General features: G+C 38.9%; 2 protein-coding genes across 2 annotated transcripts; one reads left to right on the forward strand and one right to left on the reverse strand.

Annotated features, from left to right (window-relative positions):
• The first annotated feature begins 17,924 nt into the window (after positions 1-17,924).
• MNS1 (meiosis specific nuclear structural 1) lies at positions 17,925-38,306 on the forward strand. Its single transcript, XM_050903501.1, has 11 exons — positions 17,925-18,043; positions 18,424-18,547; positions 29,005-29,136; positions 29,426-29,553; positions 30,505-30,607; positions 31,468-31,697; positions 32,457-32,673; positions 32,752-32,859; positions 34,386-34,643; positions 35,573-35,698; positions 37,390-38,306. The coding sequence occupies exons 1-11, from the start codon at positions 17,925-17,927 to the stop codon at positions 37,486-37,488; spliced, it is 1,644 nt and encodes a 547-aa protein (XP_050759458.1). The 3' UTR covers positions 37,489-38,306.
• Positions 38,307-38,605: 299 nt separating this feature from the next.
• Positions 38,606-57,465, reverse strand: TEX9 (testis expressed 9). Its single transcript, XM_050903172.1, has 7 exons — positions 57,421-57,465; positions 54,590-54,768; positions 50,618-50,700; positions 48,023-48,196; positions 43,615-43,749; positions 43,007-43,141; positions 38,606-39,086 (listed from the first exon to the last, which is right to left on the reverse strand). Exons 1-7 carry the CDS (start codon positions 57,426-57,428, stop codon positions 39,009-39,011), a joined length of 792 nt encoding a protein of 263 aa, XP_050759129.1. The 5' UTR covers positions 57,429-57,465; the 3' UTR covers positions 38,606-39,008.
• Between the last annotated feature and the right edge of the window lie 14,624 nt (positions 57,466-72,089).

Below are 72,089 nucleotides of genomic sequence, written 5' to 3' on the forward strand. Positions count from 1 at the left end.
AGCTTACAATGCACTTGCACTTTTATAAGAGTTTCTTGATCACATCTCTTTTATATCATTTGTATGTTACCCTGCATAAAATAAATTGGGGGAAGCAGGGGGAGGGAACTATGAAAAAATGTTTTAAAGGTCAGTCTCTTGCTTATCCCTAATTAGAGTGGGTAAAATATATCCACCCTGAACTTCTGACTCCCTGCAATAACAGCCATGTTCTCTTCCTCGTAGGTGATGCTAAAGCTGGTAGGAATTCTGCTGAACAGAATCTCCAGAGAAAATACAAAGCAGCAAACAAAGAGTGTCATTGGATTGTCAAGATGCCTCATTGCAATAAAAGATCAGTAAGAAGCAGCAGCAAATGGGAACTTTACTGTGAGTGGAGTATAGAACATGTGCAGGCAAAATGCTTCTGCTTTTAGTCTTTTAGTTAATGAGAGTAGAGGTCTCTATCAAGAAACATGAGATTCTGTGCAGCATCTGACCAAACTGTCTGTTACAAGTCGTTTCACAGCACAAAGAGATTTGACCTGACTGTAAACTGATATTCTTGAGTATAATGTACATCAATTAGGTAAAGGTCAATAATTGAGAAAGTTCACTCAGTCCAAACTCCAGTAATAATTCCTGTCCGTCAAGCTAAATATATTTCACTGCCATATCTGGTTCAGGGGAGGTGAAAAGCGCTTTCTGCACTTCACCTGTATTATCCACTAGGGTCTCTTGTCTTTTATTTAATCTGCTGAAAAGAACGTGCACGGAGTAGGAAACCTTTATGCTTGCCGGAGACCATATTAAGTCAGTACTGTCTTTTTTTATTTGTGCAACACTTCACATTTTGGGGATGCTGTAAAAACAGTTTCAGTTTAACTATCCTCGTGTTCTTTCTCCTAGCATAGGAAACAGACTTCCTCTCCTGTGTTTTTTTGCACAAACATATCTTTACTGCTCTGCCATCAGTTTGACAGTGTATGTTTTAGTTGTGCATAGTCAAGTTAGTAATGCTGAGATATAAAATCAAAGTGTTTAGAAAGAAGAAATAGTTCTATGTATTTATAGGTCTAATATTCACCAATTTCATGGTGCCTCTCTAATACCCTAAACTTTTGAATACTATGTCAGATCAGTTCAAAGGTCAGGAACATACTGAACCTCACTGGATAAAGAATTTTTTTTTTTTTTTTTTTTTTTGCTGATAACTGAAAATCCAGAGAAAAACCAACTGTGCTGGTTTTGGCTGGGGTAGAGTTAATTTTCTTCATAGTAGCTAGTATGGGGCTATGTTTTGGATTTGTGCTGTGTTGATAACACAGGGATGGTTTTTTTACTGCTGAGCAGTGCTTACACAGAGTCAAGGCCTTTTCTGCTTCTCACCCCATGCCACCAGCGAGGAGGCTGGGGGTGCACCAGAAGTTGGGAGGGGACACAGCCGGGACAGCTGACCCCAGCTGACCAAAGGGATGTTCCATACCATAGGATGTCACGCTCAGCATATAAAGGTGGGCGAAGAAGAAGGAAGGGGGGGACATTCAGAGTGATGGTGTTTGTCTTCCCAAGTAATGGTTACGTGTGATGGAGCCCTGCTTTCCTGGAGATGGCTGAACACCTGCCTGCTGATGGAAAGTGGTGAATGAATTCCTTGTTTTGCTTTGCTTGCATGCATGGCTTTTGCTTTGCCTATTAAACTGTCTTTATCTCAACCCACAAGTTTTCTCACTTTTACTCTTCTGATTCTCTCCGCCATCCCACCGGAGGGGGAGTGAGCAAGCGGCTGTGTGGTGCTTAGTTGCTAGCTGGGGTTAAACCACGACACCAACAAAGATACAGATATTTAAAAAAATCATCTTCCCCACTGCGACAGCAGGCAGAACAATGTGATTGTAGAGGTCATGTCACAGAGCCACTGATCAGGCTCTTCTGCACAGTGCCCAGTGGAACCTCTAGAGGAAGTTACTGAAGCTGAAAACAGCTAAAAGAAAAGCAGATTCATCCATTTAGGTTTCACAAGAGTGTCCTTTAAAATTCCAGTGGGTTCTGCATCAGATGCTTGTATTTTTACCATTCCCATCATCAGCACGTTCTGTGTTACAGATTGTGCATGACTAGAAAAGTTAAAAGGTAAAAGTTGATCAAAGAAAGTTGTTAAAAGAACTATTTTGTTCTGCACATAGTTGTGCGAATAAACTTAATTGACTAGGAACATGCATATCTAAGGAAAGGTTCTCAATGCATGTGCTGAGCTTGAACAAAGAAATTAGCCAGCCCTTCTACTGATTGCAGAAAGGCTCTGTCTGCACATGCTGTTAGGGTGAAGCAGACAAGCCTGTACTGTGTTTGTAGATGGATAGCTACAGTAGTTGCCTATGAAACCATAGCTCATTAATCTTTGCACCCTTTTATGGACTGTTAGAGTATGTGATGGGTAAATGAATTGCAAGGTTAACCAGCTGCAGTTGTGAAATGGAGACATACTTAACTAGATGTGATTTGAGATACTAGAACTAGAGTCTCTACAGGCAATCCAGGCAGTGATTTCTCCTATTACTACAGAAGCAAGAGGGTAATTTTTTTTTAACAATACAATATATTTTTCAAAGTATGGGTGAAAATCCGGATAAAACTCTCTGAGGTTCAACTAATTCAGTAATGAGCTAAGACAGCTTGGTATGCAGTAGCTGTATTGATGATTGAGTCTGTAACGCTACAAGAAGATATTAGCGAAATTGAAAATAGGAGTAACTGGACCACCTTCAGACTTTAAAAAGCTCTTTGCAAAAGAGCAGAGACAGCAACTGTAAAATATTCTGGTCTTCCTAAAATTGAATTCAAGAGTCTTCTTGTCAATGAAACATGATAGGTTTATTAAATGTGCTATAGAATACTGTATGAGAAAGTTGGTTTTATCTGCTACAGTTTTTCTCCTTAATTTCAGCTGTATGTATGCTATTGCAGCCTCAAAACATCTGGGTACAGCATTTTTTTTCTTTTCTGCACCTGCAAGTGTAAGTACACACATAAACAAAAAAGAAATTAAATCTTTCACAGAGCCAAAGAGAAAGAAAAAAACCAACCAGCCGTGAAGCTCAGGGGAGCAGTATGACAAGTGCTGAGCTGTAAACAAGCTTGAGAGGGATTTAATTCTTATGACAAGCGCCAGCGGTAGCATCTCACATGGACTCAGCATATGCACACATTTCAGAGAAGGAATCACAGAGGACTTAATGCAAATAGAAAAAAGCTCAGAGCACATCAGCCTATACTGTTCTAAAAATAGCCTCATAAATCAGGATGAGCTAGGGTTGTAATTATCTTGATTTTTCAGAATTTTGCCACTTGTGAGAGCGTTTCTGGTTTACGCTCACACTATAATTAGACTTTATAACATATGAACTGCAAACTCTTTGGGGCAGGGATTGTGTCATATATTTGTAGGACAAGTACAATAAGGCCTCATTGGGTGGTGTTTTCAGGGTGATAGTACAATATAAAGGCTGAGTAATAGCTGCTGTACTCAGTTTTAAAGAAGCTTATTTTAGGTCAGAAGCTTTTTTGTTGTTGTTGTTTGTTAAAGAAAGAGAACTGAGATGTAATTTGGTATCCAAATTAAATTTTAAAAGCCTCTAATGCACACTTATTTCCTAATTACAGTCAGGTCCTTTCTCTTTCAAGTATGCTGATAACTGCCTCATTTCTCTAGCAACGTTCTGAAAAGTGCATACTGCAAACCATACCCTGCAGTCTGTACTTAAGCAGATTTCCCCATGGCAGTTGATGAGTTAGTGCTGCAAGATGTAGCCAGTTTTCACATAACCTTCAGGCAGCTTTGAGATGAGTAGCGTGCTCCCTGTGCTCCAGCCACTACACAGGTTTGACTCATTTAAGAAACCAGAGCAGTGCTCTGTTCACCTTAGATCTTCAATCCAGCTGCTTTCTTTTCTGCTTTCCTCAGTCTGTAGTAAGTTAATTTAAAGGTTAAATTTACTAGCAAAGGGTTAATAATTCCTGGAGGTATGGTTTTGGATTGTCTGCAGGCTCAGCCAAATGCTATTGTGTTGGGTTGTAGTTAGCTAAAAAACTGTTCTTAACCGTAGTTTAGATTTCATTGCAAAAGGAGGCAGTCTGTAGGAAAAGAGTGTCTCTTGGACCCAATCTTTCTTGCTCGCTTAGATGATTGACAATTGGAAGGACATGTTATTTTACCAAAGTTCTATTATGTTTTAAACATGCTGAATTTTAAACACAGTTTTACAATACTGATATTTCTGGATTTAAATATGAGATTTTTTGTGTGTGCAAATTACCCTTCATTTGTATGATGTAAATGCTCAGTTTCTTAACCTGTTTCTGGATGTGTGTTTTGGACATCCCCTGTACTGCAAATGATTGAAAATGGCCTTGCATTTGCAGTTGATATGAATAACCTTCAAAATAACAATTAACAGGTTTGACTTTACAAATGGAGTAGTTTCTCACCTTTGGCATGGAAAGCTAAAGCTGCTCTTTCCCTCTCTCACAAACACAGTAACATCTTCTGTTTTGAAATGAGTTTTTTAATTCTGATTTTTATTTTCTTTTAAGGATAAGCAAGCATAAAAGGAGCTTATTTTGTTTTGAAGTAAGTATTCTAATGGTTTGCAAAACTGTAAGTAAGCATTATGTCTTCTAGGAACCTGTAATTATTTACTGATTTAAATTACCTGGATAGATCAATGTATGGGAGAAGAGCAGAATATCAGAATCCTTTTTTACCAGGTGACTAGAAAGAAAAATTTTAACTAATTCTTTGTTACCAGAGCAGATGGGAACTCCCAGTCTGAACTGTCCACTATTTGTAGAAGTTTTGGGAATCGTGTCTAAATACAGATTCAAATACTGAAGTAAGTTAAACAAGCATTAAAATCCAAGCATCTCTGACTCTTGAAAGCCAAATCCCAATGTAGTTTGGATCCTGTAATGTTTATTTTCTTTTTGAATGTTGAGCATAGTGCTGCATATTGCAGAAAGCCACATAGTTATTTGCCCAAAATTCTGGGACTTTAAAGAGCTCTTGTGTGAAGGTAAGACAACATGTTTCCCTCTCAAAATAATCTTTTATGGATATCAAGAGCTAGTATCTGATTTAACAAAACAAGTTATAGTGACTCCATTTATACTGCAATCCTTTGAAAGAAGCATTGTACCCCTGTCAGCAACTTCTTCTTTATTTGTGGCAAGATACAATAAATTTGACTTGTCTGAAGAGCTTCTAGAAGAAATGCTACATAATATGTTCGGACCTAAAGGGTCTTGCATTATAGTAGGCTGAATTGTTCATTTGCACACTTTACGGATTCCTCATTTTTCAAATGCCATTAATCTTCCCCATGAAGAGAAGGTCTGGGTTATGCTAAATATCTCATAGTAATTTTTAGAATTATAATGGATTCTTATGTTCTACTTGTCTTGCACAAGTAGGTTGAAAATAGAGGAGGGTTGTTTTGGTGATTATGGGCTCATCCATAAGCCACAATGTCTTCTAACTTCACACAGGTAATCCAGGTAACTGTTATTTACAGACCACTGGGTAACCATCTCTGCCCATCATTGGTTTCGTGCATTACTGCTGTTTGTAGAGAACGTGCTAAATAAGCTACATCTCTCTTGCAGACGTCTTTTATTTCTAATATCTTCTGGTTTTGTTACTTTTCCAGTATTTGACTTTTTCTTTGTGCAATAGCCGTTGGAAGGATGGTACTGGGAAGACACCAGATACTGTGGGTGGCAGTAGAACTCATTTTTCTTGTCCTGGGATTATGATCTGTTGAAAAGTAAAAATGAATGTAGACAATAGACAAGGCTGTGGTAGGCTGCTGTGCCTATGGGGTTTCTATTAATTTTGATATCTTTATATAGGTAGTGATGCCTAGGTATACACTTTATGATTCTTTATGTCAACCTTGCCCCTCTTGTTGGGGAGGGCAAGAAAGTCCCTGCTCACCCTAAGCTTTGAGTGAAGACTAGTTATGTGAACACAGATATATAATAACTAAGCCCTTAGGCCAATCAAAAGGCAACTATATGCTACACTATACTATTCTTATAATGTCCCTATAATATAGGAACAGGCTATGACAGATAATGTATGTATACATATGGCTGGTGTTTTGTAAGCTTTCTATGCAGAATGTTTTGCTTAATTTCATTACTTGATTGAACCAAAGTTGTATATCTTTTTCAAAGGTAGCGGACTGGATTTAGAAGAAGGGTAACTGAGGTAAGAAATAGTCAACTGTTATTCTAGGCTTCCTTGTGCGTGAGCGCTTTGTAGCAGGAGCAGAGTGTGCCTGCCAGGCTCCCCCTCACACCCCTCCACTTTCACCTCTGGAGTAGCCTGGGCAGCCAGTGGAAGGAGCGACTTCGAGCCCATCCTACTGCAGATGTCATAGTTTTGGTTCTAATAATCGTAGTGAAAAGACTGCAGCTTTCATAGTAGTGGGGAGAATTTCTATAAACAAGGCAAATATCTGTTTCGTAAGGAGGGTCTCCATTTTTTTGTAATTAACAGAAATTAAGTTGGTTGAACTTTGTTGTATGCTCTATTATTGAACCTAGCTCACCCTTCTAGTGCTGTAACTAAAAACAAGTGAAGAGCAAGCTGCCAGTTTATATAGCTTCTTCAGATAGCTTACAATTTAAATCTTGCTTGTGCTACATTTAAGAGTGAGACAGTACTTTTAGTCCTCTGGTTGCATATATTGGTCTGAACATTCAGAAGGTTAAAAATACTACATTTACTAGATTTTTCTTAGTAAAAGACAGAAATATCATTCTGCATGATGAAGACAACATTCACCAGAACACAAAATTACCCGAAACACATTGGCTGAGTTTAAACCTTGCTCCATTAATTTCAACCCTCTGTGGATGCACAGGCCAAACATCAGTAACCTGCAAGATTTGTTAAAGGCTTTACTCTTCTAATTCCCACTGGGGTATATTTTAATGTTGACAGCTGTTAAAATTCTCAGACTGGAGCTTCATATCCGTATTTTCTTCCTCACAGACACCTGTAATGGGATTCATCTGTTTTCTTTGTTATTCCCTCTGCTTATTTAAATGTAATGTGCGTTTCTCATCACACCACTGGATTAACTTTTATATAAATTACTAAAATGCACAGATACACACACACATTTGTCCCAGAAGAACAGAGCATGGTATTTTGGTTTTGAATATAAAGCTGGCCAAAGGTAAATACAGTACTATGATCCTCATGCCTTTCTTTAAAACAAAAGAAAATTTTTATTATGTGGCCGGTAAGGTGTGGCCTTTTGAAGCTCCTCCTGAGATTTTCATCTTCCCTATCCCCTCATCATTGAGCGATGTTCCAGGAGTGGAGGAACTCATTCCATTTATACTTGAGGTGTTTTACTACCAGTCATAGGCTCCTCCCCTGCCCCTCTAGTCCATCTCTTCTGATTTATATTAGCTGCAGTCATGGCTTTGCTAATTTTTTTTCCTGGGAGGGGTTAGCCAGATATCAGGTGGGTATTGTATTGCTTCAGGGATTATTAATTTCCAGGGCCTTTGTTCTGCAAATGATGTGTTAATGGGATGTGTTAATGGGTGTTTTAACCTGGTGTCTGATTGAGATTCCTATTGAACCAGTCTTGTCTGCCTTGGTTCATCTACAGTGCAGGCAATTCAGGATGCCAGCCTTGTATTTGCACTTGAGTTAACCCAAAAATAGCTTGGGTACAGTGGCTGGGAGGGAGGATGGCTGAACAGTCCGAGACAGAGCTGTTAAGCCATACAAAGTTTTCTGCTGCCACAACTATGTTCCTTGTGACACCTCACTCAGCCCATTTGAAGTCTTGTTGGCGAGTCTCTGCTGTACTGTGGTCCCAACAGGGATCATCACAGAATAGATCTAGCACACCAATTAAAATATGGGATTAGCTGAGATGTAGTCATTAAGAATCTAATCTGCAGAAGATGCATGCTGCAGTGCAGGTCAAATTACATTCTAGCAGGAAGTCAGGCTTGTATGTATCTTATTTAATTCCCTTCCTCAGTGAGCAAGGAGCAAAAGAATAACTTAATCTAGATGAGTCAGTGTTATCTACCTCTCTGCAAATACTCTTTCCATACCAGCAGTGTTGCCTGCTTAACTGAAAGAAAGGCCTGCTGGCGTGATGACTCTGGGTATCATATTTGCTTTTACAGCCTGTATATGAGACTGGCAGGCTGTTTGCTCATCCGTCAACGGTGGCTCTTTGGGATAAAGTGATATTTAAGTGCTTAGATGAAGCTGTGGTCCATGTAGCTGTTGACAAGGATGGGGGTTAGACTTTGGTAGTTTAGTAATTGGTTCTAGTCTGCCCAGACTTTTGATTTTAGCTACTTAGGGAACTAGAAATAACATGCTGCTATTTTAACTGTGCAACTTTGGCCTTTAACTCCAACCCTTATTGTCGTTCTTCACTTCTACTACAGCTGCATGCAGAAGCCCAACCCAGATTTATAGTTTTGGTATATATGGTATAAATATGGTATATTTTTTTTTTGTTCCCTATTTAACAAAAAATCCTGTAAAAAGTTTGCAGTGGGAGGTTGGAGAAAGGAAGGGTTTTAATGGATCAAAGTCAGAAATATGGAGAATAAGCAACTTTCCAAAATCAGCCCTCCGTGAAAATCAGATTAAGCAGAGCGTATATAGTACTTTTAGTAGAGCTAGAAACAAATTATTTCCTTCATTTCCATTCCAGTGTTTTCATTTACAAGGCCTTTCCCGAGCAAGTGACCAAGGTGTAATACTCAAAATACACAGGGAAAAGCATCAATCAGATAGAACAGAAGATTTATTTTGGAACAGTACAGATAACTTCAGTGTTACCAAAAAAAAAAAAAAATCCCTACAACGTACTCTGTATGAAGAATGAAGGTATGTTTTGAATCTTGTTTTTATTTTCGATGGTGTAAAACTCAATCATATTTGCATATTTGCATAGGAAGATTTTGATGTCTCATATAAAGCCTTTTCCTGTCATACCTTAAAAGCAAAGAGAGTGTACAGTTTCTAGTAATAAAAATCTTTGCTCTTTTTTAACAGACACATACTAGTATAAAGATGTTACCTGTGCATCAAGCATAAAGAATAACGTTGTCTTGTTATAATGTGTCAAAATATTCTTTAATGAGGACAGGTATAGAAAATGTACAAAGCAGGGTAAAACAGCTACTAATACCTTCATTACTGTCTGTCAAAAAATGACAGTCCTATCGGTAAATGAATGAGCTAGAAGGAATAAATGGACAGCTTATAGAAATTGCTTTCACAGTGATCTCTGAACACAGAAGATGCAGTTTTAAGCCTTCAAATTTCAATGCAGTCATTTTGGCAATAGCAACATATGAATGTGTTAGGTGTTAAAAATGTTTTACTATTTATATTCCATAGTTAGGCTTTGGAGTATTTTTTAGTTTTAAATATCTTCTGTGAAATATTAGTGTGTTCTACCCTTTAAAAATTGTTTAGCCACTAGCATTGTTCTGGACTGTAGAATTCAACCTACTAATTACACTTCTAACATGTATAGTTGTTGGGGTTTTGGCCTTTCAGAATTAATGGACCTCTTTGTCTTGCTCGAGGCATATCAGAGCATAATACCATGAATAAAATGCTGACCTGACCATTGGTTCCAGGACATGATGCTGGGGCATAATATTTTTGAGGCTCATTCCAATAATAAATTACAGTTTTAATGATGGTTCTGCTAACATATGGCAAATAGAAAAGACTTTTCATAGATTAAGCAACATAGCTTCCATTAAATCTCTGCAAGGACTGAAGAACAGTAAATTGTCAACCACCTAAGTGTTCATTTGTTGTACTTTCTGCTGAATTATTTAACACTTTCCTCCTTCCTGCTTTAAGGTATAATCTGCATTAGAAATACTATTACTAATCAGGTTACCAAATCTTAAATCATATATACTGCTCCTGCTATTTTAAATCTGTACACAATGTTTACCTGAGAAGCAGTGAAAGGAGACTACGTTTCTCATAAATTAATTGATGAATATTTATATACCAGATGGTTTTTCAAATGCTAGCCAAAACTGATGGTGTTTAAACCAGAGCAATTGACAAAGATTGAAGAAAGAAACTCATGAAAATATCATGGAGGAGTAATACATTTGTGACTTCTAACAGCCAAATTATTTATGGATTTGGAAGTACAGCTTGCCTACTGCTGATACATTCTTGAGCTTCACGTTCTTGATTGTGCATCTGATCATGTAGTTAGCCTGTGCTTTTAAGAGAATGCTTACTGCTGTACATAGCACAAGATTAGCAAAGGCTGAAAGTATGATGACTCCAGTAACATGAATATGTATCCACAGTATCCCTCAGAAGTCAGATTCCGACTCAGTGTCTCATTTTGCTGCGCACACTTTGAAAGGCAAATCTTTGTTTACTGGTTAAGGATTGAAGTCTGAGACATGGGGAAGAGGGAGCAGGGGAAAGGTGATGGTTTATTTTAAAAGGTGCATTCCAGCCTTTACTTAGTTTATGTCTATTTTATACAGTTTAAATTAGCTAAATTTCAGTACATTTGTTTTGATGTAGTTGTCCAAGCAATCTGTCAGTTATCTAGTAGCATTTGCTTACGGATTGAATTTTGGTGCCATCATCTGTTGACAGTGTATAATTGCAACATGGGCAGATTGGGATCCTAAAACATCTAAGATTACACTTTTTGTATTGCTTGTTTCACGTATAACTTCAATTCTTGTACTCACAGAAGGACCTTATATATGCTGCTTTAAAGAAAAAAAACCCACAAAAGTCTATACAGTGGAGCAGCCGTTGTCTGTTGGGTTGGATGTCATGTGAATACTAGTGCAGACAAAGCAGGAATTTTACAGGGGAATAAACTAGACAGTGTGAACTCTAGAACAGCATCTATAAAGCTGATTTTATGTAGCTGCTTTATGTCAAAAACTACAGGTGCTCCTGAGATTTTGCAGCAAGAGCGTGTATTGTAGTTGTTAGTCTGTTTGGAAACTTCTGCTCTTTGTTTTGGTAAACAGTTTGTCTGACCTGCATGAACAAAACTATTTGAAAGTAGTTAACACTGACTTAATTCTGCTGTTCTAGAAACTAGAGCTAAAACTCCCATTCACTTTTCTGGGAATAGAGTATCCTACCAGTATTCTGTGTCCTCTTCAATACTAGCATCTGCAGAAAGAAGAATGATTTGGTTTCTTTGCTTTACCAAAATGGTGTATTTAAATTCAGTAGATCATCCAGAGACAAGAGGATTTAACATGAGTCTTACTTGCTGGTAGTAGATGCCTACACTGTATCAGGCTTTTCTAGCTGTGAGGTGTAGTAGTAAGGTTCCTTTCCACATTTGTAGCTTGTTATCACTGGGTGAAAAACTTCTCTGCATTCATAGCCTCAGTCTCAGCCTCCATTTATCAATTTCTATCAGAGTCCAGCAAAAGAAATAAGTAAGAAGATGTTGGAGAGATGTCTGGAGTAAGAGTCACACTTGTCAGAATGAAGAATGAGACTTGGCTACGCCTCAGGGCTATGTGCCTGATGTTTGTGGATGAAAGTCATTGTCCAAAGATGTTTGTGTCTGAGCTGATCTTTTTCCATTAACAGCCAGTGGAGAGAGATGCTGACATGATCTCACCCTGAGGTAGACGTTTGTAACTGGCAAGCATAGCTGCTTCTATCCATTGGCAGTAACAGGACTTCAGACTCAACTGGAGATGCTACAGTCCAAACTTTGCTAGGATGGATCCCATATAATATATCCACGCTGTCGCCAGATTTCTCTTACAGAGAAAGAAATTCTATGATGAGTATCTACAAAAGGTTGTCAGCTGAAAAGGAATTACTTAGAAAATCCCAGAGCCCTGAAACCCAAAGCAACATGCTGGAAACCGGCTCAGCTCTGAGCAGAGGGGCGGACCAGACAACCGCCAGAGTCCCGTCCACCTACAACTTGTGAGTGTTTCTGGGTTTAAAGCAGGTACCTTCTCTCAAGGGTGAGAATCAAGGGGAAAGCTTTCTCTTGTAATGTGTGCAGGATTTCTGTGTGTTATAGGTGATCCTTAGCAACCAAACAGATATATAACATTTATAACTCAATGACAGATCTGTGCTGCACAGTAAGCTGCCAGGTGAACTCAAAACTTGTCACTGATTTTTGCACTCTCTTAATCTTCCTGTTTATTCTGTGCTTCATTAAAGTCAATCTCTGCTGGACAGACTGTCACTCAGCCTAGGCCTGTCCTGCTGTCTGCACTCTCTGGGGATCACCCTTCATCCTGATAAATGGTCTATTAGGAGAGCACGTCAGAGAGAAACCCTCCATGAAGCTAAATAGATTAGAGTCTCTTCCCTCTGAACAGTCTCAGTGGAATGTGGTAGGCATGATCGTTAAAGCGGATTTAGAATGAGAAGACACTTTTTCCTCAGGACAGGAAATTGCTCTGAGTTTAGAAAGGTACGGATTAGTTCTAGTAAATGTATAAAGGCAAAACTCTCAGCATTAGCACTTGCCACCAGAACGGACACAGCGTGATGGTCTGGAAGTTGCTGAACTTTCTCATGGTGCCCACTTGGGAATTGAGTAGATACAGCCTTTCTCTGTGGAGGTTTTGTAATACCTTTCTGTAACTACAGCAATTGCTAGCATGCAAGAGCAGTACTAAAAAAGCATTTAATATTCTTGCAATGCAGTTTAGCAGCTGCAGCTATGTTAGTGGGACCAGCATAATGACTAGCAAACCTCCAGCAAAGGGAGGGAATTTCTTGTTCTTACAGACATCCCGTCTCCCTAGCTGCGGCATTGTAAGTCGTTGCTCTGCTGTCCTTGACCCTCTAAACACATCATGGTAACAGCAAGGCCAAAAAATCCCTTACAAATGGAAAACCTGCCCTTGAAACCATCTGTTTACAAGTGTGACTTAGTATGCGGTATTACACACCCAAATGCCTCTGGTTCATCATCTGGTGCTGCCTTTTCCCTGGCACAGGTTTCCTCAGGCATGACATGGGGAGGGGAGAGAGGAGCATGGGTTGCTCCTGTTCATTTCTTCGTTGAGTTCGGGAAGCGCTAGGGAGAGGAGGACAAGCTCAGTTGTTTCTGAGGTTAGTGGACATTTAGCAGAGGTTGGCTTTGTTCTCTTACAGACCCTTAGAAGCAGTGTCAAGCTCCCAAGGTTGCTGCTGCCTTTTTTTTTTTTTAATAATTTTTTTTTTCATTCAGTGTATTTACATCTTCCCTTTCTCTGCATTACTAAGTGAGGATGAAGGGAAAACTGATTCAGAGCTTTTCCCCACAACTATTTGTGTCCTGAGCAGCCACTTCCGTTAGCAGCAAAAGTCTCCATTTCTCTGGTCTTGAGCTTATTCACCACTCTGTGGATGTTTGAGGTGTTGCAGGGGTGCCTGTGGAAAAGGGAAAGCCTATGCAAAGAGTAGGCAGAGGAGATCTTGGTGCTTCTTTTTTGTTGCTTGCAGGAACTAACAGGCAAAAGCTCTGATTTTCACCCTTGTTGGAGCCAGTCCAACAGAAACATCTTGGCTCTGTTGGCACCAAAGAGGGTGGCAGGTCCTCATTGGTGGCGTTTGTACCAAAATGGGAAGGGAATGCTGCCAGAAGACTCTCTTGTGTGAAGAGTGGCTATTGCCCAGGGAGACGATAGAAGAAGATTATGCTGAGAGAAGCTAATTTTAAATTAATTCAAGGAACATAAATTCACATTTTCTGGTAGAATATCTTCCAGGAAAAGAAATCAAATAAAATAACAAAAAGTAATAAACTGCAAGGAGTCCTTAGCAAGAAGGACTAAGCAAATATTGTAGACTTTTTAATAATAGTAATAAGAAGCTACAAGTATCGTAACAATATGCATGGTAAACTCATGTAATCGCATGCAGTTATTGTTCCTAAACTGCATCTTGGTTTTTGCAGCAGTAATATATTCTCTGTCTGCCTGGGAAGATTTGATAGACAATGACTGCAGTGATGGTACAAAAGTTGAAAGAGGTAACATGGGGGAAAGGGAGTTCTGGAAGACTCTTTTCAGCTCTTTCTTTTGTTGTTATTTATTTAAATGCAAATCTTTCAGCCAAAAAAAAAAAAAAAAAAAAGAAATGTCCAAAATCTGATAAATATTCAGTAGCCTTGGTGTGGATTCATGAATGTGAGGCTGAAGTTACAGAAATGGTGAGTCATACAGAAACTTGTCCAGGGAAACAAGGCACTTCTGATATTTTGAAGTTAAAGGAAAAGCAGAATATAGCAAACTCTTAAATTAAGCCAAGGCCTATAGTGTATTTTAGTGTCTTCTAACAGTGTACCTCAAAAGTCATCTTTTAAAAATAAACTATGTAGGATATTAGGCAGACCTAAGCAGTACTCAATTCCGACAGCTATAATCAGTGCAGCCTTCTGCTTTCAGATCTGTGAATGACAAGTGCCTGTAAAGGCGTGTTATGTTATTGTTAGAAAAGCAGGTTGTTACGAAGTCTGGGACTAGGTCATCATGCACAACTGTAGTCACGAGCATGGTATCTAGAAATGTCATTCTGCTGTGAATGCGCTATTTCAAGTTCTGGTTTGTATCAGTGGAAGTAGCCCTCCCCGGACTGAGATCCTCTCCCCGGGCTGGACACGGTCTGATGCAAACAGGTGCAAAAGCTCATTTTCCCTTTCTGTCCCTTGGTAAATCAGTGTTTGTACAGTGTGGCTTTCACTCCCTGAGCAAAGCGCAGCAAAAATGTGGCTGTTCCACATGACTCTTGTGAGAACGGTACTAAACCTTCCTGCAGCACTGGGGGGTGTGGGGATAGCCCCCCCTTTCCGCTGTCAGTCCTGAAGAGGGTACGAGACTCAGCTCCTCCACCTGAACAACATTATGGCATGCTATAAATATGTTAATTCTTTAATTTATTAAGGTTAAAACTTACTTGACCTATTTAAAAAATGTCACTGTTTCCAGGGTACCAACAATAAAAATAATACCTGAAAGAGACCTACAGAAAAGCTTGGATGCATGTCACGACTGTCATGTTATTTCATGGCTTTATGTTTAAGCATCTTAATTACTGCAGCTACTTACACTTAGAAGATTACCAACTAGAACGGGTTTAAAACTTTGTTTAAATGACATCTACATAGCATAAAAAGAATTCACAGTAAACATCTTTGGGATGTAGGTAGAGATGACAAAAATGTGTGGTTTGGTATTTATTGTGTACTGGTATTGTTATTCTTGTATTTTTTTAATGTTTCTACCATACCTCATTATGAGTTCATTACAAGGGCTTTGCCTTTACAGTATGACATGAGTAAGCTTATGTTTAGCATTATTATTATTATATTATTTGCTTGTAAGCTCTGCCTATTTTATTGCTGAATTATAAATTTTTAGCAATATTATTTAGAAAATAAATGCCAACAAATGTCTAGGATTTTTTCTGGTTTTACTCAGATCAGTTTAAATTAAACTGTTCAAATCTGAGATAAAATACAGCTTAGTGGAGTCTATATATAACCTTAACAGTCATTTAGCACTGACGAGGACTGGCCAGAAAATGAATTTTTAGGGAGGGCTTCATACATTTTGGGATGAAAAAATCTCAATTTTTTTTTTTTCACTGCTTCTTGAGGAAAAAGAGACAAATTCTCCATCTGATACAGTTGAGGGCATGGAAGGGGGATCTTCTACATCTAAGACTACTGGGTATTTAGGATTATATATTATTTAAGATGTATCTCACTTTATAGTCTCAACTTCCACGTCCCTCTTTGAAAGTACATGTGGAATATTGTTTGTTTGTTTGTTTTCTTGCTTTCAGTTGGGGACAAGCAGGTACAAGGACTCAAGCTTGTATCCTCAAGCTCAAGGTGTCCAGAGAAGGACTTGTGCAGGGGGACTCCCTTCTACACCTTAGGTCTGGACTGGTTGGACACCATTCTCATCCCAGGCTGTGTGCAGGGTAACAGGATGCTTTCCCATGACTTGTTAATCCAGCTTGAGAGCCAAGCAAGGTGGGTATTTGCTGACAAGCTGCCTAGAAGGCAAAGAGAATCAGTTTTTCAAATATTGAAATTCATAAGAAGAAAGGGGTTGCTTCTTCCCGTCCCCCCTCCTCCCCCAACTAGATATAAAACAAAAATGTATAGTTCTTCAGGAAACTGGTGCGTTACATAAGTAGGTAAGAAATAATTGTTCCTTTCAAGTCAGTTTTTAAAAGAGGAAAATATTTAGAAAGTGAATCTTGCAGTCTAGACAACTGTAATTTTGTTTTATGCAGCTGCCAGTGAAGAGTCTGGTGTCAAAATGCAGTGGTACTTGCAAGCAGTAATCAATAAACATGAATTATTTAGGAGACACAGGATAAAAATGAGGAAGTATTAAAACAGAATCAATCCACTGTATAAGCACTAAGGAATGTGTATGAATTCCTAGCAAATTGATAGTGACATCCATTTGGAATCTCAGTTTACATGCATAAAAACAAAGTGTAAGTGACTATTTCATTATCTAAATGTAAATAAATTATATATAAATTTTAACTAAACTGCATGAACTAACTGTTAAGGATCAAGTATCTTAAGTTAGAACATCTACAGTATATGAAAGCAGACATGTCTGGCCAGATGGTGTGAGAATAAGAAGTGACTGCATTTCAAATAAATAACAAGCACCTAGAAATCATGTGCAGAGGGATTCAACTGACCACCACATCTTAAAACAACCTGAAAGGAGGAGATGAGACAGTTTAGGAGTGACTGCTTTCCCTGTGCAACTGGTAGAGAGAAGGTTTTAACACCATTCCAAGGTGGAGGAAAAAAAAAATCTATAGTAGAAATGGCAAGACACAAGAGACAGACTGATTCAGGCAATTTACTCTGCTAGACATCAAGTGTGTTTTTGAGGCTGTAAGTGATCATTCAAAAAATTATCTCAGATCAAACACCCATGGCCAAACAAAACCAAGCAGAGAGAATTCTCTGTGTTGGAGGGGCAATGAGAAAGTCTCATTTAACACAGACACTGTGTTATTCACACCTTTTTGCTTATTCTGTCTGCAGAAGTCAGGTCCCAACAGAGCTCTTGGATCCTGGAGAAGCCTAATGAGAGATGTCATTCCAAATCCACCGACAGAGAAGTCACCCCAGAGAGAGGCAGAGGAGTAATAGTCCTCACATGTAAATGGAGTGAGGCAAGGCCTGAAAAATGCTTCACAACAAGAGAAAAATTGAGGCCAGGAACTAGGACTGCCCAAAAGAGCACTTTGGAGAGCAAGTGCCTGTGGTAAGAAAATGCGAAACAGGTAACAGAGGCAAGAAAGAGGGTAGCGATAATCCCTCTGAAAAGACTAAAATGAGCTTCTTAACCTACAGGTGTATCTCTGTAGTACATGTCTGAATAGATACGGGGACAGGAAACGGTTATTTATAAGCTAAAGCAAAAAGTAATATTGAGGGGGGATAATTTTATGTTTTTTTTAAGCAAAAAGTGACATGCATAAAACAGGGAGTGAGATCATGACCCTGTTTAAGCCAGTGGCAAAATCCCTTTGACTTCAAGTCACAATTAAGGCTTTTTACTGACAGTTCCTGGTCACTCCTCACCATGTCACATTAGTACTACCTCAGTGTTAGAAGTCAATACGGGGTGTTCAGTTGTGTGCCAACTTAGATACACGCCTATGCAAGCGCTGTATGTTTTGTACACTGAAGCGTATGTGCCTGACTCCCATTTTATTATTAGAAAAACTGAGGCACAGAGAGCCAGAGATGGGACTAAGGCTCCTGACTTGCAGCGCAGCACTTTGTGGCTGGGAGCACGGTGCTTCCCTCTGCTCTGGGTGTCCCTGAGAGCCCAAATTACCCTAGGGACCTCCTGCGAAAATGGGCCATCACCTGTTCCTAGGAAGCTTGTATCAGTCAGAGCATGAGACCAGTACTGCTTTACGATTTGCAATGAGCAGAGAGGCTGATGAGAATGGCAGTCATGCATCTGGAGAAGTGTAAGTCCTGATAGCACAGTGATAGCCTTTAATAGGTAGTGATGCACGCATTCAGATGCAGTACAGGTATAAATGTACTAATCCATATGATGCTCCTCCTGTGTATGACAAGCATCGTTGCAAGCATGCAAAAAGGCAGTAAGATAAAATAGTCTTCTGAATGCTGTGCAGCAGATTAGACAAAGCCAGAATTCAGGCAAACCTAATCCTCAGTCTGTGTCCAATCCTACTAATTGCTCGAAGTCTCTTTGCCGTTGCCACATACAAAAGGTAATTACATATTTGAAAATGTTCCCCCGCTAGTTGCTTGGAGAGCTATTAAAGAACCCACATGCAAGGGATGAACAGAACGAGACTGTAGGTTTCTCATTGTTTAACAGAAATGCAGGACTGGCAAACTCCCCCATCACGTGCAGGTTTGGTGCTCTGAATCGCAGAAGACAGACTTCCGTAGCAGTGTTTAAAGTGGAATTGACAAATCTGAGGATTATCAGTCCACAAACTGTAAGAAAATTAATCTGAATATTGCAGCGGTTTGGAACTTCCATTGCTTTCAGGGTCTGCAAGATTAGGCCCCAGTTTAAAAGGAAAAGCCTTACCTGACAGGCTTTTGAGGAATGTTCCTCTCTGAAGAAATAATTCAAACCACCAGTTCATTCTAGAGCATTATTAGAGACCTTCATTGCCATGCTGCAGTTATTGGTTTCCTTGTGTATGGAGTGAATTAGTGCCATGTTTCAACTGGATTTCATGATTGTATTATCCAGTCAGCAGTAAAATCCATTCATGCCAACTCTTTGAAATACCAGCCTGTTGTGGATGCAATGTCATGTTTCATGGGAGCTGGTTACATTATGAGAGAAAGAAAATGTTTGCATAGTAGGCTATTTAGCTTTTCTTTGAAACTGAACTTTTGGACAAGCAGGAGGAGGTAAAAAGGGAAAAAAATGCTGAAAAACCTCTGGATGGGTGGAAGTTTCAGCAAATTATATTACTTAACCGTATTACTTGCCTCAAAGGCAAAAACATCCTGTGCCTTCATTCTGCTGTTATCCTGCTGGAGTCAATCAATTTAACAAAGTTGTTCAAGCAAAGAATTAAGCCTGCTTGTACAACTCTCACCACTGGGCACTGAGTATTGCAGAGGCAGGGAAAGCACATTTCTGCTTCCCCTGCCTGCCTGGTTCTAACCCTGACCCACCACCACCTTGCACTTGTCTATTCAGCAAAACACATACATACAAAGCATGTGCTTATTCTCTTCTTCTAGCTCCACTAAAGTTTAAATTCATAAACTTAGAAGTTCCTTCTCCTGTTATTTCCTTAGCTTCCTCTCCTGTGACACTTTTAAAATATGTCCTGCCCTATAATCAGGAGGAAAACAAGCACATTGATATTGCTTTCAAATGTATGTATTATCTAAAAGGCAAGCCCATGTAAAATGTTTTCCAAATGAACTTGGTTAAAACTTCAAAAGTATAGATGGATGGGGAGTGGGAATTTCCAGCATATCCGACAGTAGAAGAAAAGTAGAAACTGCTTATCTTAACATATCTTATAAAATTCTGTAGGTCACCATCTTCAGGTGATGTGCCCTTATTAAAGCACCAAAAATGTTTCTAGACTCATTGCAGTGAAAGCAAAGTTGTTCCGACGGCGGTGCTCATCTATTAGGACAGCAAAATGATCAGCGATTCTTACATGAGTAACAGAAAGGTTAAGTTAAAGATCTTCAAGAGGAGGACTTTTTTAGCCACAAGGGACAAAAGGAGGGGAAAAAAAGGACTGAAGAAAGTTGTATACAAAGAAGCCATTTAATGCAGATTTGCCATAAGGCAAGATAATAATGCTTGAACGTTATGAACTGCAGAAACTCCATGAACACATTATATTTTAAACACTTAATCTGTTTTACAAACTATGTACATTCTTCTGCTAAATAAGATGAATTGGGATTCAAGAAGCAGCACATCCTGACAAATCTCCTCCTAAAGGCATCCATTAATATAAATCAACAGTAGCAATTTTGTTTGATCATTTATTTGCAAGAATCATTAAGGTTTATTAGCATAATTATTCCCTGTGGGACTTCATGTCACATAAATGAAAAATGGCATTATCAATATTTAAAAGATAAGTGCGTAATGTTCAGAGTACTTAAACAGTACTCTGCAGGTGGTGTCCAGCTGCAGCAAATTAGATTAGGTTTGATTTCTAAATTGTAGAAATATAATTTCAGTGCAACTGTTTATTTCAAAACTATGTTTGTTTATCGTGCAAGGCATAAACACACAACCAAACTCTATAGTTACTTGTTACAGTACATGTGTATACGTTGTTTTCTGATTTCAAGTAAGCAACTTGTCTTAAGATATCAAATGGGAAATGAATGTTGCTTACTGGTGGAAGTCCTTTTATAATCATGTCTTTTTTACTTTTTACAGTTCTATATGATGACCTGAAATTTTCTCAGTGAAACGAGAGGACTTTCTCCCTCATCCTCCTATCTCCTTCCAAGGAAAATAGTAGTTCTGGTGTCATGAGATCTTCTCTATGGAGACGCGGAGAAGGGCCCTGCTTTTCTGCAGTAGCTCTGAGACCAAAGTCAAGCTGGTGCCTCTCTACCAACTCTGTGGTCACCTCAGTACTAAGAATGAGCTTGGCTTACATGAGCACTTTTTGAAGCAGACACAGGGACTGATGCATAGCAAAGCCATTTGGGTAAGATTGCGCCGGTCCTGCCCCTGAGCGGGCAGCTGCCTGCAGCGTGGCATGGGCCCCACGCTGACAGCCTGCAGGGCAGGCGCTTTCAGGTTTCTGAAGGATGCCGAGGAGGTCAGAGTTAGGAAGAGAGTATATGGGAATATAATGATGACAATTTGAGGGAGGTCAGATGAGTGAACTGCCTGCTTGTTGTCTGCTTAGGGGAAACACTGTGCATCTTTGGTTCCCCTTGCTGCTGCTAGAGCAAGTGCTGAGCGGCAGGCGTGAGAGAGCACACGCTGCTTTGGGAAAAAGTTGCCAAAGGTTCCTGCACGGATGAGTTACCAGCTGGGCACTGCTCAGAGTGAAAGCCTTTGACTGAGGGAAGGGACTAGTGAGAGTCTAGCTGCGAGGTGGCAGAGTAAACACAGCTTTTGGGGCTGGGTAAGCCCCGCTTTTGGGCAGCGGATCCATGACGTGCAGAGCAGCATGGTGCAAGGCAGGGAGCGTGGCACTGAGCTGCAGCCACTGAAGAAGGCCTCTCGAGCCCTCTCTGCAGCCGCTGGCAGTGCTGTGATTTCCCCCAGCTATGCAGTGCCCCACATCAGTGTGCCCTTTTGACACACCTGGCACGCAGGGTGCCAGCAAATGAATCATGCTGAGAGGTGAGAGACTGGGAATACCTTGCAAACAGAAATCTGTGGGCTTTGTCTGGTCCATAGCAATACAGAGGCAATTCACCATTTCGGTGGTGAGTTGTTTTTGGAGCACAAAATTGCTGTTTTATCAGCAGTGAAATGTATCATTAACCACTGTGTGCTCTTCTCCTCTCTAAAGGCTCTTGAATAAAACATCACAGATTTTACTAAACATGCCCCAGGACTCCTCCAGACACATCCTCATGCAGGGCAGGGAAGCAGAGCCTTTGCCAGCCCGGGGCTCGTCGTGGGGCTCTGCCGACGCTGACGGGCAGGATGAAGTGCCAGTGTAAGAGATGGACACAGGCAGCAGAATTACTTTCACATTGCTCTCAGCCCTTTCTGGGACTGATGTTTGTTTTCTGTTATTGCCCTTCAGTTGCCCTTTCCGTTGGTTGGCTTAAGGTTATGGTTACGGATTAGTTTGTTAAATACGCTGTTGTTTGCAAATGGCATCTTTCTTCTTAGTTTTCCGCTCTTTGCTAAGCTCCCCTTTGGAGCTCCTCAGCTTTTAATTATTCACAAATGTTAAACTGAACTCTTTGGAATTAATTGTGTCTGGTGGTATCTTGCAGGAATGAAAGGGGTTCTGCTTTCTTCTAAATACATTTCTTGGTGCTCTCTTTTGCACTCAAGTTAGAATATATACTAACACCTGGACTTGGTGCTTCCAAGGGAGTACGCAGTCCAGGAAGCATATGCCATCTTACCCTTTTACTTAGTGTACATTTTCCTATGGGCACTGCTATAGGAAGAAGAAGAGTAAAGCTTACTACTTAATAGTTTTTTCTCAATATCTCATTTGGCCTTGGAAATTACAAATCTTCCTTCCAGAGGTGTACATTCTGATGGCACTGCATACAAAATACTGAAAAGGAAACCGTGACCTGGTCAAGTGCTTAAATGACAGCCAAAATCAGCTGAGGTGATGATGATTGCTGGGTTGGAGGCAGTCACTGGTTTCCCTCCGAGACACTCCTTTTTCCCCGTTCAGTTGGGCACTTCGGCAGATGAGCTTGTTGTAGGCTGGCTACTCAAATGCCTCCTCTAAACCCCGCACAGGAAAGACAAGGATAGGATGGAGTAGGAAAAATGTAAGTCTCGTATTTAGTCTTTCTGCTTCCAAATTAAAAGCTACAAATGGAGCTTGTTATCTTGAGGGGCACTTTTTGACAAATAATTAAATTAGAGCTCACATGTAAAAATCTGATTAAATAGATAAAACTTTTTTGAAAAGCTTTTACAAACAGAACTGTGATACACATAAACATTTAGATTCTCAACTAAAAATCATCACTGTTCATTTTCTTAAGACAGAACTCAGTCCTTTTGCTTGAACTTACAATCTCTATTCTTTTTCACGGGGGACAGGAGTTTGGTTATGATAGGTAAGTGGATAAAGCTCTTGCTGCACAAACCAGAAGTGTCGTTATAGCAGTGGTTTTACACCATTCTTTACATAGAAGAACTATATTTGCTCTGCCTAGAACATTTGCTTAAAAAGAAATTATTACAGGTGAAGCAGAAAACCTGGCAATTGCAATTTGTATTCTCCCCAGTGTTTGCTAGTTGGATTAAAAAGAGCATGGTGGACATGGCTCTCTAATTGTTTTTTAATCACTGAATGCTAGCAAAGTTGTGCCAAATGCACAGGAGAAATGCCCTGTTCCATAACCCAAACAGATCTACTAACCAGGCAGCCAGTTGGCAAGAAAGCTCAGACTTTGCTGTGTGCTATAAAAGCTCATTTCCCAGCTCACTGAATGGATGTTGGGTGTTGTACAAAACCTGGCTGATGTTGATGGTGTAATTGCTGCCTTTTTTCAGGTTACTTCCAAGAAGCAATTGAACTGCAATATAGATTAAAGTAGGGAAATAATAAGAAACTATAGAACATAAAGGACACTTACAAACTACTAAACAATGTAAATAATGTTGATCGATGGGAGGGATGCAGAAAGCCACAAACTTGGTATTGGCTGGAGTAATAGGAATGGGAGAGAAACTGCAGAGAAACAGAAGCACCCAAAGAAAATATGAAAGAAACAGTCAGAGAGCCTAAGGCAGTCTCCCATCTTTACCCTGAACAAATCCTGAAAGGCTGAATGCTGTCTGCAGAGAGACTTGAAAATGAGTGATGAAATAATGTCCTAATTCCCTGGTTTTGTTTTACAGCATCAAATGAGTTTGGGCTGCATGTTTCAAGAAGCACTTACGTTTTCTGGCATTGCTAACGTGGAAACAAAGAAATGACAAGGATTGTGTAGAGGTAAGAGATTGTGGGATGAAAAATGATTTTGTCAACACGTAAGCCTGGAAGGGACTGTCTAATCCTTCTGCCTGCATGGAAGCAGAATCTAGTGTAGTTGCACTACACTACAGTTTTTATTTTTAAAGATCCTCTCTACAAACTACCTAAGGAGTCTGTTTTGGTGTTATTCTGCCTTTTTAACTAGAATAACAATTATTTCAAGTCCAACCAGCAAAAATACCCTCTGTAAGAAACATTGGAGTGTAATGTCACTGTGGAGTAACATTCATCTGTGGTCTTTGGAATTTATGTATTCAGTTGTTAAAAACAGTGTCTCCTCAGAAGAGTAGGTGGGTGCTTTATAAACTTGAATAAATCAGTAATAAATATTAAGAGGAAATGTTAAGAACTCTGAGTTTACCCAGAAATACATGCTATAAGATGCTGTGGATATAAATGCATTCTAATAGTTTTAGTCACGTCAGCCTTTAGACGCACAGCTCACAGCTTTTACTCTTGACCAGTAGGACTGTGCAGAGATGGAAGCCCAAAAACAAAGCAAAGAACATAGCGCCCTTAAAAGACTAATTTCTGTTCATCTTTTGCACAAACATCCTTTCTGGCCTGAGACACTCCATTTATTCTCTTTATTCTTTGAAAACTCAATAGTACAGCTAAATATTTACTAAAACCACGTTTTTCTCATCAGGAACAGCTGTATTTTTGTTGAACACATTTGAAGCACTGAGTATTTTTGTTTCTTGAAATATTTTTGTTTACAATCCATAATGTCATAAGTAAAAGATCACTTCTGCTTACTGCTGCTATGGGACATATTTTCGCTACTACTGCAGGATAATTAAAAAAAAAAAAAAATTAGTGCTAAGATTTTCTTGACAGTGATAGCCCCTTAGCTGCTAAATCTGCTATCCCATCCATCACTAATCTCAAGCAAAGCAAGCATTAGTTTCTCTGTGACTTATCTAGGTCTTTAGTAGATCAATAGCACAGCTCAGATGTTTCAGACTCTTCCCTGTTAATTCACATTTATCTTTTTCATCCAAAGAAGGTAAATTACCTCACAAAGAAGCTGTGGTATCCCCAATAGTGGTTTATAATGTTGCAAAGTCAGCATGACCCACATATCTTATCTCAGCTGGAACGCATTTGTCACTGTCTCATGTTATGATCATCTGGTAAAACGCCCTAGAAAAGAGGTAAACCTGCAAAATGGCTTCACCATTTTCCTTTAATGACCTTTTCTGCTCCACTTCATCATTTTTATCATTAGCAAAATTTTCATTCCTCAGCAGTCTTCATTTCTGCTGTCATGAATTGATCAGTAGGTGGTGATATTGAGACTGAGAACCAAATCATTTATTAGTATGCTATGTTAACCCTGAGAAAGTAATGCTGAGTTTAACTCTACATTTGTACAGTTGGCTGCTGGTTACCTGAAGCTTTTCAGGCCCTAGGAGTGTTTAATGCTGTTAGGAAAAAGGAATGAGAAGCAGGTCACTGACCAGTAAGCTGTAACCAGGCTGCTGCAAGAAGAAATGCTGTATGAAACAGGAGTTTGATAGCAATTATGCAGCTAGGACTCATTCCTTTCCAAACTATAGTAAAGCAGATATTTCATTATCTGTTATTGTAAAAAAACTTCATAAATTATATTATGGAAAGAAAGCTGAAATATAAATACGCTTGACTTCTAAGGAGTCTGACCCAGCTCTGGTTACAAAACCAGTACATTTTTATTCTGTTCCTTCAGGTGAGCTGAGCAACTCTGCCCGGACTGAACTCTGTTCTGCAAGTGTTAGATTCTTAGGTCTTTAACTGTGAGAAACTAGTTGGTGCCATCAAGGAGGTCTGCTTTTTGACATGAAGAAAAAGTAGGTCTGTTTTCAACACAGTGCTTGATGTCTTCCCAAATAAGAACGTACGAGGGAGGCCCCTAGATGGAGCAGCGACTTGCTGTGACCGCACAGCTGGGAGGAGTAGCAAAAGCAGATGCTTCCCCCTCAGGTGGAGGTGGATCCTCCAACTGAGACGACCTTGGTGAGCAGAACAGGATGTGCTAGGGGGGCACAGGACAGAAACGCTTGCCCAGGTGCAGGTGCGCTACCCATGTGCCTGCACCTCCAGCAAGTTTGCAGATAACCCAAACGGAGGTGCAGTCAATGCCCCAGGGGACCAAACAGCAGCCCCTGGTTGCCGTGGGGAGGGCACCAAGAAGACTAAGCTGGGCTCTCTGCTGAGAAGCACAGTGGGAGTCTGAGAGGCCAATGGTCGCAAACCGAAAAAGAGGAAATTCTGGCTGGATGTAAGGGGAAAAACAAAATTTAAGACGACCAAGCTTTAGGACAGGAGCCTGCAGTTCTTGGGGGAGCGCTGAAGAAGAGATGAGACCAGCAGTTGTATTTGAATCGGGGGAAATGATTGTTTTCCCTCTTTAAGTATTCAGTTTAACAAAAGGAGCGTGGCAAGGGTATACTGGGTGTTTCTGTGGAGTTTCTGGAGTATTCTCCCCTCCCTGTTCTCTACATGGGGTGACTGTACATGCTGAAAGGTTACTTACCTTCCTTTGGAAATCTGCACACACAGTATGTTTACTGAACTGTCCCTGTGGCTTAATTTATGTTGGGGAAAACAATCAGGGCATTAAAGATAAGAGTTTCTGAGCACAAACTGCCATAAAGTATGGAGGATAAAAGAATTCTCTGGTTGCATTTTTTTTTTCTTTGCATTTTAAACACACTGCAGCAAATCTGAAATGTATGGGAAATAAAAGAACAATGAGGCACCGAGGACTGGAAACCTCAAAATATTTTCCCTTTGGGATCTTACTGGATATTAGTGCTGTGTCCTGTCCCTTCTGTGAAAGATACACTGCTCACAAATACTGTTCGCATGCAAATACAAGCCACCTCTTAATTTTAAAAAGAACTTTGCGAACTGACTTGTTGGTCTCTCATTTATGTGTGTTTTTCAAGCATTTTTACTCCTACTTTTCTGTCTGAATGCCTTGCTGCCCTGGAGACTGAATCAAGGTATACTTATGTTCTCATTTTAGAGTGTTGCTGTTCCAAACTGAGGACATCATGTGAGCAAAGATGAAATTTTACATCTGAAGGTTATTTGCTGTTATTTCCAGAAGTGAGGTGAGGGGACTTGATTTTGTTACTTTGTTTGGTAAGAAAGAAAATTCCATTTATTTCCACGGAGGCATACAGCTGTTTACTGAGAAGGGACAGCAAAAGTATCTTTTGCGCATTTATCCCCCCACGCCCTGCCACCTCCAAACCTTGAGCACTGAAAGTCAGTGCTGTGTCAGTGTAGTTAAAAGCTTCCTTCTTTCTAAGTCAACCCCTTGGAATCATTGGGAGATAGGGTTTTTTTTTGACGTTTACTTGTTTTCTTGCCTACTGTTGAAGAAACTAAATTTTTTTTTAAAGAGAGCTGTAGTGGTTACACCACTTGGAAAGAAGTAGGGAAAGTTTTTATGATCTTTTTCTGTCTCATCTCTCTCTGCGTATATCATTTCAGTTAAAGACATGGTCTCCTATAGTTTACTTCCCCCCCCCCCAGCATTGTGGGAAAACATTTTTCTCATGAAAAGGGCAAAGAATAACCAGAGCTTCAGAAAGAATTCCACTAATTTGGGAGATTTTGTAAAAGATTGGGAACTGATTTAAAATAATGAGTATTCTCATCCCATAAATATAAAGATATAGGCATATCTAGCACAGAATCAATAGGAACATGCAGACTTCTTTTTACCTAATTGAGAGGTGTTCTTAAGCTTTATTTGTTTTAATTAATTTTATAAAGTAGGTGACATTAATGAATTTTAAATACTGCTTTAAAGAAGCTTAAATGTCTTCAGGTCCACATAACTATGTAGAAAGCAAAATAAAGGTGAGAAAAATGATGTAAGTGGGTGGCAGAGTTTGGGGAATTGGATGCCACAATGTTATTTCCTTCCTGGAGCAAAGCCAGTCCAGAGAACCTCTCTGGAGTGAACCGTTGTGCTCTGTGTAAGATCTGTCTCTGGAAAAATTAAGGGCTGGGTTTTCCTTTTGCCTATCAGGTTTAAATGAGGCGTTACTACATACCAAGCAACCTTACCAGAATCATGTAGAATTATGAATTTTGGTGATGCTCATGGTTAATGTTCTGGCTGTTGATTTCTCCCCTGTGATTGTATCCCCCATACTTGTTTGGGATCCATCCATAATAGTTATGGAGGAGAGAAATTCTTAATTAAATGCTGCCACCTAGGTTTTGTGGTTATAGGTGAGTAAAGTGCATTAACTTAAAGTAATAATTGAAGAAATGCTCTTGAATATATTTTTAAGATATTTTGGTAATCATGTTTCTCCTAACTCTCTATGCTCAACTTTCACTGATTCATGCTTCACCAGAGCAAGGGAGGATGAATGTATGTGCCAGGAGCCCAGCACGGGCTGCTCCTCGGGCTGTTCTCTTCTGGAAAATTGTGTTTAGCCACTTCTGTAACGTATTTGAATGCATGAAAATGTGCGGCATCTACTCTCCTCATTCATATTGGAGCTCAAAAGAGACTGAAAAAACCCACATTCTCGGTGCAGCTCGTGCCAGTGCATGAGGAGGTCTCAAACCCAAGGGAGGACCCAGGGCAGCGCGCTCTGCCTGCCCCGGCTTATTGGGGGTTCCTGTCCCGCGTCACCCCCGTGTACCGAAAGCCTCGGGTTTGAACCTGCTAACACCGCCGAACAGGGCGGCCTGCTTCAGGGCTATAAGGAAGGCCAGAGCTACGGCTGCGTGAAACTTAATTCTTCTCCCCCGTCTTCTCTCTCTCCCGTCCCTGCCGTTCACGGCGACCTCTGCCTCTCCCGGTCCTCTCCCCCTCGCCTCGCCCGTTGGGCTCCCGGGACGCCACCAGCGCCTCTCGGCAATAACCCACCTTAACGTGAGAGGCCGAAGGCGCGGGCGGGGCGGGGCGGGGCGGCGGGCGGGCCGCTGGGGCCGGTCACCCCCGCGGGCGCCGCACCCCCGGTTGCTCGGTGACGGCGCGCTGCTCTCGCCCCGCCCGCTCCGAGTCACGTGTTAGGGTCGGGTCGCCCTCTCGGCCAATCAGTATGGCGGGTTTCCCCGGAAGTTAAAACGGTTCCCCTCCCTTCCGGTCGGCAGCCCCGGTCGTTGCCATGACAGCGCGGCGCGGCGGCTCCGGGCGGGCGGCCGAGATGGTGAGCGGGCGGGGGGGGGGGGAAGCGGGGGCCGCGGGCCGCGGCTGTCCTGCGGCACCGCCTCTCTCTTGTCGCCCGCAGGCGTCCGTGCAGCGGGGCGCGGGGCTGGCGGCGGCCGCGGCGGAGGCGGAGGAGCGTGGCGGGCGGAGGCGGGCCGCCAGGCTGCGGGCCGCGCTGGAGCGCGAGCGGCGACTGGAGGAGGCCGTGCTGCGGGTAAGAGCCGCGGGGCGGCGGGAGCGGGGCTGGCCCGGAGCCCCGAGGGCGTCTGCGTGTACGTGCCAACACAGGCCCGCGTGTCCGTCCGACTGTGATCGGGCTGGGTGAAGGCCGAGGGGCGGCTGTGGCGCCGTTCTGCCGGAGAGCTCTGCCCGGCTTTACCTTTCAACAGCTTTCTCCTTTAAAAGTTACGTACTGACTACACAGTCTTGCAATTTACCCGCTTCCAACTGCGTGTGCAGCCGTGCGGAGGAGAGTTGTTATGGACATTGTGTGTTCTCATTAGGCAGAAGAGAACAAAAAACGGCGAGAGCTGCAGCTGGAGCAAGAAGAAAGGCTGGCGGCTGAGCTGGCGAGGTTGAACCACGAAAAACTTAAAGATGAAAAGATGAGGCAACAAGTAAGAGAGAACAGGTAATGCTTCAAAAATCTCGCTACGTTATTTAACTAGGTGTTACTGTAAATCAGTCCCAACTCTGAAAAGTGTTATTCATAGAAGTATTCAGTCAGTCGTGTACCTCCCGCTCGTTTTTTATTTTTCTTCATCACGTTTTGGACTGAACCTTAGATGCAGTAAGATGGTGGCAGGAGATGTTTTCAAGCAACGGAGAGGAAGTTTTAGTATGCTAAAATCAGATACATAATGTATTTTTTAGAACAGGCTTTAACTTTTTAAATTTGTGTAGCAGAGAAGATCGTAACTGGAAAAAACATGGGAAAAGGTAGATTTTGAGACGTGCTTAGGAGAAGGCTGTGATCGGAGGGGTTGCTCCAGATGTCAGTGAACAGTCTCAGAAAGGAGTGTTGGCGGTGAATGCGAGACAGACGAGGGGAAGGGCGGTGTGATGTCCGAACAGCATGAGGTGATGGAAGTTAAGTGGAGACAAGACAGATTTTGTGAAAGTTGTAGCAGAAGCAGAAATGAATCTGACTTGGAAGGAAAAGTTATTTTAAGATCAAGGTATGATAAAAAGTTAATTTTAAGCAAATTTTGTCAATAAGAGAAAAACTCTGTGATCCACAAAATTTTCGTTTTTAATATATGCTTATATATATGTGTGTACACTTACATGTATCTATAAGCATGCATTTATGTATGTATACAGGTATTTATATAGGTAGATGTAAAGCATGCAAAACTATTGATAGCATATGTACAAATATAGATAACTCTTGTTTTAAAACAGGTTCTGTTTTCTTTTTCTGCTCTTTTACTAGAGCAATATTTTTCATCTAAAATTGGGTTTTTCCCTGAAAAATAAATTTTTTTTCAATTGTGTTTAAATAGTGATGGAAATTTCAATTTTTTCCCCATCGGTACTTACTTCCTTGTAATAGGATAAATTTTTTTTTTTCCCCTCCCAGTCTTGAACTTCGAGAGTTAGAAAGAAAGCTAAAATCCGCTTATATGAATAAAGAGCGAGCTGCACAGATTGCTGAAAAAGAAGCTATACAGTATGAGAAAATGGTAATTAGCTTTGCAGTGTATCCCAGCACCTGAGTGCTGTAACTCTTTGTATGGATTGTGTTGAAAATTTTTCCTTTGAAGCTGACCTTTTTATCTAAAATATTGTTGGGTTTTGGCATTCAGTGTTTATTGAAAATATGTTTTGTGTTATGAAGGACTAATTAGCTGGTAATAACCAGCTATAAGAAAAAGGTTTACTTTGCTTTGCAATCGAAGTAGTAGCGAATTAAGCTGTACGAATGGATATAGTTTTTATTTTACTGGTTTTGTAATATTTATCCAATTTAAAACTGTGATACACTTTGTACAGTAAGTGCTTATTGTGGTGAATCCTTACCTCAGGAGCAGATTTTTGAAAATGTTGTTACTATTATTAAACATATATCTGCATAACTTCAGAAAGAATTGTCAACTTTTATTTGCGTATAGAATAATACTGGTGATCAGGCAGATGATTCTGATTACGTTAATGTTTTATACAAAATTCAGTTTACGCAAATTGCTGTAAAGACAACATGTTTATTGAGGATGTTCTACATAATTAAACCACGTTCCAGTCATTATGCCGATGTGAGCTAGTTTCACTTATGCTGAATGCTCTACTTCGTCTTCGTTCGATATATAGCTTCCTCTAAGTATTACTAGTTTTCCTCAAAGTTGTTATTGAGCGTTCTCTTCAAGGGTTCTACTTACTGAATTAAGCTATTAAGCATGTTAAGATACTATATTTATAGATTGAGGTGGAAAACATTCCTTTTTTGTAATGCAGTATAATTCCTTTTTATGCTGTGCATTTTTTCATTACAAGTTGTTTTAGTGAGAGTGAAAAAGAATCTTGCATTGCTTTTTTTCCCCTATAGAAACATGAGGGTGAAATAGCTCAAAAGATGAAGGAAGAGTACGAAAGGGTAATAAAAGAAGAAAGTTCTGCAGAACTGAGGCGAAACAAGGAGAAAATAACGTATCAGCAAGAACTGGAGAAACAGCTTGAAGAACAAGAGAGGAGGAAGCAGGAGGCTTATGAAGAGTTTCTAAGAGAGAAACTCATGATTGATGAAATTGTAAGAAAGATCTATGAGGAAGACCAAATGTTAGTTGCTTTGAATTTTTATTATTTATTAATTTAAAACAAAACAACTCATATAATCCTGTATAGAAAGCTAATTTGTACACATTTATTTCATAGACTAAGGCCCATTTTAGTTTTCCTTGGTCACATTTTACTAACAAGAGACTGACTTGCGTGGATTTTGCTGTTTAAATACCAGAATGTTCTTGTCATTCCAGTCAATCTCATGTCCTTGTTCCCCAAATATGAAATCCAGCTTATTTCAAGGAGCGCTTCCATTGGGCCCTTCATGCTGGAAACGACTGCATATCACAGATTTCTGCCTCGCCTCATGTCCCTGCCTCTTCATGAGACATGTTGTACGCCTGTCTTATGGGTAGGGATAGAAAGGGAGGCTTCTGAGGGCAGGGTTGTAGTTGGGGCGGGGAGGAGAGTTTAGTATAAATAAATAAAAAGTTTAGGAGATTCTGGTGCCATTAGACTATTGGGATTCCTTCTCCTCTTTTTGTTTTGATGGAGCATGTATAAAATGGAGTAGTAGTGAGTACCTATGGGTACAGCCTGTCCTCCTGAAGAAGGGTATTAGACATGAGATTCCCTTTTTGGGGCAATTCATTAATAAGTATTTTCAATTTAGGTATCTCGTTTCCAGCTGAACGGATAAGGAGAGTCATTTAAATCTTAGTCTCTGGAATATATTGTTAACAACGAGCATATGGTCTGTTTAATGTTACTCTGCAGTATGTTAAATAACTAAACATTTTTTTCCATCTCCTACAGGGAAAAACAACTGAAGTTAGATAAAATGAGAGCAACTCAGACATATATTGAAGAATTTAAAAAAGAACAAGCTATCTGGAGGAGAAGGAAACGGGAAGAGATGGAAGAAGAAAATAGGAAAATTATGGAGTTTGCCAACATTCAGCAACAAAGAGAAGAAGATCGGATGGCTAAAGTTCGAGACACTGAGGAGAAAAAACAAAGACTTCAGAGCATGGTATCAAAACTTGAAATTGTAGAAAAAATTATTGTACATTCTTGTCTTTCATTTAGAAATCTTTCCTTCTTGTAATAGATTGCCCAGAATCTGGAAAGAGAACAACAGAAGCGTGAAGAACTGGAACAAATCCGCCAAGAGCTGTATCTGGAAGAACAAGCGGAGACAGAAAGGAAGAAGGAGATGGTAAGCACTGGCAGGTAGATGGAGTAGTACCTGTGTATTGGGGGCGGGGGCAATGTTTCACTTTCCCTGCACTTTTCCTGCAGATACAGATATGGATATTTTGGTACCTGTCAGATCCATACAACATATAAAAAAACTGGTACGTTATGTGTACCTGTGCATAAACTGTTAAGGGAAAATGCAAGTGGAGAGGAGTATTGCAACTTTGCCATAGTTCCTGCAGAACATTCAGGTTAGCGGAGCTGGGCTGGATGAAACTTTTATAAAATAAAAATAGTAGTGTATATGCAGGAAAACATATAATTTATGGAGCACTTGTAGCTATAGGTAGAGTAACCTAATTTAAACCGACCAGAATTGAAAATTTAAAGAGAAAATGAAACCATTTTGAATCGCTGATCCAGAAAATAAGTAATAAAGTGAATACAGGGGGCCGTAGTTTACATAGTCTTCCTCTGCCCCTTCACTACTTCTGACGTCTTTGTGATGGAGCAGCGCTCCTTCAGTCTTTGGACATTGTCACTGGAGTCATGATGCTTAAAGAACATTTTGTGAGAGTATATCCCACATGCAATTCCTTCTGCATCTGAGGGTGCTCTTCAGAGGGCGTGTAACTCCCATTTCCACAACTTTTCCTCTCACAATGGTGGCAGGGTTGTTCATGGACTAGTCTGGGTTGGGTTTGGGGTTTTTTTCACACTTTGGACTTGCTAAGTCTGCGGTGTTATTTGTGACTTTGGGATGTTTTTGAAGGACTCCTTGAGCCCATTTTGGTCTGTGAGCTGTCTCAAAGCAAAAAGCTTAATTCTGACATGGTTTTAGGTGTACTAAATGAATTTGAATTGTTTTCAATTCTGTTCTGGCACAAAGTGTCTATTTCCAACACTACTTCCTAAATGTTCTTAGTCAGACAAGCAGTTTGCATATTACCTTAGTTTTTGGAGGGAAGACTCTGTCCTTTGAGTTTCCTTTGCTGTTCCTAACGGATTTATGTTTTAATTTCAACCAGGCAGACAACTGAAGGTTTTGAATACCCTTATGGTCCCCTTTATGCATTTATCTCGTGAAGGAGAATGCCAGTAACTTTCAAGTTCAGGTTTAAGCTAAGCAGGTTAATTCACTGCTTGCTTTTTGCATGTCCATTTTTTTTTTCCTGTGGGCCCGCCCACACTCTGTCTTGTCTTGCTATGGGTGACAAACAAAACGTAACACAGGCGGAGATACCTAATGCTGTTATTTTTAGAGAGTTGTTCAGGATGCCTGTCTTGTTGATTCACTTCATGGTAGTGGAAAAAAATAATCTCCTTTTGTTTTGGACTTAATTTTGAGAATCTTGAGACATTTGCCAAACTGGTTAGTACTGGAGAGCACTGTCAGATATGGAGTGTTTGCTCCAGTTACTTATGCTAGAAGGTAACAGCTATAGTGAATTTATTCCAAGATAAATTGAGTAGATTGGCTGATGATGATCAAAATTTTCCAAAGTATGTTCAGTAATACAGCGTTTTATTCAATTTCCTTTATAGGCAGAAATTGAAAAGAGAATAAGGCAACGCCTAGACTTAAGGCAAACATATGAAGAGCAAGTTGCTCTAAAGAAGGTAATGCGACAAGCTATGCAAGAAGAAGAAGAAGCCTTCAGACAACAGATGTTGGCCAAGTTTGCAGAGGATGATCGCATTGAACAGATGAATGCTCAGAAACGAAGAATGAAACAGCTTGAACACAGAAGGGCTGTGGAAAAACTCATTGAGGACCGTCGCAAACAGTTCATTGCAGATAAAGTAAGAGTTTTCACATTCGCCTTTAGTTTTGAGCCAGAGTGCTTCAATACGAGACTACTTCTGCTGTCCTCAGTGACCAGGCTGTTGTTTACTTGGGAAAGGTGACAGGGGAATTGCAGAGAAGCGTGCAGGGGGGAAGCAGGCCTTTGTTTTGGTTTGCTGACAAGAAAAGTCTTTTTAGAGCTAACTTTTTTTGTAGCTCAAGAGGTTAGAGTCAGGAACATCCCTAGACCCCTGCATACCTGACATGCTCTGCAAGTCTCTCTTCAGGAGCCGTGGGATCAGCGACACAACTGTCGTCCAGTTCAGCGTCCCTGATCGGCGGCACTGATAATGATGTGTGAGAAGGGGAAGTCCCAGCCTTGATTTTAGATTAAGTCTCTCGAATTATCATCTGAGGAAGAAAGGGTGTAAACTGAAAACAAGACGTGGAATCCTGTACTGCAGCTTTTGGACCTGTTTATAGGGTTTAGATCACGTGTAACGTGAATTGCAATTTCTCATCATCAGCATGAGAATACCTGCCTATTTCTCCTTTTCCTGGATTAGAACAGTAGGGCAGGAACAGACTAACTTGTCTGAGAGCCAAGAAGGAACCAGAACTTAACTATCTTTAAAAGGGCTTCTGGTATGAGACCAGACACTTACATAGCAGACTAGCCCCATGTCTTGCCATTCAGTCTTCTCCTTTGTCTGAGACTTTTTTCTAGTTACCAAACATGTATTGTTTAAACAGTGCTTTGTGGTTTTTTACATACACCTTTCCATCCTTTTCAAATGAATTTCCTGTGACCAGGAATGAATAAGTGGAAGTTCGCAATTTACTCCACTAGAAAAATTTTCTCTTTATGCTGTGGTGCACATTGGTGGAAACAAACGTTCACAGAGCTGCAGCTGAACAGTTAGGAAAACTTGCTTGTTTATTGTAGGAGCGCGAACTTGAAGACAGACAGTTAGAGGAGAGAAGACAAGAAAACATCCGTGCAATTGTTGAAGAGGAGAGACAGAAACTCTTGAAAGAGCACGCGTCTAAATTGTTGGGTTATCTTCCTCGAGTAAGTGAATTGTATTTTAAACATTTTAAATGTTTGTCCCGTAAATCAGTTTTCTCTTGGATAGTTTAAGGTGAAGTTGCAGAACCGTGTAAGTTCCTGGAGTCAGCGCGTGTCCTTAGTGTGTCAGGTCTCCTGTGCTCACCTTTTCCTTTTGTCTTTTTTTCTTTTTGAGTTGGGAAGCAATTTACAAAAATATTCTTTCTGTATGAGGGGCTCTGGGCGCTACTGCAATATTGACGCCTTGTACAGAACTTGCTGAAAGCTTCCACAGCGCTTTGCACATCCCGTTGTTGGACTATGGAATGTAAGTTCTAAAGCAGGGCTTTTCTAGCTAGACAGGGGCCCACCGTATCTTAAACCCCGTTTCCACCAAATTTCTCCGTTGGGGTTTTGGGAGCAATTTCTCACAGTGTCGGCCGTCTTCTAAGTCTTCTGTTGCCATGGAAACAAGGCCTCGTCTCTGTTGCAGTGCAATAAACTGCAGTGCTTACAGAAGCATTTCAAAGCTCACTCTGTTCATCCTTGTGTTTTTAAAAGTTCCAAAGATGGAAGCAATTATTGTAATAGGAATAAACTACAATTTATGTTGTATTCTACTTCATAATCAGAAAGATCACCTGATGGTACACAAATGACCAGAGAGCTGCTTTAGGGATGTAAAAATGCATTTACAGTAGGGAGGGAATTATCCAGCTATTTAAAGAAGTTCTTTTCTGCAATACTGGAAAACATGGTAAATATAGCGGAGTATAATTTTTATTCAAATATTAATATGCTAGTTTGGTGCATGAACTTGTAAAATTTGGAGTGAGCGAGTTATTTTTTAATGTAGATTTAATTAAAGGATAACTCAAATTGGCAGTATTTTGATATAATTTTCTGGTTTGTATTTACTGTTGGAGGAAGTCTTGGCTATTTCAGAATGTCCAAGGCTCGTACCTGTTCCATGGTATTGGTGTTGTACTTTATTCTTTTCTCTGCTTCAGCACTGTGTCTGAATCGTGTGGTCATACATCATGTTACTTCACTCAAAATGGTTAAATAGAAAAGTGCTACCTAATTCTAAAGTCTCCAGTATAAATGCAACCTGTAACTTTCCCCCCCCCCCCCCCCTAAATGCTGCAAGGTATGTTCTGTGGGTCATACACATTTTTAGCCCTAATATTAATTTAGAATTAGTTAGAGATTTAGATTTCTAGGTTCCCCTGCTTCCCTTCCCCAAAACATGGTTTCTGATTAAGTTGTTCAGTATCAGTTGATTTCCGAAATAATTTCTTTGTATGGGCTAATATCAACACAACTAAAGGTGGAGAGCGAGCCCCACCCTCAGCCAGCGCCTCTTTTCAATGCAGTTGCTTGATTTTACTGAACCTGCACTGGTGCTGTGCTGACTATAATCACTTTTATTCGAAAGAGAATGCAGGTAAATGTTGTCTTTTGTATAGTGCTCATGTTGGAAGGGGTCCTCATCATCATCTGCGTGGCGAACAAAAGAGGCGGCTCTAGGTTAGCACCAAGTACACCAGGTTGAAACTCACCTATTGAAGTTTTGTGGGTGTTTGTTTTAAAGGTAACGCTGGTACCATGGATACGAGCTATTACATTCCCTTCTGTAGGAAATTTCAGAGATCCATAATAATCTCTCTCCTTTGTTTTACCTTCTGACGTGTGTTTCTTTCCCCTTATTGCAGGGAATACTCAAATACGAAGATGACATCAACATGCTTGGAGAGGAATTTAGATTGGCTTATCAGAAGAGAAGAGGTAATGCATTTTCAGGAGAGAGCTGAAATTTCCCCCATCTCATCTCCGGGTTTGCCACTAGGTGTCATCTGATTTCTAATGAAAACTTCCATTTGCTGTTAACAGTGAGGAACTCCTTTTTAATATCATAAAAAGTCTCCATTTTAAGACTGGAGTTCTCCACTGATGAGCAGTTAGTTTTATTTAAGTGTATGTTGTACTTGCATTTTTCATCAATGAACAGTTAGGGAGGTCTCAGTTACTCTCAGTTAGTGATGTAGCAATGTTAAAAATGTTTTCTCCAGCAACTCTGCAGAAACCTACGCTAGTGTAAATCCACACGTGTATTTCAGTATAAGATTCTCTTAATGCACTATTTCTGGTTGTAATTCAAAGATTTATCTGCACTGGCATTACACTATTAAAATACTAATCTAAGTGTAGTTTGTCTCATCTCAAAGGGGTAGGCAGGTCTGAGTTACTTGTTTCACTGTTAGTTCATGTTACTTTGCTGGTAGGATCTAAGCAGAGACATTTTTCCATTTGGAGGTCAGAATCACCGTTTATACCTTTCTTTCAGTGCATAAACTTACTATCTACGTGCCGTGTTCCTATTCAGTTACTCCGAGGGAGGAATCCATTGAAATAGCTAAGGTTTGACAGAGGGTCATGCAAGCAGCACAGGCTTTTATTGCTCCTGTTCATGAATGTACACATGATATGCTCAGCTCATCTACACTCAAATTTTTATCTAGTTCTTGATTATAATGATGATATAATGAAATCTTTAGGGATGTAATGCTTGTAGAACACCTGTGAATGTGGAGCCATCGCTCCTGACTGTAGCCCCAAGCAGCAGCTGATGGCCAGGGCAAGATTTAATATTTTTACCTTGACTCAAGTAGCAATTTTACACAATACAACGGTATCAGATTATGGAGTCTATCTGGACAGCGAGGGGCAAGTCTCGTGTATGTTTTTGCCAGCCAGGGTGTGAGATGTAATAGCTGAAACAAGTTATGATCATTTCTATAAAAGAGCTGGTGGTGCTTAAATTAGATGCCAGACCAACTAGCTTTGAGGGGAGATCTCTTACAGAGAACAGACGAGGCCCATCTTCCAACCACGTGTTTTAAAAAGGACATGACATTTTCTTCTCGACTGGATCACTGGTTAATTTATTTCTGTTGCAACAAGGAATTTTCTGAGACTAAACCCTGGCTTCTTTGGACTGAATATTACCTTAGATAAGGTATAGTTTTAAATGCTAAACCAGAGCAAACTGATAAAGTACACTTGTTGGAATATTCCTTGGACAGTCTGTGCTTCTCCGCTCATTACAGAACGGACAGTTTGGCCTGAAACTTCAGTAGAAATTTGTATTTCCTATGATATTACAACACAAGCTATCAGGCTTATAAAAGTTAAACAATTTAAACATAAGCAAAATCAACAATACCAATTCATGGGGATATATGGTTATTAACTATTAACAAGCATTCATATGCAGTGCCAAAATAATGTACCATCTGACTTGTATTTCAAACAGAAGTTGTTTTTAATGGAATCAATAATTTCCCCACTCAAGAGCTTTCATGAATTCCTCTTCAGTAAAAGAAAGCATCTTAGCAGCTTCAATGTGCATCTAAAAAAAAAAAAAAAAAAAAAAAAAAAAATTAGGAGCAGAAGGTAGTAGAATAGTGTGAATGCCCAGTACCAAATCCTGTATAGCTGGGATAGCTGAAAGGGGCTTCAAATCTACCATTCTATTTTGTTGTACTATGGTTTTGATGGATGTTCACCTGTTTAAGCTGAAGCTGCTATTCATATTTTTCTGCAAAAATTTATAGTGTAGGGATGTGATAAATTTTATGCTAAACATTGCAACTTCAGCTCTAGTAAAACAGGACCAATAGCTTTTCTTAGTTCCTTATATTGCTTTAATAATACCTCAGTTTTAATAAGGCATGGAAATTACTGAAAATCTGACAACTCTTGTGACCTTTAAAGAACACGTCTAAGAAAACTGGTATACATTCTTTCAAGCTGATCAATATACACCTTAACTTTAAAGATATTACAAATCAAATACATCGTTAAGATTCAGCGTGCTAGTGCCTCTAATATGTGTGATTTAATGTTAAATGAGGATTTTAACAAAATAATAGAACACCATTAAAAATTAACAATCAGCATAAAACAAAGAGTAACTGTACTACACCTTAATGAGAAATACCTGGAGCTGACCACTGGTAGCTGTGATCACAGCATACATCTATGGTCCATTATGGCACACATATACACACACGCACCCCCCTGCGTGTACATATGTATGTGTTTAAAAATCATACAGTAGTCTGAATTTGTATTTCCACTACACAGGATATAGCACATTACTTTAAAAGGAACAAACAGAAGTTTTTAATTTATAACAAAGCTATTTTCTGTTCAAATAATGCAATTGCTTGGAAAAATGTCATCAAGATCATCAGTGTCTGATGAGGAAACAAGTACTAAATGGTCAGTGTCTTTGCACAGAACTACCACTCAAAAAGGCGCAGCAGCCGGAAAGCCCTGAAAGCTGCCTGGGTTCCAGCTGATGTCACAGCAGAGGGCACAGCAGTGCCACACGTCCTCATCACCACACCAGAGTATCATCTCCTTACCTATCATCATTCCCAGTGGAAAGGGAAGTGTGCCAGCTAAATAGTTCTTACTGCAAATTTTAATAAAATGGTTATGGTTTGAAGAACAGGAAACAATTCATGTCTACAAGGAGTCTGGGTTGTGGTTTTTTTATATAGACATACTGTTGGTTCAAAATGACAACAAAGCGTACTGCAGTTCCCACAGGCAGTTTAACACCCTCTAGCTCTGTAAAGCTCAGACTAACTTCCCTTAATCCCTTTTAAAACTAAGATTTTCTATTAAATTCCTCCCTCAAGACAAGCAGAGAATGGTCTGAAGACACCAACTGGAACACCAGCAACTACTTGCTGCCAGCTGCAACTCATCCTACTATTGACAGTTAAGACCTTTGGGGGATTTTTTTTCCTCTATTATTCTTCACGTGGTAGCATATCCTCACCTTCAGGCTAGCTGTACCTGCTATGGGCATCTAAATCTGCCACACAACTACTACACAAATAGCCCAAATCAGGTTTTCCTCATTCATTCAACAAAAGGCAAGTGTGAAGCAGACTTGAAGTTCTTCAGGTGATTACGTATATTGAGCACATGTGAGCTTTAGCTGCCCTTCCCCTGTGCCTTCTGCCAGAAGCTATAAAAGGCAGAGTTAGCGCCATTCTCTTTCAGGTTCTTCCAATCATAGTCTGTTCTGAAAGGACAACTAACGGCATCCTTCTTCTGCGAGTAAATAACATTTTTTGTAAGAAAAGGTAAGTGGCTTCCTCTACTATCTGCAGTTCTGATACAGTATGCATAATTTTTTAAAAATATATTTAGTGACGTTTATCTGAGACTATGGTTTTGGTTCGCAGTCAAGTAGAAATACTGCTCTTTGACACCCATTTCAGTGAATTCATGTTCCAGAGGACAATGAGCTACCTCATGTACAGAGTATATTTTGAGTGAATGCTGTATTTTTTTCATTCTCAAAATAAACTTGAAGAGCTAGAAGGACCAGCCAAAGGCTAAGCTAGCGCTAGTCCTGTTAGATGAATCCCCAGGATCTCCTCTGCATCCCGTTACTGCCAGAAAAATTCTCTTCCACTGGAAATGCACAAGCAGCCCCAGTTCCTCTTATTCCAGTTACCTCCCCTCCTTTGTCTTGTGTTGGAGAGGTATTCCAGATTCAAGGGGGTATTGCCATATTGCAATTCCCAATTCTTAGGATAAGCATGTGTATTTTGTTACGTGAAGCCGCCACTTCATACAGAACTGTTCTTCCTCGGGGGGGCTCAACAGCTTCAAGAGTGTTTACAAAATGTCTGGTGATCACTGCAGTGCTCAAAGGGTAAAGAAAATGTTCTATTTTCTTATCTCAAGGGCTGGCCCTTCTAAGGTGCTTCTGCTCAACAAGTCACCATACGTTGCTTGCTTTAGCTCTCTTACGGCGTTGGTTTGAGAGTGCAAAAAGCACCGCATTAACTCCGTCCCGAAATGAATCACATTAGATTCAGCGGAGTAAGCAATCGGAGGTGAACCACTCTATGATGTTAAGATCCTATCTAGACAATTGGGAAGCCCATAGCTGTGCATATGTCTCATGCAGCCTCAAGGAAAACTGATACAAATGATAGCACGCAATCCCAAGTATGGGGGAAGTGAAAGGTGTGATGGAACTAGTAAGACCTAATGCATCAGTAAGTGGAAAATAGTTTGATTTGGGCAACATCTCTTAGTATACGTTCCTCTCACTTTAATTTCCTTTCATGTAAACTCACAGGTTCTTTCCATTTGTGCCATCAAAGCTCATTTGACAGGTCTATGCTGAAAATATATTTTGAGAAATATATACCCACTCTGCAGTGTCTGAGGTTTCTCTTTGCAAGTAAAACACCCCTCCTTTTGGGGACATGAGCATAGCTTTATCAAATACAATAGTTAAATACATTTTCAGCTATATTCTATCTGAAGTATTAATCTACTTTTTGCTATAACAGCTTTCTGTAAAAGCTGTATCGCTAATTGTTCAGCATGAATTGTCAGCAAGTATTGTACTACCTACCCTCTATTCAGTTTCAGCTGCAGCTGCTAAAGAAACTGAAAGGCAGTAGCCCCTGCCCTCCCTTTTATGCCCTGAGGGAGAGGAATGGAGTGAGATATGAAACGAATATAGAATCAAATGACTTTCAAAATAAGGCTAGCTGCAAGTGCAGTGTGGATGGGAACACCCATGCAGCCATGTAGATGTTACTACATTGTGTGCGATTCAAAGTATGCACAATAGTCCAGGAACTACAAAAGGATGGAGATCAACTCCCCTCTTTCAGTCTACTAAATTCACACTGAGGGTAAGTGCTCTCTCTTTTTTTTTTTTCTTTTTTTGTCTGACACACCAGAGATCTGCAGGTGGGCAGAATTGTACATGTACAGAACACCTCAGAATATAAATAAAAAGAAACAACGTTGATAAAGAAGGACACACTTTGAGAACCCCAGAAGAATGTAATGGCTCACTCCTGAGAGGGCGTGCTGTTACAGCTGCTGATAGAAGTAATATGCTGGGGGGAAAAAACTAAAAAAACCCCTCACATGCTAAAATGGATTCTACTGACACAGCACCAAAGGGAGTTGCTGTTGTTACCTGAACAGTATTTGTTCTTGAACAAATAGATACTCTCGGTCCTAAAGCCTGTCAGTAGCAATCTTTCACTATGACAGGATATATTCCAAGTTAGGAATGGGGTCAATCCCAAAGAAGACCAGCATTTGCTATAAAGCAAAATGTTAGCAATATGCACTAATAAAAGTGAGACTGCTGCTCCCTTGCATTGAAACTTCCCAGTCTTGGGGCTCTAGTTTACATGATTACCTTACTTGACAACACACACATTTAGCTAGAGGTTGTTAACTGAAATGTAACAGTACTCTGGTCCTTACCTTTTGTCTCTTTAAAATATCAATTAACTTTAACTGCTTTTTAAAACCTGTCATTAGCTCTCCTTTTTGCTTCTGCAGTTTCTTGTTTTCTGTTTTTAATTCTTCAATTGTTTTGAGTTCTTGGTTAGCTACATTCTACCATGGGAAGAAAAGGAGAAATGTATTATTTATGAAAGTGGTGCTTTAAACAATGAACCTTGGCATTACATAACAAAATGACAAACAGTAGCCACACAGGATACTTCTGAAAAGAAATGGGATTAATCAAAATATTCCCACATCAAAACTTAAAAAAAGAAAAGAAAATCTTAAAAGATAACAGCCATGGTTTGCCTATGTGTGTATTAGGTGTGTATGTGTACTTCTCCCTTTTTCTAAACACATCTAATTTCCACACAAATGGGGAAAATCAGAAAGGCTATAACTTCCTCCTGCATAGGTTGCAGTAGCGTCACCCAAGATAACCTTTCAAGCCCTTTGGTGACTTGCTCCAATTTTGGGACCGTCTATAAGAGATACGATGCTTCCAAAGCTGATCAAGCCTTTTGTCTCATTCTAGCATTACTGAGTGATTACAGAGTGGAACTTGTTTTCCTAAGCCACTGTACCTTGTTACTTTGCTTCAGTTTGTTCAGCTCCACTTTATACCTTTCTGCTTCTTCCAGGGCCCTGTTTAAGCGAACCTCTGTTGCACTCTGACTGATTGTGGCCTGCTTTTGTATGCGCTTTAGATTCTCCAATTCCTGTTTAAGAAGCAAAGGATAAAAACAAACATTATGAATAACGGTATTTTGATGAATCCTGTATAGACAACACATGTACAGCAAGGCTCACCCTTGAAAACTTAAGAGTCTGTGGACTTTTTTGGCCTGCAGATAGAATCTGTCTCAAAGACCATTAATTCCACTATTAAAACATCCCCTTCTCCTTTGAAATCTTGAAAAGGGATCTTTCTCATCTTTGTTTTAAACTTCTCTTAGAATAATTGTGGAGCTGATCATGTAAGACCACAGGAGTGACTGAAAAACCTTGTATGCTCAGTCAGAAAAAAAGGTCGGCATGTCCACTCTGTGGCAGATTTTGGAACGGTGGTTAGTATTCCCAGCTGCTTCTTCCCACCTGTTCCTTTCACCTCTTTGCCCCAGAGATTACTACGTGCAATTACCAACAAAAAGTTAAAACAGCCTACTGAAGATGGCTGAAGGTAGTAACTATTTCATCTAGCAGAATATAGTTCATCCAGTGTTTATGGCAACAATCAAAACGGTTCCCTCTTGTCTCTGATGATAGTATTTCATAATGATGTAAGTAGGGAAATGAGAAAAAGAGACCAAGTTGAGGAACAGAATAATGAGATTAAAGATCAGGGAATATAGATAAAAGACAAAGCAGAAGAAATAAACAATTCTGGCAGAAAGAGCACATCTTGTCATTTGTGGAAAAGAAAGAGACTTTTTTTTAAAAGACTATCAAATTTTTAGTAATGGGCACAGAAAGATTCTTTTAACCAAATCAGGGTAGAGAGGGGGCTTGTTGTTAACCTTTTACCCTCAGACTGCCTTATTTCTGAGTAATTGTTCTATTTTCTCAATTCCACACCAGCTCTTGTGGTGGTTACTTATGATTTCCACATCACTTATCCAAGAAATGCATACTAATTGACAAGTGTATGCAGCAAAGACGTTATGGTAAAGTTATGACTGGAACAGGTATTTCTGGGAAGCTTTGAACCTTCTCCAAAATGGATGAAGAAAACAGGAGAGTAAGATGCATCTCACTAATCCTCCAAAATTCTGTTGGTGAATGTGGCTCCTCCAAGAGTTCACAAAAACAGATGTTGCTTCAACATTTGTATTTTGTCGCTAACCTGTCCATCTGATTGATTAAAAAAAGATGGGTAAAAGCGCGGCTAGTAGGGCAGCAGAGCCCCTCCCTGGAACACGTGCACGTGCATCATCAGGGAATGCAAATTCATTCGCTGGAAACTGACCCCTGTGTTTCCAAAGAAAGCAAGCTGTACAGCATGCAAACCTCTTTGGCCTGTATCAAGATGATAGAGCTGTGAATAGAGTCAACTACATCTTTCATGCTATGTATTTTATTCTGCATTAATACGAAAAGCTTTGGAATATAGCCTTTGACGCATTTAATGACCAAAAAAATATCTGTATGCAATGCAAATTACATATCAGCTAATCATATCATTTAATGAAAGAATTCTAATAATTCTTTTAGGGCTTTTTGACATCAAGGATTTTTTTGCACTTCATCCAGTGAGAGTATAGTGTTCCACTTCAAGTTTTTCATCTTAAAAATGCCTGAAATGAGTATTTTCTTTTGTAAGTAGGCAAGGTTTCTGCCAATTCTTCAATACTTTAAGTAAAAGCTGGATTAATTTTCTCATACAATGTTTCTCTAAGAGGGGGAAGAAACTACTGTGTTCTGAAACTGCATCCCATTTCAATCTCTGGATTTTCTCCACTGTTCTGACATGGCTGAGGCACTTGAACATCAGTAGGGGGTGTGATACCAGAGAGCTTGTCCATGAGTAACCCTCCCAGCAGGCCGCCTTTCCTCCCAGTAGCAAGCATACGTAGCACTGCTATCTTCAGAAAGCTCAACAACACCTGTCCAACCCCAAAAACATTTGAGAGAGAATGTTTGCTTAACATCAAGCCTTTCTTCAAGGCAAATTATAAAATCCCTGCACAAAGCCTTAAAAGGAATAAGAGCACAACTTTGGTATTTCCCTGACCTTTATCTAACATTATAGCTAGACTGAATTAACAAGTGAGAGAGAACACAGAGGAAGGAATGTTCTTGTAGACAGGTGGTGAAAAAAGACAGGAGAGGTGATATCATTTATTAGATCAACCAGATGGAAAAAAAGAAGAAAGCTGGAAAGAAGAGGATGGAAGTTTTGGGGAGCATCAGAATTCAGCTGCTGCCTGAGGTGGGTGGTCCAGCAGAAACGTTCACTGAGACCAAACACCAAAAGAACGAAATGTAAAAATAACAAACTAACTACCATGTTTCAGGTAAACTGTGAAAACTAGCTGAGAATCTTTGCCTAGGCACATACAAAAAAAGTAGCTGGGGGATTAATGAAATTGCACAAATTGTTGGTAATCTAAGGAAGCTTGGGAAAGCACGTATCACAACTTAAGTCTTCTATCATTTATGTTGCAACAGAAATCACAACAAAAGCAATAAGCCCAAAAACCAGAAGTTACATTTGTGCTATCTCAACTATACAGAAAACTTTCTCTAGACTGAAAGTTTGAGTCTTGAGAGTTTAGCGGCATAGCAGTACAAATTCAGGCCCATGTTCACAGGAAATTGGTTTAAGCATATGTCTAGAATTAATCTACAACTACGTTAATTATATAGTGTTGAATAATACTTCATACCTAAAGAATAAAAGTTTTCAGATTGCTAAGTCCAAAGGAGATTTAAGCAGTTCCTGCAAAATGATTTTTAAATGCCTGGTTTTGGCAGTTAGATAATTTTTTATATCAGAAAAAATATGTAAAATAACTTCTTGATTAGCAGAGAACCATTCATTACATATACTTGCCTTTTTTGCCTTCTTAGTATTTTAAGGAACTACCACTATTTGTCATGATCATGTCTGATCAGTAACCTTGAGAAATTCTAGAAAACACAACCTATTAGGAATAATTGAAGCAACTGAAGATGGTAAATCCAGAGCAAAGACAAGTGAGGAAAGCGACCATATTTTGGATATGGTAGCTGTACAGCAGAAGTGAATAAACTTTTCATCACAACAGACATCTCCTAAATACTGGGATACACTTTGTAACTGTGACTGTGTACAAGAACCAGCATAGGCTGTTGAAGGAAATTATGGAAATTGCCATCACAGGAGGCTTTAAGTACAGGTTAAACACTTACATCCAGGATGGTTTGGATATAATCTAGCCTGTCTTCGTTTAAGAGAATGGACTAAATGACTTCGTAAATCTCTTAGCCCTATTTACTATGAGCCGATGAGTAGTATAAGTACTACTATTGAACATTTTTCCTGACAGAATCAACAATCAGGGTACTTAAGGGAACTTAAAACCTCCAAGTATCTGCACAAAAAGGACACACAAACTTAGAACATTTTAGTTTTAAAATGCCAGAACTACATAACGTTAAGATGAAAGCATGCCTATACAAATGCATAGTATGATTTAATGGAAGTATAATGAGACTTTGTTAGGCTGAGTTGTGTTCTGTTTTCCCCAAATTTTTAAGTGAAACATTCTCCTGGCTATATTACATGTACTACACAATACTGTATCTATTACATGATTTTGAAGTCAACCTCTCTAGCTCTGAGTAATTAAAGAAAAACACATGCTGCTCTTAGATTAAGTTCCAAACAAACAAAGCTGTGTATGCAGGCCATCTGCTACAACTAGGCACGTATACAGTTTTGCATATGTGGCCTACAGCAGGAGCCAGGTTAATTTTGATTCATCCAAATTGGAGCGGCTGGTTTTCAAACAGCCCATTTTCAAGAACAAAGACACATCCTTTCCTCTACCTGCAGAAGATACTAATAGAAGCTGCAGGTGCTTTTTTTAAAATGTTCACCAGGTTCTACAGTTTACAATAAAACTCTTATCACCAGAAGTAATTTTTAACAATTATAATTAAAACCAGAAAAGTAAAATTTCCCTGTATTTTTCAAGATTCCTTTGTGAACTTGACAGCGGTTTCTGAAAGGGTTGTTTTGTCTCTTGCGGGTCTTTTACACTAGAATTTAACTTTTAAATACAGAAATACATGATTGTAGAAGCAGAAGAAAAGCAATTAGCAAAATATATTATTTCTTCCTTTAAAAAAGTGATTAGACCATCTAAAAATACAATTTCTAAAACTATTATCAGAGATTGAAACGCCAATGGGATCACTGGATATAAATCTATCAAGCTAGGGTACAGAGGGTGATTTGATGTGGTTTTTTCCCTTTTGTGAGATAAATGAGACTAATATCTGCAATACCTTTTCTAGCGCAATGACCTCTTGTTGTAACGCTTCACTTTTTTTGTTTGCTTCTTGTGACAACATTTTGTACTTTTCAGTCTGAGAATGTTGCATATTGATTCTTTGTTGCAGTCTGGTGTTTTCTTCTTCACTATCTTTAAGCCGAGATTTTAAATTCTGATTTTCATCATCCTGTTTGACAGTAATTAGCAAAGAAACCCAACTAAATTATTGCAAGGAAGCAAGAGGATAATGTGATAGTAATGTTTTGTAAATAAAAGGCAGTAAAAATATACATACTGTAGATATGGAGATAATGATTTTTTAAAAATATGTTATTTTTAAATGTTTAGATCCTTCATGATGGATTTCACAACAATTTTAAGAAAGGAAACAACTAAGACAAACTAAGAAAACAAAACACCAATTTACCAGGACAATACTTCAAAAAACAGTAACATTTTTCTCATTTAATTTTCTGCAGTCTTTTACTTGCAACTGTCTTGTAGCAGTATGCAAAACATTTAATTTCTCATAGTTCAAAGGTTTTGAGAACTAACTATCAAAATGTTATGGAGTAATATGAGTAACAGTGGCACGTAGATATTTTGTGACTTTTTTTAGAGAATAGCTAAATGCACACATCAGGAAAAATTCTGGGGAAAAAGAAGAGAATATAATTACTGATAAATCAATCCATTATCTTTTAGGAGAATATCTGGTTTTGACTTAAAAGCAAGCTAATGATCCAGGATACATCAAGTATTCAAATTCAAGATTCTCTTAACATCAAGTGAATCCTATATTAGATTCATGATCTACTGGCAATTACATCCCACATTAAGCATTATAACTTAAAGGCATTTTTCTTTTATAACTTTTTAAACATTGTAAGTGAATAGTAATGTAGGTTATTTCAGAGATACATTATGCCCTTCATTTCTTTAAGAAGAAGAAATCAAGGCACATACAGAAATGGAGTTTCTATGAAAACAAGTCTTTCTCTCCTGTCCTCTCAGCCTCCAGGAATACATGCTTCTCACCTGGGAAATGTATGTGCTTTACCCTAAGTTTCCTATGACCGCATGCACCTCAGAAACTCCCACTTCCTTATATTTAAAACAGATTTACTAATTCCTTACAATAATTGGACTGTGAATTAGAACAAAACTCAGAATCTACCTCAAGGCTTTGCCAATATGAAATTTTTGTGACCTTCTGAATGTAATAAAGTTATTTTCACACCAGAGAAACTAGTACCCAAAATGATACATTTACGTACAGAGTGCTATGGGAGCAGGACAAGAACAGGTACAAGGTTATCTTCTGTCATCTGCTATAGTAACTGAATTCGGTAGTATTTTTGGCATGGAATGATGGAGTTCAATAGCTACTGACAAAATTATATTTGATTTGAAAATGAAAATGTCTTTAAAATCTAATGTAACAACTTTCTTTTGATCACAGCATAAAAGTATTGAAATGCAAAAGCACCTGTATTGATAAAAATGAAATAAAGTACAGATATAAAACATCAAAATCTAATTCCTTCTAAAGATTTTCTCCAGGTACCTATCTCAAAAAACTTATTTAATATCATCCTGCTCCTTTTAACTCTAAATTAAAAGCTTGACAGCAAACACATAAGTGGTTTGCCGTATGTTCTGAATGTCATCATCACATTTGGGCCTGGGGAAATAGGTGGAAAAAAGCATTCTGAAGTTAAGAGACCACAACTAAGAATAATCTAATTGTGTAAAATGGAAAGTTAGTTCAAAAACCTTGCTGGATTACAAATGCACGAAAAAGAGGTGATCCCTCTGGCAGATAGACACAAACTATTTAAGGTTTTATAGTTCAAGAGATGTTTGAACATCATCTGAAAACATATTGCCAGACAGTGCACATCATAAAACTCGCTTGTAGTACACTCTAACAGTAAAATATCAGCGTAGCTTCACAATGCGTTAACTTCAGTCTGATCTGCCCAAATATGTAATTCCAAATACAGTCCTCTGCATCAAGTGTGATCTTCAGAAAAAAGAAAGCCTAATTTCTGTTTTGATTACAATATTCCACTTAAAGTGGATCACAGATCAGCTGCTTCCACACTTTGTTCCACCAAGGACACCCAAAGCACCTGCCTAAATTTTTCAAGCTTTTTTATTTCTCATTCTGCCTTAAACATCCCTCTCCTCCCATGACCCAGTTCTGGGCACCACTCGTCTTCTCCCTTTACACCAAAATCTGTATTTGACTGCTACCATATCCTCCTCCTTTTTCTCGGGCTCTGGTAATGCTCTCCTTCCCAGCAGTGATGGCTAGGGCACTCTGCAGCACCACAGTGTCCCTACAGCTGGGGCACGTCTTCATTCCCAGCAGTTCTTTCTTGCCTCAAATTCTTTTTCATTAAGTATACTTTGCAAGCTTTTAGCCCAAATCACATTTATACAGAAATTACTATCCTTGACTTTAAATTCTTAGGAAATTTAAAAAAATAGAACCTTAGCTCTTAATACATGAAAAGGAAACGTTGAGGGAATTCTGTTGTGATTATTTGTTAAAGGGGAACCTACTCCGTTTCTACAGATAAGAAAACTCAGCTCTTCTTACCTTTTTCCTGCATTCACACACTACACTATCCAGCTCTTCCTGCATAACACGTAACTTTGCCTTAAGAAATCTGATTTGAGCTTCTGTGAACATAAAAAGTACATTTAATATCCACAAGTACGCATTACTCAATGCAGAAAAGAAGCAAGACTGATGTAAGAACTCACTTTCATCTTCTTGTTTTTAAAAACACACTACATCATTGTTTATAATTATTAAAGAGAAATAGGCAAATAAAAACGCAGTTTTCTAAAAAAATATTTGAAGTTTCTCATTCTTAGGCAAAGCTTTGTATAGATTTTTCCTTTTAACGACTGAACTCGACGTCTTTAAAAGACTCGTAATTCTCAAAATTGAAACTTACTGGAAACTTTTGTCATACTATGCAATACATTACAGCATTCCTTGAGATTGAAGTCAAGAAAACTATACTGTAGGGTATGTCTACATTGCAATCAATCTGTAGCTGCAATTTGTGTAGTTACACTCAAAGTAGTTTTAAACTGCTCACAACAAGGAATTAAATGTCGACTGCAAAACCCTCCTAATAGGTAAATACCCCTCCCACGCAATAGTCCATGCTTTTTTAAAGTACACTGCTAACTTTATTCAATTAATAGTTTAAAATTAAATCAATTTAATCTGGTTATTTTTCCAAATGAAGTACTTTCTTGCTCTTGGACAGCTAAGAAACGTACTACTGGCATGACAAAACAAGCTGTGTGAACTGTATGTTCTTTTACTCCCTATTCCCCACCCTTTCCCCAGATCATTCACAAGGAACGCCCCCTGAACTTTCGCAGGCACAAAGCATGGAAACAGTATGAGGATCAAGTTGAGCAACACAGGAATCACCAGTATTCATAGTAGGTACAAGGAGAAAAGAATAAAGCGGAGGAGTATCTGGAGCTGAATGTGAAGGGATGGATGGGTACATGCGTTCATTTGCTGTTACAGGAATTCTTTTAATTTCACCCGCCTTCCCTTATCAACCGTCAATTGCAGCTTAAGTTGTAACTACGCAGACACCAATAATAAGTAGGATTTAGGAAAACACCATGAAAAAATAAGATACAGACTGACTTTTTTCCTCCTGTTACATCCTTGCTAGCTTCTGGTAACTAGTGGCTATCCTGAGATGGAGACCATATTGAAGCCATCAAGTTTCATGTACTTCTATACTATTAAGTTGTTTGATTTTCTTCATAAAACCTATTGTAGTTTGGCATTCACAATATCCTGTGGCAAGGAGTTGGCTAATTTAATTACGCATTATGTGAAAGAAAAACACTTAGTATAGCTTGCTTTAAATCCAATTTAATGTGGCATTTACTAGTGTTTGCATTACAAAAAGACAGCTTTCTCTTTACCGTTACTGTTTTTGTTACAGAATCTTTCGTATTGCCCTCAATTGTTTTGTTTTCAAATTGAAGACTCAAATTCAAGTTGTTCCATGCTTCTAATTGCTACTATATACTCTTTCCTGTATCTTTCCTAGTTCTACATCCTGGTTTTGAGATGGGGTGTGCAGAACTGTGTGTCCTACTCAAGATGGGGTAGTATCAATTATATAATAGCTAATGATAACAGTACAATATTTTGTTTTCTGTTATCTTCTGAAGGATTTCTAACAATCAATTTGCCTTTTCCACTGTGAACAAGCAATAAGTTTACGCATTTGGAGATGTCTTAATTAGTAATAACTAAACAAAGTCCAGCTCAGAAGCAGGTGTAACTGGAGTTGGTTTTTCTATCAGCATTACTTTGCACTCTTTAATGCTGAATATAAACCTCCATTCTATCACCTCACTCAGTACTATGAGATTCTTCTACACCACTTCAAAATCAGTTTTAATTATCCTAAAATCATTGTTTCACGTACAAATTTCTTTACCAGCTATCGTTCCTTTTTCCCAGATTATTTTTCTGTATATTGAACAATGTAAGCTTCATGATAGATCACTCTAGGGCTATACCACTACCTGCAAAAACTGGTTGTTTCTTTTTACTATTTTGTTTTCTCTTTTACTCAGTTATTAGTCTACAGACAACTTCTCTTCTGTCTTAGACAGCTCTGTGTCATTAAAAGCATGTAGTAGTAAACCTTGTTGAAAATCCAAGAGTACAACTAGAACTAGATTAGCCTTGGGAGGTGGCTATGATCCAGAATCAGTTTGAATTCTTACAAGAGGTAAAGATAATTAATTAGCTTCCTAATTGGTCAATGTTAATCACCTGATGAGGCTGATAAGGGGGAGGGGTATCACTTAACAGGATGGTCTTAGGTTATAAAGTAACCAACAGTTTAGGGAACAGTAAACAAGAAAAGGACATCTGAGAGACTCCGATACCCTATAAGAAAGAATAGGTGTCTTGAATTCCTGAGATAATCTGAAGATTAATGTGAAGTGCGACAACACGTTCAGGTATTTTGTTTGGGGGGGGCGGTATATTAGATAAAAATAGAGGTTCATGTTCAGCCTTCTACATGTCTGTGTGCTTCTATCACTGCTTGTTACTGCAGAGTTGAGTTATAACCCACAAAAACAGCCCCTGAGAAAAATAATGTGTAAGCTACTGTGTTGGCAGAAAAATGGCTGCGCTGTGATGACCTGTGATCATGAAATAAAGATATGGAACCGAAGTCCAGGAAGAGCGCTGCAAGAAGCTCAGGGAAAGGACAATGCTATGGAACCTTATCAGCACGTTGGCCTAAAAAGTCTAGCAGAGGCACATAAACCTAAGGAATCCCTTACTAGGAGATTCCCACTAAGGGATCAGCCCACGCTGTAACATGGCCTATTTAGTATCTACATCTACTTCCTTGTGAAAACTGTAACTGTTCTGTGAGTTTGACACTGCTAGCATGCCCTGCAATAACTTATTTAGCATATTAAGGAGACATTCAGAGTGTTCTAAATAGTCAATATCAAATTTAAAAAGCAAAAATCAATCCAGAGTATTTTCATTTCATCATTAAAGTTACAGAAAAAATTCTCAATACTCAAATACATGCTCTTGGTCCACAAGACCTGATTACTAGACACCAGTAATAACTCTTCTTGAGTTACCTTGAATTTATTTGGTGTAAGCTTCTAATGCAGTCCAAAGCAATTTCTTTTTACTTCAGGAATAAAAACTATAAAATAGGTATCTGAGGATCTGTTTTGGGAGACTTATTAACAGAAGATGTGCACAGAATTACATGAGGTTAGAAATTAAGCTATTTCTGTGCTGGCATTCTGTGCTTGTTGACACCAAGCTGTTAGATTAAAAGAAGAGGTTTGGGTCTTTTTGTACTACTGCAGTGAATCTCTAACTTCATGCTTGCTTTAGCATTGTAAGAAACTACATAAACTCACTTTTATCACACCAACGCCAAAAAGACAGATGTGCATCATGCCTTTAGCTTCACTGACAAATACTGCAATCCCCTTTCCTGCTCTACTTCTAGGACAAACATAAACACACCATTTGGAGTGGGAAAGTGTCTGGAGGATTCTCATTCAAGCACTGTAGCCAAAACATTACTTCCTTTAAGCCACTTTCTAAGATCCACAGCATTGCTCTGAGGAAAGGCTTTTTCCTCTAAAGGCAGAATCTGTGCAAAGGACTGAAGCTCATCTTTTTGGAAAGACAAGCTTAGCATCATGTATTTCTACTTCCTCAGTGAAATGAATCAAATGTTATGCACATATTCAACACATGTAACCATCCAAACATCTTCCTACAAAGGTGGAAACCAAGATAAAAATTCACTTTTTCTTTTCCCATGATTAGTCATATGTGACCTGATCTTCCTCTAGGACTGCATAAAGAAGAAAAACCTTCTTTTCATTTTCGTTTAACTTAAGGGCTTTAGAACTTTCCCTGTAATTTCTACAGAAACTCTTCTTTTTTTTCCCCAGGAGAACCCATTTCTAATAGTCAGGAAGCAAGAATAAAAGTACTTAACCATGGGAGGAAACCTACCTGCTCCAATTTCATTTCCAACGCTTGGAATAATATCACCATCTAGACAATCTGGTAAGCCTCCTCTCTCTAGTTTTTCTTCAATTTTGCTTATTGTTTTTGCTAAAGAAAAATCTATGCAATCCTCCAGTACTGCAACATCATCAGCACTTTGTACTTCCAGGTTTCTTATTTTTGAACTGAAAAAAAGCAAACCCTAGATTTTAAATATATAATAAAAAAAAAGTTTACAAAAATATAGCGTATTTGCTATTTTTACGAGTATACCATTATTTACCTAACGCAACTTCATTGCTCGCATTCAATACGAAAAATACATTAATGGCAATTTCTCATTTTCTTTATGTAAGATACCTTTACCGTATTCCACATAAACAATTACAGGATTTTACATATTATAATGTAGGAGGCAGAGAAACAGTACCATTTTCTACTGAGAAGATTTTGGCATGGTCTTCTCATCCAACAACTTCATAACTAAATCAGAGTAGAATAAAGAAACAGAGGAATGTTCTCTTGGCTTTAGCTACTATCCTCTGCCTTAAATTCTGCTATTTTTTCCCCCCACGTTAACTTCTAGAATTCTGTCCTCTCTAGCTATGTTCCTACCTTACCACAATTTCTGAATCATTATGTCTGACCTAGGAAACTTCATTGATCCCAGAAGTTGCATATCAAAGTTTTCATAAAACCAAAACACAAGATATGTGACACATCTGCTACACAGGGTATCATCTCCTCAGTTTTCTTCTATAAAAAGATGACATTAGCTCCCACAGGATCTGAAGCTCCTAAGTTCTTATTCCAATATATCCTCATCCCAATGCAGCGTCCAGACTCCTTCGAGCTGCTAACTTTCTCCCACAACTTTGGGTTCACCTTGCAGGTCTTATATCTGCACAATTCCACTTCTAAATCTCATGACGTGGTGACAGCATGACAGCCTCCCCTGAACTGCCCAAGGGAGGTCCAAAGGGTCCACAAGTGACTTCCAAGTCCTGAAAGACAACCTTGGCCTCTGTCAATTCCATGTTCTGCCACCTTGCAGACAATTTTCAACCTGTTTTGGTATTTGTCCATATCTTGTGGCAGTTTTAATTTGTTCCCAGGATTTTATGCATTTCTCTAATCTTTTCTTTTGTCCAGATCTCCGTTTCTTGCTTTTACAACCTTGAATTTGCTATCTGCAGAGCTGAAGCTTTTCAGCTTGAAACCTCTGAAAGCTGTGGTACTATTACTGACTCTCTCTTGCCCTGTGAGCCCAAGATTCACCTAAACAGGAGACCCCTGAGGGCTTCATGTTTCCCATTACAAGTCTGATCAAAAATCAGTCTGCACCACCTAAGTGTGCTCTCTCAGGTTGCCTCAGATGATATATTTCCCACACGTATGCTCATTAGGCATCCTGTCACTGAAGGAGTTAACAGAGTTTAGCTTGAGAGTGCTTGAGCAGAAAGCAAGTTTCATTGTTGTAATATTAATCACATATGTTCACTAATACTTTTTGGTGCTCTATGCAAGTAAACAGATAGCTACATGGTGGAACTAACCGAGGAGGACCACAAGTTTGATACATTTATTTATACAAATATATATAAACGTAGAAGCATACATGAATAAAAATAACCTGATAAGACAAAAATAGCAACTAAAATATTTTATTACAAGCAAAGAAATAAGTATAATATACCTTGAAGTTGTTCTTTTTCCCTTACTTCCAGAGTACGGTCTGTTCTGAGCCGTGGGCACGGAAGTACATTGCTTCTTGTTTGCTAGCTACAAATGTTTTTCAGAAAGTAGTGATTTTTGTTTTAATTAGTTATGAATTACTTTTTTCTAGTGTTTTTTGTGTTTGGGTTTTTTTTCTTTTTCATATATTCAGACTCAAGGATACTTTTCAAAGTATGCTTTTTAAACTTTCAAAAGCACAATTTTTCAGTTTTATTTGCACTCGTCTTTATCTTGCAACTTTTATGTCCGTATGCCCAAATTATAATACATCCAATAGTCATTTGCTTGTGGGAGTTTTTGCGCACATACTCATAATAAATTCATGCATAAGCAAAGCTCTCAGCTATTGTCAAGATATTAACTATTGGACTGTCAAGAAAGTGCATTTCTTTGAAAAATGCTTATCATACCTTCAAAAACATTGAACACTATTTTTATGCATTATTTTAATCTTATAAATTCCCTGTAGAAGGAAGATCTAACAATATTTTTGTTGCTTCCACCCAAATAAATATTCTTCAAAAATCAGGGTTTTTTTCTACTGTATTCTGATAAATAACTGAAGACTGTTATTATTTAAGTATTTTGGAAGCTTTAGCTCACCTCCTATAAGATTCAATGTAATTGTAATCAGAGACTATTGAGTTGGTTCCTAATCTGTCTCCTTTTTCCATTATATTTCCCTTCCTGTATTCAGTTATTTTGACTACTTGTTTATTATTACATCTAGAAGACAGTAGTACTGCCTTTAGTATCATATGGGAGGAGGAGGGAAGAGGAGAAAGGAAGAAATTAATTATGTTCTAATATTTTGCACTTGGAATTCTTAATTTGATGTTCAAAACACTGAACACTTCTGTCAATGCTTTACAGATGAGGAAACTTAGAACACAAAAATTAAACGTGATGTAAGTCCACTTAACCACCAGTGGCACTGAGAAAACCTGGTAACACTGTCCCTGTAGCACTGCTTTGAACATCATTTCCTTTTGGCTTCCCACCCATGTAAGTCCCCAGTGTAGCACAGCCTTAAAACCAGAAGTAATATGTGGAAATGACACTAGAAGAGAAATTAACCAGGATAGTTTTGACTTTGATACCTTGGCATGTGAGTGCGTAAGAGATGAAATTTCAGGACAGAGTGGATCTCTGCAGAAAAAAAAATGAAAAAAAAAAAAAAATCACTGAATGCATAAAACAAAATAAACATTTTACAACAAAAATTCAACCCCTATGTCAGAATCAGGAGAATAACATTTTATGTGCCTAGAATAAACAACATAGCTAAGGTGGGAACATACACTAAGTTCAGTCACAAATTCAGTCTCATTCTCTGTCTTTCCATTCTACCTCACTTGCTATCTAAGTCACCTGGTGCGTCTAGAGTATCTAATACAACAGTTTACTTATGTCCCAGAATCTGAATCTCGTCTCTTGCAATTCAGGCGATTGCTGCAACTTACTGGCTTATTAGATCAATGATTCCCTGTACCAGGGAGTACTTAGCCAGTATGCAGAGTGTTATCAGCTTCAACAAGAGAGACTGACAATCCATTACCAAAGATCACCAACAGCTCAGTGGTTAATACACCTACCTGACATACAAACCCCTGAACTAATACAAAGAAAATGAAGATATAAACCAGTGTCCTCTACATCCTAAGAGGGAGTGCAACTGTATGCTCAGATTGACTGTTGTCAAGTCAATCGACAGGGACTATCAAGTGAATATGAGGTGAGAGCAATTTATAAATTAAGCCTCTCAGAATTTTCTCTGAAATACATATTAGAAATATTGTATCCATTTTACAGATGAAAAAAACAGGAATAAAAAAGCAGCTTTCTTATCTGCTTATTTGGCTGAAAACCATGCTTCTTAGTAACTGAACTTCAGGTTAAATGATTATTTTTAAAATCTGCTGGAAACAAGCAGAAAGTTTTAGCATGCTGTGTACTCTTCAGGTCAAGTTACTTGTCATATATATATAACTTTTTTACTTTCAGAATGAGTTCTCTGAATCTGTGTTATTGCACTGAAAGGTTACTTTTTTACTACCTTCTATAATTTTTTACTTCAATTAAAATGCTGGTTTATAAAAGATTTGGAATAAAATTTAAATTTCAGGCATATCAAGTCACCTCTATTTTTTTGCCCAGCTGATTTGAGCAAATGTTTAGATCTTGCCTTTAAAAATTTCACAAACATCCATTCATCAACAAGAACTATCTGCACAAAGCTCTGTATTTTATTAATCCAAAAAAACCCTGGAGAAATAATCTGTGTGTGGTTGGCAACAGACTTCAAGAATAGGATGATTAGTTTTTGTCTATTTACCCTATTTTCCTCATGCTTCCTTCCTATTGGCTAGCTTTAGGAGCATGCAGAAGGTGAGGATTTGCTGCCACAGAAATAGCAGTTGTATGTTATTCTGAAAAATATGAAAATACAACACTCTCTATACTCAAGAAAACAATAATGTTCTTTCCATCAATAGACTGATTTGTTCCTACTGTATCTGTTGTCTCAGGGCCTTCTTTTTAAAAAAACAAACAAAGCAAAACAAAAAAAAAAACCCTCATTGTTCACTAAATTCCTCAAACTTGTTTAATGGTTTCATTCCTCTTCCCCATACATGACAACCCATTTTTAAAACCTCATAATACAGTTCTATAGTTGTTTGGCAAGTGAAATTAATGTGTAAATCCTGAAAAGGTATCCAAATAAGTAGCTAGAGTATTGTGGCAACACTGAAACAGAAGCTAATGTTTAACAATTCCATCTCTGCATGTAAACATGAGATGCATGTGCATGAGCAAACCCTTTGTGTTTGCTAATCCTATTCAAAGCCTATAGCATGCTTGCCCATGCGCATACAGTTCCCATCGCCATGAGCCTGGCAATGCTCTGAAGAGTGAAAGTGTAAACAAAAGCTGATTTCAATGCAGTGTCACGGGAGCTGCTTTGTCTCTATGTAATTCAAGTTTCTCTGCAAAAATTATGCTATAAACACTCCAGAACAACTTATTTTAAAATATACACTGACATGGAGAGTGACTTAAATATTTGTTGCCTTTTTTTTTTTTTTACTTTGCTTACTCATTTTTTTTCTCTTAACCTGTCTTTTTTTTTTTTTTTCCCCCTGATACTACCTCTTTCTTTGCTTCAATTTCTCCTCTTCTTTCCAGTTGCTTTAGTGTTCATTCTCCTTAAAGGAATCAATGGAAATTTCAAATGGATATTTCAAAAATATCTCAAGTGCTTCCTTTAGATTTATGGCCTATCTGCTTGCAAAATTTTGGAAGAAAAAAAATTTTTAATTAAATATTAAATACTTGGCACTAATCTAACTGAATGGCCTCAATGTGCACTCATGAATAATCAGTGTGCCTAATTCCTAGCACACATTTCTAATTTTTTTTTTCACTACAGCATGGGATTTCAATTCTTCTCTCACATAAATGTTTACCAGAACATAGACTGTGGTTGTTTTAAGATGTTTTAATTTATGTAGGTAATTGATAGATCAGTTGCTATTCTGACATGCTAATTGCCAATATTTTTTTTTAATTCTTCCAGCACTCCCATTTATTTCAAATGTATACCATCAAAGCTGTTAACTCCCTTTGTGGGGCTGAACCCTCTGATCACATTACTTCATAAAACAGACCTATAACTCAACTCCAGTTTGAAGTTCTTAAAATCTTGTGTCTACTGTTCAAAATCCATCTAACAGAACATAAAACTAAAGCAAGATCCAGAATTTGTTTGCAAAGCATGATTATACTGATAATACATGGAGTTTCTTCCCCCCCTCCCCCTACAACTGATAGATATGGCTTTAAAATAGCTCAGGAATAATTTTAACCATAGTAGCAAACTTTTGCTGGTATAGCCAGGCTTCTATCACAGACTTGCTGTCACACCTTTTTAAGTACTGAAAAACCCTTTTACGTTTGTTAAAAAAAAAAAACACACACACACAAAAAGAAACCCCTCAATTTGTTTTAACTTTTACTCTGCACAAAAGTAATTATTTGATCATCTCTAGCAGACTTTCACATATACTGCTTCAAAACAGTTTCCCAACTGCAACTTAACATTTGAAGCAGCTTGTAGTCTGGTCCTGTATCTTTGTTATCCACACTAGTGACATCATAAATTTAGGAATCTACCAGATCAGATCCTTGATAAACTGTGTAGTAGTCTATCTTAAATTCACCCACTTCCTGTACTATCAGTATACAAACCCTTGAACAACTAAGTAAATAATAATGCCCCTGAACAATGAAGTAAATACGGATATGTATCTGCTCCAGAGCTCTAATGGGTTTTAACATAGAGGCCAAAACCCACAGTTGTACATATGTTCATACAGGCCAAAGGTATGTTGGTCTCAGAAGTGTAATGATATCCAAGTTCCAGAGGGTGGCAGCTGAATGTTTGTCTGTCTTAGGTTTTTGTGTTTGGTTGGTTTGTTGTTTTTTTTTTTTTATCAAGCACTTCCTGTCCCAGGAACATTTAGGCCAAGTTAAATGTGAACCAGTATCTATTTCTTCACTTTGTCAGCTGAACTGGTTAAAAACCATCTACTGCTGAGTGTCTACTGTTTTGTACTGCAAAGAAACCTGTTACCTTACCTTGCTTTTTTACAGATGTCAGCACTACTTAGCATCCTACATAGAACATTTCAGCAAAATTAAGACTTCCTTGAAATAACAAGGAACAACACTTACTTACTATCAATTGTTTCAAATAATAGGAAAAAATTTAGACTCCGCCAATGCAGTATGCTGCAAAGATAGATAAAACAGGAGCATGACTAGAGCGCAAGTCAGGGTGTGCAGGATCAGCGTGAAAGATTCCTCACGAATTATATGCAGCAGTTGTAAAGCACATACCTCTGTCTGTTGTCTTCACATGACTTAGTCTGTACTGAAACTGGTCTAGATAGTATCTCCTGTTGGCCTTTCTTTATTTAAAAAAAAAAAATAGTCATGGGGGAATATAATCCATTAAAGATGAATTAAATATTTGTAAATCACAGATCACAACAACTACAGTCTACTATGGAAAAGAATGGAAACTATAGTCTACTGTGGAAAAGAACTTCTCAAACACAGGAAAAGATGGATAAAAATTAAAATACCATTGCTATCCCCCAACATTTATTTCTGCTCCACAACATGTAATTGCCTTTTGCCCATAAAACTTTTGCCCAGCTTAACATCATCTGACATGCTGTTACCCTCCCTCCATTTTCTCTGAAATATAGGAGTAGCAAATGCACAGCAGGTGGAACAACTTTTCCATTTTCCATATTGCGCCATAAGCCTTAAAAATAAATCTATATTCGTCCAATATGACCATAATTGGACACTGGTATCTTGTATGTACTTTAGAGAACAATTCTATCTGAATGTTCAGATAGCTTCTATGTTGCTAAGTTACAGTTAGAAAGCATAATCCAGAACAAAATGCAGTTGTCCTGTTTGGTGTCTTGGTTTTTTGGTTGTTTTTTTTTAAACTTAGACTGTTTGTCTTTTGTTGTTAAACGTATATCTGTGCAATCTGGCAGTGCCATGTGGTATATTAAGTGTCCTAAGAATATTTGATCTTCTGCTGTATTTAGAGAAGGAAAAAAAAAAGTTATTTTGTTGTTGCTGTTTTTTAAAGGAAAGAGACTAGATGCTATTTTGGCCGCTTCATCTGCTTCTGTTCAAATGCCAAGCAGTTAGCCTCAGCTTGTCACAGCTCAAGAGAACAATATGTTTTCACAGGACATAAAAATGAAGTTTCAACAGCAGGAAAAGTGCATACAAGTATAGCTTTCCAGAAGACTTAATTTGCTTTTTAAGCCTTATTTATCTGAGTGAGTGCATTTACAATGAATATATCTAATATGCAGAACACTTTCTCCAAACTGTTTTGGGTAAAAACCATACCTCCCTTGTTCCCTTTTTTTAATTTGTCCAACTTTCATATAAAAACTTGACTCTATCCAGTACACAGCCACACCAATGTTAAAAGATAATACTGACAATAAACAGATAATTTTTCTCTTTTAAGAAAGTTTCCTTCTTATTAACTATGTATTTTCTACTTATGTTGCTTATTCTTTGTATTTCTTTCAACTTGAACAATGTAGAATCTATTTCACTAGGATGTTACTGCAACAGTATCTGGTTTTCAAATACTAATTTTTTTAGTATTTAAGACATAAAACCACCTACAGATACTTTTCTTAACTCAAGTTTTTTATGTGGTTTTATGTATATATCTGCACAAATGCTCTACACATCTGTGTGAACATCTATCTACCTGATGAAATTATACAAAAACTATTTTTGAATGTGTTTTTAGTAGAGGTTTACAATTTTGAAAAAGAGAAACTAAAAGCTTAGATTGCATTTGAAACCAAAATACTTTAGTTGTCATGGTCTAAATAATTTCTTTTGAAACTTGACCCTGTGTGCATGTGAATCAAGGCTAAATTATGTAACAGTCTGCATAACCCACTCACCATTACTTCTTCAGCCTGACGCACCAGTTTTTCTGTTTTTGCTTCTAATTCTGCATTCAGTCGCCTGAAAGATTAAGAATGCTTGTCACTGAGTTTTTGAAAGATTTAAAAGAAATAAATGTACATATGACAGTATCTCTGCCTGAACTAAGTGAAATTTTAATAACTCCTACAAAGGAACACCGAAATATACTTCAGGGTATTAACAAAGTTATGTTTTGACAATTTCCTGGGTCTCTGTCAAATCAATAGTAATAAAACACCTATACCCATTAAACAGTAAGGTTTAGACTATAATTCTGAGAGGTAAAGGGTGTCCTTGGTTTTGGCCATGTCATTGCTTAATACACATTTTACGTCTTTATTTCCTCAATGCTTTCTGTTTTTAACACAGTCCTTACCTTAGGTATACTTAGCAGCAGGGGTTAGGGAAGGAGTCATGTACGATTACATTACTTGATCACATAATTAAAATATGTCGCTATACATATGTACAGGTTAAAATAAGCTTGTGTTCTTGCATGCTTCACTTTATAGCTTTTCATGCAGTGTGACTAAGTGAGCCACATCTCAGCCATTTCTGAGACGTGGCTCCTAGTAAATCCTCACCATTCACAGGGCCTGAGAACCCACAGGTAACAGAGCGAGTGCTTTTAAATGTTCTTTCACTGCATTTGTCACAAACTTTAGAGCTTTTAAGCTTTTTTTAACAGGCTCAAGCACTTATATATTCACAATTTAAAAGTAGTGTCAATGTTTTAAATGCAGAAAAATCTGATGTCCAATGCTGTGGGATCGAAGTGAGGCCTCCAGCAGCGCACAGCCTGCAGTGCACAGCTGAGGCGCCTGTGTAAATCGGCGGCAGGAAGGCTGCACCGCGGCGGGAGAAAGTTAAAACATTGCTTTTCGTACTCTCATCTGTACGCTTTGGGGGAACTAGTTGAGGGACTCAGATACAGGGGATTAACTGTAAACTCCGTTAGGACAGCCAGCAGCGAGCGCGATAAGGGTGAGGTGATAGGGCCTGGCCGCCGCCCCCGGCCGCCTCCTTACTTGTACTCCTCCTCCTTGGCCAGCAAGTCGCCGCTCACCACGCCGGTCCCCGCGGCGGCGGGCGGCAGAGGGCCCCCGGGCGGTCTCCGCACCTGCAGCGAGGACGAGTTAGTGTACGGGGTGGACACGGCACGGCCACCCTGCCCCGCGCCCCTTCCCGCTGCCCCCGGCTCGTCTCCCCGTGCCCGAGCCGCCGCCTTACCCCGGGCAGGCCCCCGCCACGCCGGACCCCGCTGCCGCCGGCCGCCGCCATTTTGTTTGCGCGGCGGCTGCTGCGTGGCGTCTCCTTCGCCAGGGCAACCGGCTGCCGCCGCGGCGATGATGGCTCTGCTTCCGTCCCTTCCTCCGCCGTGGGGCCGAGGGACGGCCGCCCTCGCGGCTTGCTTTCCTCCCCGCCGCGGCCTGTAGCCCTTGCCAAGCCTCCTCCTGGCGCTGCTGAGTACGGAGGGCAGGGACAGGGACAGCCACGTTTCATCCCTTGCTGCCAGGCGGTGGGAAGCCGAAACGCTTGGTCCCCCTTTCCCTCGCACAGTTTGGTGCCAGGGTGACACCATGTCAGGACCCCTCTGACAGCGATTGCAGTCTGAGGGCACGGGGACAGGACTCCCGACCAGAGGCCAGGGATCAGCTGGCTGCTGGCATGGTGCTGGGCTGCCATGGGTTTGGGTGAGGGGGAAGTGATAAGGTCGGAGGCGGCAGTACACTTACTATTGTAATAAATATTTATTACAGCCCTTCAGTTCAAGCCTTTTGGCCTTGCTACATATTGTCCTGCCACTGTCCCTTCATTGCGGTGTATTAAACTTCTGCGTTTGCAGCATCATGGCAACTGTTCCACCCTATTTACTGCTCTTCTGTGCTGTTGTCTCTCTGCGTTTTCTGCTCCTAGTTTTCTGTGATTGTTGTCTGTTTTTAGCCTTGTCCTCTGCCATGCATTTGAATCGCTCCATTATTTTTGTCCCTCACCCCCGCACTGTTTGATTTTGCTGCATTTCTCCTTCCCAGTCACCCACAAGCCCATTCCCTCTCTCATCCGTCACTCTCCCACTCCCCTGCTCATTCACTCCGGTTTCCTTTCCCAAGTTTCTAACAGATGCTGCCCCTCCATGCAACAACAGCCCTGCCGCCCTGCACCCATATAGGTAGCTGGGTACGTATATAGCAAGAATAATATAGTTCTATACCCTGAGTTACGTGGACTGTATATGATTTCAATGAAGAGATTTGCACAGGGGAAATCAGAAGGGCTTAGCTGACTGGAAGTAGATGGTCTATGCGTAGTTGAAGGATTTCTGCAGAAGTATTAGTTGCAAAACAGAGGAAATGCTTGGAGGAGATTAACTTGGAGCACTGAGACATGCAGTGTAATGGGATAAATGGAGGTGAAATGAAAGACAGGACAAATGTGATTAGTGGAAGGCAAAAAAAAGAAATATCAATATAGAAAATGAAAGTGCTTAACAGTAATGTTCATACAAAGGTATTGACACAAAGGTGGAAAAGAGCAAGCCTATGAAAAAAGTTATGGAGATTTTGGGAAAAATTGTCAGCCAAGAAGTCAGTCCATTACAATGATTTTTAAATTTTTTTTTTAGTAATAAGAATAGCAAGAGGTTAATGGTGGCCTTTCAAAAAAAGATACGCAGAATTTAACTCCATCAGTTATGCTTTTGATTTGGAGAACCATGAAAGAGCAAGGTCAATAGTAGAAACCAAACCTCCACAGGGGGAAAGACAGATTTTGTTAAGAAATAAGTTGTAGGTTCCATGAGAGATTAAAGCATCATAACCAAAGCAAAGTTTTAGAATTCTCTATAGTGAGGTTCTGGGGGATTTTAAGAGAAACAGAGGAGCTACAGAAGGGAAACAAGGTTGGCAGGATGAAAGCTACAAGGACAAACATGCTCTTTCCAACAGCAACAAATTTTTTTTTTCAAAAGAAAAGTACTCTTTCTTTTTGCAGAACTAAAATATCATCTTAGTAATATTTTTACTGTTTTTGAGTTCTCATCCAATATAGCTATAAGATCGTAACACCTTAAAAATGCCAAAAGTATTAGCTAGAGGATCTCTGCTAGTTAGATACCGAGGCAACAAAGTCAATGGTTGAGATTAGAGAGCTTAGAGCCACTGGTTTTCTAGCCAGCTTTTAGCTAAGTCTTAATAAACAAGAGAGGGGTAATTTATTATATCATAAATGATTAAATATGTTAACAAACACAGCAATGCAAGGTTCTTTTTGTTTGGAGCCCTCTGGGAATAATAACATACATATATATTAGGATTGCAGATTTGCACAATTTTTCTAGGATCCACAACATGATTTATTTAATATCATTTATTTTATTGAAATATTGTATCAACTGGATTTAGAATTCAACTACCTATATTTGAAATAATATGAAAAGATTAGTATGTTTAGATAAGTATTTCTTAGTGAACTTTAAAGTATTTCTCCAGAAACGTAGAAAACAGAAATAAGAGATTTTGTTACATTCTTGATCCTGTACTCCATTAAGGTTTTATCACTTTAAAGTTGACCTGATGTAACCTTAACAGTTGTGGTTGATTCTCTAATACATAGTTGGTAACTGGGTAGAGAATAGGCTTATATTAGAGATGACAACCAATAGCGAGATACATAAGCAGCTAGGAAAATTTATCTCAGTATTTAGCTGAAAAAAAATCCAAACATTTGGAATTATAACATTTAGACAACATTATTTGTTAGCAGATCCCCATTTTCCATTTAATCATTTTATAAAAGTTGACTCAAACATCATGACTGTAAAATCAAAATGTTTTTGTCATTTTGAAATTAAGCGTACATCAGATTAGATGCAGATTTCAAACAGATTGATGTTTGTGATCATAATGAGCTGTACTTGGGACCTATTGCTTGGGACCTCCATGATTAGACTAGTACATCATCATTCTGTATTTTCCAAGTGTTTCAATTTTTCTTTGTTTTTTGAGGATTATAAGATACCAGAATTAAATGGCTCTAACAGAAATGTTAGATTCCAAATTAAGTGGTTCACTGCATTGCCATTGTTGCTCTTCCAGCAAAGGAGGAGGTAGATCACAGAACAAAAGAGCTCAATCAATATAGCTGGTAGGAGTGGTTCAGGACAGAAAGGTGTGCATTGCTGGTATGATGTTAGAATAGTTTATTGCAGAAGACCGCTGAGGATCAATTTACAGTGTTTACCTTTGATTAGACCAAAGGACATGCGTTATTTAATTGTTACCTGTGGCCCTCTTCCTTCTGCAGGCACAAATTTTGTGATCTTCCTTTCCTCCCCAATAAAAATTTAAAAGCATGAGATTTTTATATTAAGTTATTATCTTTAGACTTTTAGACACATTGTTTGTTCATAATATCTTCTTATTGGCTTAAAGATTCATTATACAGAATTTTCCAAGCTTCTTATAAAAGTTGTGACATTTAGTAGAGACCTAGAATACTATCGACAGCCAATGTTGTAGGAAGGGACAGAATTTCACTGTATATCACATTACTTGTCAGAAACAGAGGAACAATAGTGGTTTAGGACAACATTTTCTTCCATAAAAATCATTGCAAATGTATCAGGTCAAACAGACAACAGCTGATACCCTTGCTCAAGTTTTTGTTCTTTTTTTTTTTTTAGGGCCCATGCTAAACAAATAAATAGCATCATATATATGCAAAAATGCTTACCATTTTTAGACCAAGAATCATGTTAAGAGTTATACATTGTCTTTGGTATGTGGTAGAGCTAAATTCAATTAAACTTATATATATGAGAGAGGCCTGTAGTAAAATATTACCTCTGTTGATTCCACCTCTAGAAGGAAAAGTCTTTTACAGGACTTGCTGCTGCCTGCTGTACCTCCATCCTAGGAAAGAGAGATGCTTCACTGAGGCAATATAACACAAAGTGTGTCATTCTTCTTTGCACAATAGTTTATTTGACCAGGACAGTCTGTACTGCTTAGATTACCCTGCTCCGAGTTAAGCGGTCATGGAGAGACTGTTTACAGCACCACATTTACACTCTCAGGTCTGAACGCTGGTACTTTTCACAGTCAACACCCATATTTTTAGGCATGAGAATCCAAAGCAATCCAATTCACGCTGGAAGGAGATCTGTTACCACCAGGGCTGCCTCTGTTGCAGCAGTGTGCCACACAGCGCTGCCATATCTTGTGGTCCACGTGACATAAGCTGCTGTTCACACCATACCTCTTATCGGCGTGCTTCACAAGCAGGGCATGCACAGGGAGCCTCACGCAGAACAAAAACCACAGCCTGTGCAGGCTGAACCCAGTCATAAGGAAGTAAACCAGAGACAGGCTGACTGCAGCACTCGCAGATGAAGACAAAGAATTTAAAGCTAGTAGGGAGTTGTTTGTTTGTTTACTTATTTATTCTAAATGTACCAGAGAGGATGTCAAACTTATATTCAAAGCATATCACCGTAACCTAAGCAACTGTAACAATTACAGCCCCTTCACACTTGAATAGTTTCCCTACCTTAAATTTCTGCTTCGTTTTTCTAGTTCCAATTTCCTGGAGGGCAGGGAGGGAAGAGCAGAATTTTGGGATGAATTGTAGGTGAAATTTAATACTTAGCAGCTTTCTGAAAACTTTGAATTTTTTTAGCTCTAAATACTCATTTAATTTTTACTTTAAAAGATACAATTGCTATTTCATATTCCTATTGTGTGGAGTGGAAGTAACAGCTAATCTTGAATTCACCTAAAAATCAGACTGAAATAAATAATTTTTGTGCAATGATAGGAAAAAATAATGTAAACTCATGTACAGCATTTTCAAACATTATTAGAGTGGTAGGATCTAGACAATGTGTAGCTATTAAATCAATAATCCAGATATCGAGGGAATTCCCCAGACAGCTGTTGGATTTTTCCCCCTAATCAGTAATAATAATCCAATGGTGTTTGAAATGGCATGACTGTATATCGGAACGTATTTTTGTGCTGATGTTTTCTCATGTGTCTCTAATGGCTCCCTAAAATAGAAAGAAGACCAAGTATTATTAATAGCCCCGTACTTCTTATGAAAAAGCTACTAGCTGTTTGGATATATGAAGCCTGCAAAAAATCTTTAGACCTTCCTGACAAATATCCTAAGCTGGTTTACCGTCAGTATAGCCTGATATCTTTTGTTTTGTAGCAGAATGACCCTGATGGACGTGAGTTGCTTGTGTCAAGTTTTGTGTGGCAGAAGTCGGGGAGGTGTGTGGGAACCAAGCACGCAGATTTTGAGGGACAACGGGGCTGGGGGATGGGCAAGCTGACCTAATAAGTCTCTTCCATCTCCAGTGTCTCCAGTTTTGCTTTCATATGGATTTCAGTGCAATGGAAATGTTTATTCTCTTTCTAGTAGCTGTGTAGACACATACAATACCTAGTTTCTAGGCTAGTCTAAGTTATCTTTTTGTATAGTTATAACCAGCATACTTAGGCTATGCAGATTGCTATTTAAAAATACAAACATTTTTCTTTGTTCTTCTTTGCTTTGCTGCACTACTGGGGCTTACTTATTTCAGTGTCATCCTTCCTAACCTAATCCAAACAATAACCTTGGCTCAACAATTTAAACATATTGAATCCCTAACCAGAGTGGTTTTCCCTAGTAATACTCTGATTACAGCAGCTTTTATGTCTGAACAGGAAAGGACCTTAAACACTAAATCTCATCAGCACTGTAAAAAATAAGTGGTGAGCATCAGTCACATTTTCTTGAAATACCACAAGTCTTTCTTGAGGCCTAATCCTTTAATCTCTGGATTTTGGGCACTTCTGTTCTGATTACTAGGGATCAAAAGGTTTGGCAAATACTCTTCAGACCACTCTTCAAAGTGGCCACTGTAGTATTACCAGGTTGTTATGACAATTGTATGATTTTTCATTGTAGTAGTAGCTGGTATTTTTGGAAAAAACAGAGAAGTTAGTCTATCAATGCAACAGTCTGCCACATTGCAAGTTAAGAAAAAAGCACATGGTCCTCCAGCACAGTGGTTCAGAGGATTTCAGAACATGGCAATGTCAAAGTAAAAGGGAAATATCCTTCACTGATGATGGAAATTCCTCCTACTGTGTAAGACAAAACATTTTCTAATGGAGGGTACCCTTAAAGGGCTGCTGCAACATATACAAATGCTGGTTTCCTAGCTTGTTCCCAGAGCTACAAAGTAATAATTCATTTTACTGAAACTAGAAATCTTATACCATTTCCTACCTGAAATACTGTCATGTGTGAAGTTACATTAGAAAAAAAGAAAGAATTTTGCATGTCATCTGTAGACCAAAACCAGTCCCTTAGACCCTACTAACCAGATAGTTTTGTCAAATGTTCATTGGTCTGTTCTGGAAGTATACAGTTTTTTCCTAAATGAGATGATTTCCTCATCCTATTTCAAACAAAGGCTACATAAGTTGAAACAAATCAGTGACTCCTCCCCCCAAGTTTCATTTCACTTACTGCAAACTAGAAATAAAATTGGGCTAAATATTTTTCCCTATATTTGATCACTGGGACTCCTAAAGACTGTCACCTTACATGTTAGGTCTCTGTCTAAAGAGACAGAACTCCATCTCACTTAAATTTAAGAGAGGTAACAAGCTGCTTTTAAGAAATCACTCACTTTTCAACAGAGAGGCATCCAATTGATGGGGCAGATTTTGAAAAAGAAACAATTTTGTCACCTAGATACAGAGCCCTGCAGTTATAACAGGAGTAAGTGCAAATCTATCCATGTTATTCCTGTTCATCACAGCCTTCATTACTGGCCTGCATTTATTATTCCTGTCCATGCAGTTGTCAGTAAGAAATCCAATTGTGTATTTAGTACTGAAAACCCTAGAGCCTGAAAGAGCCAAATACTCTTCTGCTCTTTTAATGAATATTTTATTTGCATAGGTGTGTCATCACTTGTATCTAATTCCTCTTCACTTGCAAGATTATGGTCTGCTACATAGCATAAAATTCACTTAGAAAACTCTTTTTTATACTGTTGCTTTCATGGGGCTTGCCACATTGTATATTTGAGTGCGCAGATCAAGGGTGAATGCAGATGAGGTCTTTCAAAATTACTTTGCTGTGTTGACACCACCACAACAGATCTGGCCTTTGCTATCAACTTGCATATTTTTATTAATTTTTCATTCAGTGCAGAGTAAGACATAATGGTTCTAAAATATTCAGTGAATATACTGTGGCATCACCAAGCAAATTAATATTATGTAACAAGTACAAACAAATTCTAACACTTTAAATGTGTCAATGTTAGCATTCAATGTTGGCCTTAAACTAGTATAACACATGTTTTGGCATTTGCTCATTCTATGTTGCTTGATTAAAGAAATGCTAATTCAGTCTATATTGTCAGTTCAGCCCTTGGCTTCCCTACTAATGCCTGCTCTCTGTTAGAAAACTTATTCCAGTACAATAAAATGGATTAAAAGTCAACCTACGTGCCCCTGTGTAAACCACCAGTATAAACGCACTTGACTTGCTAATGCATTAAAATGCATTGGAAAATTATTTCCACTTAGGGGAGGTACAAATTTTTTCGCTAACTGTAGTAAAAGATGTGTAGCTCAGTGTCAGCTGGGGGGAGAATGTTAGTTTGTTATCTTTTGCCTGTTTTCGTAAACAAATGCTGACAGCAATTGTTGATATTGCAGAGCCAGCAGAAATTCATAGGGGTTTTCTTTTTGTTGTTCTGCCACACAAAAAAGAGATGTAATTTTAACAACAGAATGTTTGATAGCTTTTAAAAATACAAGGCCTAATTTTTAGGCGTGCTGAGCCCCCACAATTGCCACAATTGAAGTCCGCTCTTGCTGCAGATGCCCCACAGCACTCTAAGGAGTCCCTCAGATTCGAGATCCAAGTACAACGTTAGGGAACATCTCTGATGTGAGGATAGCCACCAGGAAAAGCACAAGGGCTTTTGTTTTCTATGCAAGAACTCAAATTGGACTGAGTCTTCTGAAAGGTACATATATTGAGTGTGTTCATAAACTTTGCCAAGGTATCATCAGAGCAATCAGCCTTAGTAGTAATGTGCAATCTAGCTTAAACTAAAGCAGGGCTTCTCTAATGTGAATTGCTTTGTGGGAAGGAATGCAGAGGTAAGATTTGGACATAACTACTGTGGGACAATCAGGCACAGTGAAAC

The sequence above is a fragment of the Gymnogyps californianus genome, chromosome 11, assembly GCF_018139145.2.
Source record: "Gymnogyps californianus isolate 813 chromosome 11, ASM1813914v2, whole genome shotgun sequence".
Taxonomy (NCBI): Eukaryota; Metazoa; Chordata; class Aves; order Accipitriformes; family Cathartidae; genus Gymnogyps; species Gymnogyps californianus.

Coding starts and splice junctions, on each gene's coding strand:
- MNS1 (XM_050903501.1), top strand. CDS start 17,925: ATGGGCCATCACCTGTTCCTAGGAAGCTTGTATCAGTCAGAGCATGAG. Junction 18,044..18,423: donor AGTCATGCATCTGGAGAAGT/GTAAGTCCTGAT, acceptor ATTGTTTAACAG/AAATGCAGGACTGGCAAACT. Junction 32,860..34,385: donor CAGAAAGGAAGAAGGAGATG/GTAAGCACTGGC, acceptor TTTCCTTTATAG/GCAGAAATTGAAAAGAGAAT.
- TEX9 (XM_050903172.1), bottom strand. Junction 43,750..48,022: donor AGGTCATTGCGCTAGAAAAG/GTATTGCAGATA, acceptor CTTCTTAAACAG/GAATTGGAGAATCTAAAGCG. Junction 43,142..43,614: donor AACTGAAGCAAAGTAACAAG/GTACAGTGGCTT, acceptor TTCCCATGGTAG/AATGTAGCTAACCAAGAACT.